The 72,089-nt window shown below is 44.9% G+C and overlaps 1 protein-coding gene across 3 annotated transcripts; it reads right to left on the bottom strand.

The window, feature by feature from the left end:
• Nucleotides 1-14,551: 14,551 nt before the first annotated feature.
• RBM39 (RNA binding motif protein 39) lies at nucleotides 14,552-71,003 on the bottom strand. Of its 3 annotated transcripts, none has more exons than XM_077251895.1 (19): nucleotides 70,743-71,003; nucleotides 70,507-70,589; nucleotides 52,156-52,216; nucleotides 50,445-50,494; nucleotides 45,809-46,006; nucleotides 44,730-44,795; nucleotides 42,153-42,203; nucleotides 40,885-41,002; nucleotides 38,963-39,115; nucleotides 30,878-31,015; nucleotides 30,726-30,791; nucleotides 30,437-30,641; nucleotides 28,940-29,017; nucleotides 28,457-28,513; nucleotides 28,247-28,279; nucleotides 18,006-18,135; nucleotides 17,461-17,566; nucleotides 15,423-15,501; nucleotides 14,552-15,341 (listed from the first exon to the last, which is right to left on the bottom strand). In XM_077251895.1, exons 3-19 carry the CDS (start codon nucleotides 52,204-52,206, stop codon nucleotides 15,241-15,243), a joined length of 1,680 nt encoding a protein of 559 aa, XP_077108010.1. In that variant the 5' UTR covers nucleotides 52,207-52,216; nucleotides 70,507-70,589; nucleotides 70,743-71,003; the 3' UTR covers nucleotides 14,552-15,240. The 3 variants fall into 3 exon arrangements, with proteins under 3 accessions (XP_077108010.1, XP_077108009.1, XP_077108011.1); XM_077251894.1 differs by having other exon boundaries at nucleotides 70,705-70,841; XM_077251896.1 differs by lacking the exons at nucleotides 52,156-52,216; nucleotides 70,507-70,589; nucleotides 70,743-71,003 and adding an exon at nucleotides 50,856-51,254.
• Between the last annotated feature and the right edge of the window lie 1,086 nt (nucleotides 71,004-72,089).

Below are 72,089 nucleotides of genomic sequence, written 5' to 3'. Positions count from 1 at the left end.
CCCACCCCGAAGAGCTGGCATCTGTGGTTATTACCCGGGTAACATCTATTATCCAGGGAACCCCTACTGATAAATTTTGTTTATCTAGCCACCACTTAAGGCATTCTAATGTTATTGACCCCAACGTTAATTTTTCATTTACAGTGCCCCATAAAGCTCTGTCATAGAATAAGACTTCTTTTTGTAGGGTTCTGGTATGAAACTGAGCCCATTTAACTGCTGGAATGCATGATGTGAGTGAGCCTAGTAGGGACATTGCTTGTCGAAGCGTCATGGAGGGTGTATTAATTGCTCTCGACACTTGATTCTGAATCTGTTCCAATTTCTCTATAGGGAGAACACACTGTTGTGTTTTTGAATTTAACAGTAACCCCAGGAATTTTTGAACATTTAGGGGCTGTAATTTAGATTTTTCGAAGTTTATGACCCAACCTAGGTGTTCTAATTTAGTTTTAGTAATTTCCCATTGTGACAGGCAATGATCTACCGAATTTCCCACAATGAGGAAATCATCTAAGTAGGGGATTATAAGGATATTCGATTCTCTTAAATGCGCCATGAGTTCAGCGATTATTTTTGTAAATACCCTAGGGGCAGAAGTTATCCCAAAGGGAAGTGCTCTGAACTGAAAATGTTGAATCGTTCCCCCCATTAACACTGCTACCCTCAGGTATTGCTGGTAATCTGCATGAATAGGTACAGGATAGTAGGCATCTTTTAAATCCACTACTATCATAAAACAGTTGTCAAAAAGCATTTTTACTGCTGAATTAATGGATTCCATTTTAAAAGTATGTTTCACCAAAAATTTATTGAGACCTTTAAGATTTATAATAGTTCTATAAGTCTTATCAGGTTTTTGAATACGGAATAGGGGAGAGTAAAACCCTTTCCCTTCCTGAGAATGCAGAACGTCTACTAGGACGTTTTTAGAGCACAGAGTCATTACTTCCTCTTCTAACGCAGATTGTTCAGTGGGAGATGAGCGCAAGGGGGTTAACTTAAATTTATTTCGTGGAGTATGAATAAACTCGAGTTTAAGTCCTTGAGATATAGTGTTTTTTATCCAAACACGGTTTGTGATTGTCGACCATTCTGCAGAGAAATGTAACAATCTCCCCCCCACGGGAATTGCTAGTTATTGATCCTGTTTTTTTCTTTCTGTCGAAGAACGACGAAACATGAATCCTGTACCTCGTTTTCGTTTATCATCCCATCTGGATCTATCTCTAACTGGTGAGAAGGTACGCTTCCTTCCCCGATTGAACTTCCTTTTGTTGAAGGGACGACGATATGAACCAAATAAGTTTGGAAATTTCTTTGTCATCTCCCGCTTTTTCTAATAGTTCATCCAAGGTGGGTCCGAATAAATATTCACCTTTAGAAGGGATAGCACAGAGCTTTGCTTTCACTTGCATATCCCCAGGCCAACCTTTTTATCCATAGGGCTCTTCTAGCAGCATTAGAGAGTCCTGCTGCTCTGGCTGCCAATTTAACGGAATCAATGGAAGCGTCTGATAAAAAAAGCCGCACCCTCCTGAATTACTGGTAATGCTGCGAGTATAGAGTCTCTAGAGGCTCCCTGTTTTAACTGTTCCTCCAATTGGTCCAACCAGACCATCACTGACCTTGCCGTACAGGTCGACGCCACCGCAGGTCTTAAGGAGCCGGCTGCCATCTCCCAAGTACCTTTTAGGAAGGTGTCCACCTTCCTATCCAGGGGGTCTCTAAGAGTTCCCATATCCTCAAATGGGAGAGAGGATCGCTTCGCCACCTTGGCAATTGCCGCATCCAATTTAGGGGCTTTCTCCCAATTGTTAACTGCTGGGTCATCAAAAGGATATCTACGCTTCTGCGCTGGCGGTAAAGACCCTTTCTTCTCAGGTTTTTTCCACTCTTTGTTAATAAGCCCTTGTATTTTCTCATTCAGAGGGAAAACTGTACGCCTCCTTTGCTCTAGTCCACTGAATATCATTTGTTCTTTGGACAGCTGAGGCTTGGGCTCCGTTATACCCATAGTGCCTCTGACTGCCTTTATTAATTTATCTACCCTCTCTATGGGTAAACAAAAACGAGCAGCGTCTTCTTCCGAAGAGGAGGATGATGCTGCTGAATCGTCTGAGATTCTGCTCTGGTCCTTATCCTCAGATGAATCGGATGTCCACTGAGTTTTTTGCTTAGAGCCTCCTGCTTGTAAAAGGTTCTTAATGGACTGTCTGACCTCCATTCTAACCATTTCCTTCAGACTGGCCGCAATAGAAGAGGATTCTTCCGCTACCTGAGGGGGCAAGTAAGGCAGACTAGTCTATAAGATCTAAATGCCATATCCTCTCCCCCTTTCCAAGACCTCACTGTCTGCTGGATACAGGGATCACAGTTTTTTAGGGTGTGAGTCAGGCAAGGGAGCCCCGCAGATGGCACATTCCCTATGCTTCGCCTTACTGACGTTTTTTCTTCCCTGTGGCAAAAACATATGAGGGGAGACTAGTCACTGAGTGAACTTTCTCGAAGATCACTTACCAGTGGTTGCCCACACCCAGAGAGATACCGAAGTAAGAGGGGGATCTTTCTTGGCTGATACTCCAGACCCCCGTCTGGAGGAGCTTTTGCGGCCAGATCCATCGCTCCTTCTCTTGTGTACCTTCTCCTTAGGCTTCTGGGATGCTTCATCCAGCAGCAAAACCTGCGGATCTTGATCAGACTCCATCTTCAGCAATTTGGAGCCAGAAGCAGGGAACACGCAGCTGGAGCTCTCTTATATAGCCCCGCCTTCCGTCAGCACACCTTGCTCAGCGCCTGTCCGGATTTTCCACCTCCCCCGCAGCTGTAGGGAATCACCCGAGGCCCTGAGGGAGAGCGACGTGCAATCTCCGGTGGGCGCCGCCATCTTGGAGCTCCCGCGCATGCGCAGGAGCCCCGCGACCCGAAAGTTGTCGCCGGCTCCGCCTTCCGACGTCACCACAGTTCACAGCGCTTCCTGCCAGCGCTGCAACCATCGTGGAACGCCGAGGCCAGCTAGCTGCACTCCGGCCGGCGCCACCTAGACGCTGCCGCCCTATCAGAGCCCCACAGCACTCGAGGGAGGGAGGACCCGATATACTTACCGCACGCTGGCTCCGGAGACAGGACACCCCCTGGCGACCGCTCCTTACTGATTAGGCCACATCCGTGCAGCCCTGCCAGGACCACCGTGACCACATCAGGTACCCCGCACCGGCCGAGGTAGGAAACCCCCTCGCTACCTGAATCGGCCGGCTGGCCTGGAATTCCTGTAGAAAATCTTCTGTAGGATCCAGTCCCTTTAGGAACAGGAAACCAACTGATGCATGGGAGAGGTGCCGCCCTTTTGTATCTGTAGGTTTCCTGTTCCTGAAGGGCGGATCCCCTCTCTCGTAGTGCTGTCATGGGAGTCAGAATAAAAAAAAAGTTTCACCACTGTAGAAATTACAATAAATTCATCCACGGCTGCAGTGACTATTTTGTAACATCCACTCTATGCTTTTTTTCTGGAGAATTGCAAATATGCCAGTTTAGTGCCCATACATTGTGCCCAGCTTGTGCTTCTGGGAGTCATGCATCCAGTAAATTGTTAAGTGCTCTCTCCCCACTATAATAATGCCAAACATGTGGCTGTCTACTGTTGTTTAGGCTCAGTTGGGCATTTGCGAGCACAGAATTCACTGGATTTTATTTGAGGGGGAGGGTGCCATGTCGCTTTTCCAGAGTCTTTGTTCTACCAGTAACGTGGGATCCCCCTACAGTTCCCGTGACAGATGACAGACCTGAGTGGGGACTGGTTTTGTGCAGGATAAATTAGGGGTTTTATTGGTAACATTTTGGGGTATAGAATATTTTTCTATCACTTTCAGTATAAGGCTGAGATCACATTCTTGTGTTCTACGATAAGCACTTACGTTGGGGTTTCCGTGTAAAACCCACAAAAGTGAAAGTCAGAAGGAACCACCCACCATAATGAAGCAAATGGAGACACTTTGTACTCAGTGTGTGGCTTCTACTCCGGTTGTATCTATCTTTTTAGGGGTGCACAGATCTGTGGTTGCCCACACTTGTGAACTAAAAATACACCTAAAATGATGGAACACCGAAGGAACACAGACCTGTCCAAAGTGACCCCATCTGCCTCATAAATGAGTGGTTCCGTCCGGGGTTTTTCTGAATCGCCATTTTGATGAAGGTACACTCAAAACCCCAACTTAAGCGCTCAGCGGACAGCGCAGGATAAATGTAAGCCAAGTCTTATTCAGACTTTTGGGAGGTAGAATGAACAGTATAATAGTTATTTTTATTATTGCGCAGTTCACTGTGCGGCATAAGTGATCAGGTAGATTTATTCTTCAGGGAGATTACAACGATACCAGATTTATATTTTTGTGCTTTGCAATTTTTTAGACCAAAAATATTTTACAAAAATAAATTTGTTTATGAATCAACATTGAGAGCTGTAACTTATTTGTTTGCTGAATAAGCCTTATTAGGGCTTGTTTTTTGCGGGATGATTTCGCATTTTTTACTTTTCATTTTTACATGCAACTTTTTGATTGCTTTTTATTCACTTCATGAAAAATACATTTTTGGCGCATTTATTTTTTTACGGCATTCTCCATACTGAATAAAGTGATGGGGCTTTTTTCTAGAGTGGGTTGTGCTGGATGCGGCGATAAGTGTGTACTTTTACTCACCCAGGGGCAGTCCCGGTTCGACGTCTCCCATCTTCATGCGATGAAGTCCTCTTCCTTGCTTCTGTCACGGCTCCTGCTCAGGAGCAATTCTCTGCCCTGTTGAGGGCAAAGTACTGCAGTGCGCAGGCACCGGTAAAGGTCAGAGAGGCCCGGCGCCTGCGCACTGCAGTACTTTACGCTGCCCTCAACAGGGCAGATAAAGTACACCTGCGCAGGAGCCACAACAGGAAGCAAGGAAGAGGAAGTCATCGAATGAAGATGGGAAGCGCCGGACCCGGACCTGCGCCGCCCATCGGACCCAGACCGCACCTTGGCGAGTATAATCTACTTGTTTTTCTTATCTTTCAGGTTACATCGGGGGCTTATCTACAGCATTGCAAAATGCTATAGATAAGCCCCTAATGGCAGTGGCCACATCTTATATGTGAAAAATTAGGTGATAAGATTCCCTTTAACTGGAGCAAATCGGTACTTATGCCTGTTGATCCTCCTCCAGAGGAATACTTATTGGAGCACACACAAATAGAAATAGTAAACTCATATATTTGGGGGCAATAGTCTCTGCTAACCCTCATGACTTTCATTCACATAAATTATAACAGCAGGGGGCTAAATTAAGTCTAAGGTGGATACATGGCGTCGCCTCCCTAGGTCTCCAGCGAAAAGTAGTAATCTTTTGAAAATGATCCTAATGCCACAAATCCTTTATTTTCTTCATAATACTCCGATTTGGATTCCTATCTATATAATTGTCTAAGGGGTACTTACGTCTGTGTCACGGAAATCCCGGGTCACTGATTGGTTAAAAATAATTTAACAAAAAAAAAATTGTGCTATTCTCACCTTCCGCCGATGCGTGCGATGCTGCCGCCAGCTTTCGTTCCCAGTAATGTATTGCAAAATTACCCAGATGACTTAGCGGTCTTGCGAGACCGCTAAGTCATCTGGGTAAATTCGCAATGCATCACTGGGAACGGAAGCTGGCGGCAGCATCGTGCGCATCGGGACAGCTTCGATGGACGCTGGAGGGCGAGTATAACTTTATTTTAATTTTTTTTTAGCAGGGATATGGTGCCCACACTGCTATATACTGCGTGGGCTGTGTTCTATACTGCGTGGGCTGTGCCCTATACTGCGTGGGCTGTGCCCTATACTGCGTGGGCTGTGCCCAATACTGCGTGGGCTGTGCCCAATACTGCGTGGGCTGTGTTATATATTATGTGAGCTATTATATACTACGTGGCTGTCTGTGTTACGTGGGCTGTGCTATATACAATGTGGCTGCTATATTCTACGTGGCTGTGCTATATACTACGTGGCTGTGCTAAGCGCGACATACATACATATTCTAGAATACCCGATGCGTTAGAATCGGGTCACCGTCTACTCTAGTGTCTTTCATAAAATACTGTTTTGGGAACTCATCTGGAAAAAACAGCAACCCAGAATTAAACTTGAAACCCTGCAAAGAGGAGAGGATAATAGGGGCCTCACAGCTACAGCAGTTTCATGGCTGGGGTACAACTGACCACTTACAGTTGTGCTCAAAAGTTTACATACCCTGGCAGAATTTTTGCTTTCTTGGCCTTTTCTTCTGAGAATATGAAAGATAACACCAAAACGGTTTCTTCACATGGTTAGTGGTTGGGTGAAGCCATTTATTGTCAAACTACTTATTAGAATTTAGATTGTGGGCCCCATCGGGGACAGGGATGATAATGTGTGCAAACTGTAAAGCGCTGCGGAATATGTTAGCGCTATATAAAAAAAGATTATTATTATTATTATTATTATTAAACTACTGTGTTTTCTCTTTTTAAATCGTAATGACAACCCAAAACATCCAAATGACCCCAAAAGTTCACATTTGGCCTGATAACGTCTACAGAAGTTGACACAAATGGGTTTAATGGCTACTAAAGGTAACATCCTCACCTGTGACCTGTTTGCTTATAATCAGTGTGTGTGCATAAAAGCTGAGTGAGTTTCTGGGATCTAGCATCTTGCATCCAGCCACTGACGTTTCTGGATTGTGAGTCGTGGGGAAAGCAAAAGAATTGTCAACGGATCTACGGAAAAAGGTAGTTGAACTGTATAAAACAGGAAAGGGATACAAAAAGATATCCAAGGAATTCATAATGCCAGTCAGCAGCGGTCAAACTGGGATTAACAAATGGAAAATCAGGGACTCTAAAAACAAAACCACGGTCCACAAATGCCAGGGAAATTGTTCGGGATGCAAAGAAAAACCCACAAACCACATCAACTGAAACACTGGACTCTTTGAAAGCTAGTGGTGTGCCGTTTCAAGATGCTCAATAAGGAGACACTTGAAGAAAAATGGGCTGCATGGTTGAGTCGCAAGAAAGCCATTACTGCACAAATGCCATAAAGTATCTTGCCTACAATACGCAAAACAGCACAGAGACAAGCCTCAAATGTTCTGGAACAAGGTAATTTGGAGTGATGAGACCAAAATTGAACTTTTTGGCCACAACCATAAATGTTACATTTGGAGAGAGGTCAACCAGGCCTATGATGAATGGAACTCTATTGCTACTGTAAAGCACAGAGGTGGATCGCTGATGTTTCGGGGTTTGTGTGAGCTACAAAAGGCACAGGAAACTTGGTCAAAGTTGAAGGAAAGATGAATGCAGCACATTTTCCGCAAATACTGGAGACAAATTTGCAATCAGCCTGGAAGCTGCACATGGGATATACTTGGACGTTCCAACATGAGAACAATCCAAAATACAAAGCCAAGTCGACCTGTCATTGGCTACAGCAGAACAAAGTGAAGGTTCTGGAGTGGACATCTCAGTCTCCTGACCTCAATATCATTGAGCCACTCTGGGGAGATCTCAAGCATGCAATTCATGCTTGACAGCCCAGGAATTTACAGAAACTGGAGGCTTTTTGCCAAAAGTGGGCAGTTTTACTATCTGAGAAAATTAAGAACCTCATCCACAACTACCACAAAAGACTTCAAGCTGTCATTGATGTTAGAGGGGGCAACACATGGTATTAAGACTTGGGGTAGGTGAACTTTTGATCAAGGTCATTTGGATGTTTTGGGTTGTCATTTTGATTTAAAAATGTTAACCAGTAGGTTGTCAATAAATGGCTTCACTCAACTACTAACCATGAGTGAAGAAAATGTTGGTATTCATATTCTCTGAAAAAAGCGAAGAAAATAAAAATTCTGCCGGGGTATGTAAACTTTTGAGCACAACTGTATATCAAGATAAGCATCCCATGTTGGTCAGAGCAAAGTGGGGAGAGGATCTTGGCCCCATATCTTAAGAACAATTTTATGAAATACTAGAAACAACACCTATACTATCTTTATCCGAGTCTCAAACAATGTCCCAAATTTTCCTTATCCACAGGGTATGTAAGACACCTAATATATTGATTAAAACTGGGGCTTGGACTGAAAACTCTTGTCCGAGATGCGGTGTGAATGCTATGGGAATGTGTTGATATAGGCCACTGCTGGGTGGAGGTGACCTCTCTGATTAAATGAGTATTCAGGATACACATACAACTTGATACTAGGGTGGGCCTTCTGGGGCTGGGAGTAGATTTAAGATCCCATGTGACTACCGCCATTCTGAGAATACGGTTTCTGGCCAGAAAATTGTTAACATTACACTGGTTAGACAATAATCACCCAACATTGGAGGAAATGAAAGCTAAAATTAATTAATTAATAATACCATATGCCCGGAGAGTGGCACTTACATTAAAAGGAACTAAAAAAAAAAAGTTTATAAATATATGGGGAATGGTGGCTGGTCACCCCTGAGGTGGCATCTATGGACCTACTTAGAATAACTGTACTAGACAGGTTGGCTATTTCGGCTTTTTAAATATTGTTTGTTGAGGACATATATCATCAATTATTTTCTGTTTGTGAACATGTTGTTAGTGAGCATACAACCAATACCAGTTTTGGTATTATCGCCTTATTTAATAATGCGTCAGTCTTTGGGAAAATCATTCATTTGGACAAAATTGATAACATTGTTTGGCATGGACTACCCTTGGCAGGTATAGGACTACTTTAACCCCTTCATGACCCAGCCTATTTTGGCCTTAATGACCTTGCCATTTTTTGCAATTCTGACCAGTGTCCCTTTATGAGGTAATAACTCAGGAACGCTTCAACGGATCCTTGCGGTTCTGAGATTGTTTTTTCGTGACATATTGGGCTTCATGTTAGTGGTAAATTTAGGTCGATAATTTCTGAGTTTATTTGTGAAAAAAACGGAAATTTGGCGAAAATTTTGAAAATTTCGCAATTTTCACATTTTGAATTTTTATTCTGTTAAACCAGAGAGTTATGTGACACAAAATAGTTAATAAATAACATTTCCCACATGTCTACTTTACATCAGCACAATTTTGGAAAGAAATTTTTTTTTTGCTAGGAAGTTATAAGGGTTAAAATTTGACCAGTGATTTCTCATTTTTACAACAAAATTTACAAAACCATTTTTTTTAGGGACCACCTCACATTTGAAGTCAGTTTGAGGGTTCGATATGGCTGAAAATACCCAAAAGTGACACCATTCTAAAAACTGCACCCCTCAAGGTGCTCAAAACCACATTCAAGAAGTTTATTAACCCTTCAGGTGTTTCACAACAGCAGAAGCAACATGGAAGGAAAAAGTGAACATTTAACTTTTTAGTCACAAAAATGATCTTTTAGCAACAATTTTTTTTATTTTCCCAAGGGTAAAAGGAGAAACTGGACCACAAAAGTTGTTGTCCAATTTGTCCTGAGTACGTTGATACCTCATATGTGGGGGTAAACCACTGTTTGTGGGCACGGCAGGGCTCGGAAGCGAAGGAGCGCCATTTGACTTTTTCAATGAAAAATTGGCTCCAATCTTTAGCGGACACCATGTCGCGTTTGGAGAGCCCCCGTGTGCCTAAACATTGGAGCTCCCCCACAAGTGACCCCATTTTGGAAACTAGATGCCCCAAGGAACTTATCTAGATGCATAGTGAGCACTTTAATCCCCCAGGTGCTTCACAAATTGATCCGTAAAAATGAAAAAGTACTTTTTTTTCACAAAAAATTTTTTTAGCCTCAATTTTTTCATTTTCACATGGGCAACAGGATAAAATGGATCCTAAAATTTGTTGGGCAATTTCTCCTGAGTACGCCGATACCTCATATGTGGGGGTAAACCACTGTTTGGGTGCACGGCAAGGCTCGGAAGGGAAGGCGCGCCATTTGACTTTTTGAATGAAAAATTATCTCCATCGTTAGCGGACACCATGTCGCGTTTGGAGAGACCCTGTGTGCCTAAACATTGAAGCTCCCCCACATGTGACCCCATTTTGGAAACTAGACCCCCCAAGGAACTTATCTAGATGCATAGTGAGCACTTAAAACCCCCAGGTGCTTCACAGAAGTTTATAACGCAGAGCCATGAAAATAAAAAAATATTTTTCTTTCCTCAAAAATGATTTTTAGCCCGGAGTTTTTTATCTTCCCAAGGATAATAGGAGAAATTGGACCCCAAATGTTGTTGTCCAGTTTGTCCTGAGTACGATGATACCCCATATGTGGGGGTAAACCACTGTTTGGGCGCACGGCAGGGCTCGGAAGGGAAGGCACGCCATTTGGCTTTTTGAATGGAAAATTAGCTCCAATCATTAGCGGACACCATGTCGCGTTTGGAGAGCCCCTGTGTGCCTAAACATTGGAGCTCCCACACAAGTGACCCCATTTTGGAAACTAGACCTCCCAAGGAACTAATCTAGATGTGTGGTGAGCACTTTGAACCCTCAAGTGCTTCACAGAAGTTTATAACGCAGAGCCATGAAAATATAAAATTATTTTTCTTTCCTCAAAAATTATTTTTTAACCCACAATTTTTTATTTTCCCAAGGGTAACAGGAGAAATTGGACCCCAAAAGTCGTTGTGCAGTTTCTCCTGAGTACGCTGATACCCCATATGTGGGGGTAAACCACTGTTTTGGCACACGTCGGGGAGCGGAAGGGAAGTAGTGACGTTTTGAAATGCAGACTTTAATGGAATTCTCTGCGGGCGTCACGTTGCGTTTGCAGAGCCCCTGATGTGCCTAAACAGTAGGAACTCCCCACAATTGACCCCACTTTGGAAACTAGACCCCCAAGGGAACTTATCTAGATGTGTGGTGAGCACTTTGAACCCCCAAGTGCTTCACAGAAGTTTATAACGCAGAGACGTGAAAATAAAAAATGTGTTTTCTTTCCTCAAAAATATTTTTTTAGCCCAGAATTTTTTAATTTTCCCAAGGGTAACAGGAAAAATTTGACCCCAAAAGTTGTTGTCCAGTTTCTCCTGAGTACGCTGATACCCCATATGTGGGGGTAAACCACTGTTTGGGCACATGGCGGGGCTCGGAAGGGAAGTAGTGACGATTTGGAATGCAGACTTTGATGGAATGGTCTGCGGGAATCATGTTATGTTTGCAGAGCCCCTGATGTGCCTAAACAGTAGAAACCCCCCACAAGTGACCCCATTTTGGAAACTAGACCCCCCAAGGAACTTATCTAGATGTGTGGTGAGCACGTTCAACCCCCAAGTGCTTCACAGAAGTTTACAACGCAGAGCCGTGAAAATAAAAAATCATTTTTCTTTCCTCAAAAAAGATGTTTTAGCAAGCAATTGTTTATTTTCACAAGGGTAACAGGAGAAATTGGACCCCAATATTTGTTGCCCAGTTTGTTGTGAGTACGCTGGTACCCCATATGTGGGGGTAAACCACTGTTTGGGCGCACGTCAGGGCTCGGAAGGGAAGTAGTGACATTTGAAATGCAGACTTTGATGGAATGGTCTGCGGGCGTCACGTTGCATTTGCAGAGCCCCTGATGTGCCTAAACAGTAGAAACACCCCACAAGTGACCCCATTTTGGAAACTAGACCCCAAAAGGATCTTATCTAGATGTGTGGTGAGCACTTTCAACCCCCAAGTGTTTCACATAAGTTTATAACGTAGAGCCGTGAAAATAAAAAATAATTGTTCTTTCCTCAAAATTATGTTTTAGCAAGTAATTTTTTATTTTTGCAAGGGTAACAGGAGAAATTGGACCCCAATAGTTGTTGCCCAGTTTGTCCTGAGTACGCTGGTATCCCATATGTGGGGGTAAACCACTGTTTGGGCGCACGTCGGGGCTTGGAAGGGAGGGCGCACCATTTGACTTTTTGAACGCAAGATTGGCTGGAATCATTGGTGGCGCCATGTTGCGTTTGGAGACCCCTGATGTGCCTAAACCGTGGAAACCCCTCAATTCTAACTTCAACACTAACCCCAACACACCCCTAACCCTAATCCCAACTGTAGCCATAACCCTAATCACAACCCTAACCCCAACACACCCCTAACCACAACCCTAACCCCAACACACTCGTAACCCTAAATCCAACCCTAATCCTAACCCTAATCCTAACCCTAATCCTAACCCTATCCTTAACCCTAACCACAAGCCTAATCTTAACCCTATTTCCAACCCTAGCCCTAATTCCAACCCTAAGGGTACCGTCTCACATAACGATTTACCAACGATCACGACCAGCGATACGACCTGGCCGTGATCGTTGGAAAGTCATTGTGTGGTCGCTGGGGAGCTGTCTCACAGACCGCTCTCCAGCGACCAACGATGCCAGGGTCCCGGGTAACCAGGGTAAACATCGGGTTACTAAGCGCAGGGCCGCGCTTAGTAACCCGATGTTTACCGTGGTTACCAGCGTAAAAGTAAAAAAAAAAAAAACGTACATACTCACATTTCGGTGTCCTTCAGGTCCCTTGCCGTCTGCTTCCCGCTCTGACTGAGCGCCGCCGTACAGTGAGAGCACAGCACAGCACAGCGGTGACGTCACCGCTGCGCTCTGCTCTCACTTGCCGGCCGGCAGACAGTCAGAGCGGGAAGCAGACGGCAAGGGACCTGAAGGACACCGAAATGTGAGTATGTACGTTTTTTTTTTTTTTTTTACTTTTACGCTGGTAACCACGGTAAACATCGAGTTACTAAGCGCGGCCCTGCGCTTAGTAACCCGATGTTTACCCTGGTTACAAGTGAACGCATCGCTGGATAGCTGTCACACACAACGATCCAGCGATGACAGCGGGAGATCCAGCGACGAAAGAAAGTTCCAAACGATCTGCTACGACGTACGATTCTCAGCAGGGTCCCTGATCGCTGCTGCGTGTCAGACACAGCGATATCGTATGGATATCCCTGGAACGTCACAGATCGTAACGTCGTAGCGATCAAAGTGCCACTGTGAGACGGTACCCTAACTCTAATTCCAACCCTAACCCTAAGGCTATGTGCCCACTTTGCGGATTCGTGAGATTTTTCCGCACCATTTTTGAAAAATCCGCAGGTAAAAGGCACTGCGTTTTACCTACGGATTTACAGCGGATTTCCAGTGTTTTTTTGTGCGGATTTCACCTGCGGATTCCTATTGAGGAACAGGTGTAAAACGCTGCGGAATCCGCACAAAATTGACATGCTGCGGAAAATACACAGCGTTTCCGCACGGTATTTTCCGCACCATGGGCACAGCAGATTTGGTTTTCCATAGGTGTACATGGTACTGTAAACCTGATGGAAAACTGCTACGAATTCGCAGCGGCCAATCCGCTGCGGATCCGCGGCCAATCCGCTGCGGATCCGCGGCCGATCCGCAGCCAAATCCGCACTGTGTGCACATGCCCTAACCCTACCCCTAACCCTACCCCTAATTCTAACCCTAATTCTAACCCTAATTCTAACCCTAATTCTAACCCTAACCCTAGCAGAAATAAAAAAAAAATATTTTATTTATTTTTATTATTGTCCCTATGGGGGTGATAAAGGGGGGTCATTTACTTTTTTTTTCATTTTGATCACTGCGATAGGCTATATCGCAGTGATCAAAATACTTCTGAAATGAATCTGCCAGCCGGCAGACTCTGCGGGCGCAGTGCGCATGCGCCCGCCATATTGGAAGATGGCGGCGCCCATGGAGAAGCCGGACGGACATCGGGAGGCCCGGTAAGTATGAAGGGGGGGGGGGGGGTGGTGATCGGATCACGGGGGGGGGGACCGGATCACGGGGGGGGGTGACCGGAGCACAGGGGGGGGGACCGGAGCACAGGGGGGGGGACCGGAGCACAGCACGGGGGCAGCGGACAGGAGGACGGAGGAGCGGACAGAACGAATTAGGGGGGCGGACCGCGCACCGGAGCACTGGGGGGGCGATCGGTGGGGTGGGGTGGGGGCAGATTAGGTTTTCCAGCCATGGCCGATGATATTGCAGCATCGGCCATGGCTGGATTGTAATATTTCACCGTTTTTTTGGGTGAAATATTACAAATCGCTCTGATTGGCAGTTTCACTTTCAACAGCCAATCAGAGCGATCGTAGCCACGGGGGGGTGAAGCCACCCCCCCTGGGCTGAAGCACCACTCCCCCTGTTCCTGGAGATCGGGTGAAATTGGAGTTAACCCTTTCACCCGATCTGCAGGAGCGCGATCCCTCCATGACGCATACGCTGCGTCACAGGTCGGGAAGGGGTTAAGGGTTAAATTTGTTTATTGAGTTTATTGTGTTTGTACTATAATGTATGTCATTGTTTATAAAATCAAATAAAAATGATCTGATCGCCGAGGAGTAAGGCCCCTTAATGACAGTCGTTAAGTGTGCAAGTTTCATTAAAACGCTATAGGCGCAAAGGATAGAATTAAAAAGATGTATTTTCGTCTGCAGTCAACCCTGTGAATCCATCTCAGTCGCCCAACTGCTGAAAGCAGCAAAAAGCCTTAATCGTTACAGAACTATTATAAATTAATCAGAACAAAATGACAATTGTTTCAAAGAATTTTATTTGAGAGCTTCTTTACAAAGATACTTGAAATATGAAAGTTGTTGGATAGAAATATTAAGCAGTCTTGTCAAACACACTAAATTAACAAAAAATAAAATTATTTCAGAGCTCACAGAGCTTAAAGAGCAAAAAAGATTATATGCAGCCAAGCAAAATGTCAATGCATTCCTCGACAGGCTTTTAACACAAAACGCTTACATTTCCTGCCTTGGAACATTTCTGAGATTTTGTTTGGTATAGAAGGAATACCAGAACTATGTACAAAATAAATTTCACAGATACATAAAATGTAATCATTTGAGACTTAAACTGCAGTTCTTTACTTTTACTCGTTTACTAACTGAGACACATGTTAAAGCACTTTTTTTTTTTTTAACTTTTGTAACAGGTTTCGTGATTTGTACTTTTATCCTCAACACAATAACAGTTCAGGTATTTATTTCATTGCCCTTTAATTTTAGCTGTCCTATTTCCTTTTGGACAGTAAGGCAGCACAGCAAATTAACAGATTGAATGCAGTTTAGCCAATACACTGCATTAAGGTTTTAGATTTGTACACAAATACAGTACACCCATTCCCTTCCAACTGCATCTAAATAAAAGAATCCCTACAACACACGTTTTGAGAAGTATAGTATATCCTATGTACAAAATAGTCTGGGTCAGAATCATCGACGAACAGGAAACAGAAGCTGAGTAGATGTCATGGAATCCGGGAAGAGGCTGTGATAAGTTGGAAGTGGGACGTATGCAGCAGTAATCATCTTACCTATGGAGAAAAAAAAAATTGATCAGTTTAAGTAACTTACAAGTTTAACTACTTCTAACATTGACGAGTAACTTAACTTACCAGCAAACCACCTTCCATGCAAAGCATTTACTGCTGCAATTGCAGATGCGATGGTTGGACACTTAACATAAACATTACCCTGTAAAGTGAGTGGGAAAGATTAATGAAGAAATTCTTAGACAATGAGAAAATCACTTTACAGGCAAGACAGTGAATTACATCAAGCTATGAATGCACCTTGTGTTGCAAGTTTAAAAAAAATGCGAACAATGCACAATAGCATCAATATGCAAAAAAAAAAACACAACATCCAAAACATTACTCCCATGCGAGTAAAAGGCTGAGGAGATTTTATTTCATTATTTTACATTTATTAATGTCCTTGGTTATTGGGGTTTTTAAGATCGTGCAACAGGTGCTCCTTTTGTGCTCTCGCGCGAACCCCTATAGCCAAGGACTTTTAATAGGTCAGAAAGACCAACGAAAATGAACGCCTAAGAAGAAAGGAAGTCCAGCGCTACCATCAGTCTGTAAAAAATTATTCCATTTTATTAGCAATCCACTAAAACAAGAAAAAAGTGGAAAAAAACAAACAAGCGTTTTAAGCTCAACTGTCCTTAACCCCTTCATGACATGCGCCGTACTAGTACGGCGCATGTCGTGTCTCCCCCTTTGATGTGGGCTCATCAAAGTTGCGACATGTCAGCTGTTTTGTACAGCTGACATGTGCGCGCAATAGCAGCACCCACTATTGCGATCCACCCGCTGCTATTAACTAGTTAAATGCCGTTGTCCTTTAACTACCGCTTCCGGCCATCGGGCTGGAAATGAGCGCATTGCCGACCCCCGCCATGTGATCGGGGGTCAGTGATGCATAGGCATAACAAACAGAGGTCTCCTTGAGACCTCTATGGTTGTTGATGCCGGATTGCTGTGAGAATGAGAACCACGCTGTGGTCGGCGCTCATAGCAATGCAGGGATTCAGCAACACAGGAGCAATCTGAGCATCGCTTCTATGTAGCAGAGCCAATCAGGCTACACCAGCTTCTAGCTGGAGGCTATTGAAGAATGGAAGAATGTCAAAAGTAAAAAAAAAAGTTTTAAAAAATATGAAAAAAATATTTAAAAAAATGTAAGTTTAAACCACACACCCCCCATTCAAAATAAAATTAAAAAGAAAAAAATAAATAAATCTTACACATTTGGTATCGACGCGTTCAGAATCGCCCGATCAATAAAAAAAATAATAAATAAAAGATAATAAAATAAAAACGCCAGAATTACGTTTTTTGGTGGCCGCGACATTGTATTAAAATACAATAATGGGCGATTAAAAGATCATATCTGCACAAAAGTGGTATCATTAAAAACATCAGCTTGGCACGCAAAAAATAAGCCCTCACCAGACCCAGGATCCCGAAAAATGGAAAAACTACAGGTATCAGAATATTGCCCAATTTTTATTTTATTTTTTTCACCACTTGGATAAAAAATAACCTAGACATGTTTGGTGTCTATGAACTCGTAATGACGTGGAGAATCATAATGGCAGGACAGTTTTAGCATTTAGTGAACCTACCAAAAAAGCCAAACAAAAAACAAGTGTGGGATTGCACTTTTTTTTGCAATTTCACCACACTTGGAATTTTGTTCGTTTTCTAGTACAAGACTTGGTAAAACCAATGGTGTCATTCAAAAGTACAACTCTTCCCGCAAAAAATAAACCCTCACATGACCATATTGACGGAAATATAAAAAAGTTATGGCTCTGGAAAGGAGGGGAGCAAAAAACGAAAAGGCAAAAACGAAAAAGGGCTGCGTCTTGAAGGTGTTAAATCATAGCATTCACTAACTTTTATTTGAATTTTAATGGATTACTAATAAAATAGAATAATTTTTTACCGATGGATGCTTGTGCTGGACTTCTTACCCGTTTGTGCTGATTCTGCCAGCTGGACACAGCACTGTCCATTCAATACATACTGCACGGTCAACAAACTATTGGCAGTGCTGGTGTGCCTTTGTCTTTTCCTATTACAAAATGAACACCATTATAAGTGTTCACACACACATTATTTTCTAAAGTCAGGAACTTACTTGTGGTGAACTCTTATCTACATAAATGTGAACAACTCCTCCATGTTTGTTGCATTCTTCAATTACATCATCTTTTATCTCAGTGTCCCAACCAGGCTCATCTTCCCTAAAAAAAAACAAGAACGTGTAGCAAAACGTTTTAGGCTGGGGTAGACTAGTATTGCCATCCGTGTGCTATGTCTGTATGACACTGGTTTTTATACATAAACATTTTAAAATGTACATAATCAAAGAGTTTTACATATTAATGTAAACATATCCATCCGCGACTTTTTTTTTTTTTTTTTGTCTATAGACTTTAAACTTCAATATGAGAGTCTCATCCAGAATGCAGAAGAGAAAATGCAGAGAGATTATATAATATTAATACATATTCATTTTTTCATTCCGTCTGTGAACTATATTTTTCAGATTGTGGTCAAACTCTAGAATCTAACTATTTTCTTAAATAAAGAGTGTGTATTATACAGTATATTAATAAAACTAACATGCAAAACCTCTGCTTCAGTGGACAAACCTGAGTAATATAAAGCAAAGTTACTTACTGTTGTGGGTTAAACATGTTTGAGAGCTGGAAGCATTGTGTGGCAAGTGGCTGAGTAGCCGCAGCAGGGATTGGTAAAGTGGATGACGTCAATGAGATGGCAGCAGCAGAAGCGGCGGCAGCAGCAAGGGCTGTAAAGTACAAAATGTTATGTTTTTACAGAGCACATAAAATTGGAATAAATTAAATTCTTACACGATAAACGGTGTGAACACCCTTTTGATATGCAACATGCTAACAGACTGAGCAAAACAATCTCCAGAAAGTCTCCTTCAATGCAAATACTGACCAGGAAGATGTCTGGCTGCATGGTTTTCTCTATCGCTTCATTGGGGGACACAGGAAACCATGGGTGTATGCTGCTGCCACTATGCACAAAAAAAGTTAGCTCTTCCTCTGCAGTGTACAGCCCACCAACAGGAAGTAGGATATTCAGTTTAGCTTAGTGTCAGTAGGAGGTGGACACAGGTCTTTCACTAGACCCATATTTACCTCTGTGTGCATCGTTCCTTTTCAGGTACCATGGAGGGATAGTGTGAACGGTCACTCCTGTACTCCCACAAAGAGACTGAGTACGGCGTGTACTGCCACCCCGTATCCTCATACGTCTACTCGGCAGGACCCCAGCCACTAACACAGAAGCGTGTTGAGGTGATTTGATAGTCGGTCCTGCCTCAGTCTCCCACCCACTCGCCCACCAGAGCCTGTTTGAGGAGACTCAGATGTCCCACAACGCTGGACTATTGGACGATGGAACTTTCTTGGATGGGGAGGCACTTTCTCTCTCTTCCCCCCCCAGGTGCGGCGAAGAAGGAAAGATAAGATAAAAGAAGAACGAACAATTTTTCCTTTATTTTAATAGTGACCACGCCGCACCCCCCCATGCTCTGGCGTTCATCAGTAGTAATCTAGGTCCCGGCTTTTCCCGGGCCTAGCCGCGGAGTTGGGCATTAGGGACTTTTCCCCCCTTAAATTTTGGGGGTATTGGGGGCTCCAGGCGGTCTTTTGCGGCGTTTTTATATTCTCCGCGCTGCTCCCCCATGCTCCAGCGGTCACCAGCAGTAATCTAGGTCCTGGCTTCACTAGGGCCTAGCTGCAGCGCTGGCTCCGCCCCCTTCTTCCTGCTCTCCAGGCGGGCTTTTTTCCCGCCCGTTGCTCAGTTCCTCCTGGCCTGTGTAGCTTGGCACACCCGACCTGTTATAGCCCCGCCCCCCTCGGCTTCATCTCTCTGCCTCGGAGCCATCTTTAGCCTCCTGAACCCGGCGCTTGGCTCTGCCCCTCTTCCAGGCCTGTCGGCCTCCTTGTACAGAGTGGGGGTTTTCAGGGTATGTCCCAGTAACGCACGCATTTACCCTCCAGAGCCAGGGCATCCTCTCACGGCCGCCATTTTCCACCTCCTGGAACCGAATAGTGCCTTTCCTGTGGGACCTTCCTCTTCCAGCTGTCCTAACAGCCTGGAAGCTGAAAACAGGACAAATACTGTGAGTAGCTGCGCTGCAGAATTACCTCTATCTTCTCTCTAACCTTCTGGCACCTGCTAGTGCACAAGCCAGGCACAGAGAAATAAAGCTCAGGGACAGCACTCTTCAGGCTCAATGGCGAGAGTAGCCATCAACCCAACGGTGCTGGCGTAATATCTGCTCTAGAGAAGTGCAGTAACTGTGGTAATAAAGTCACTGGTGTATTATGTGCGCCTCAGCCGTGCAGTGACTGGTGCATTAAGTGCTCTTCAGCCGTGCAGTCACTGGTGTATTATGTGCTCTTCAACCGTGCAGTGACGGGTGTAATAAATGCTCTAGCGCAGTGCAGTCACTGGTGCATTTAGTGCTCTTGAGCAGTGCAGTCAGGAGCACGGTGTATGGCGGTACACCCCATGCTGCCGTCATCTGTATCACTGCACGCTCTGCGCCCTCCACAGAGAGATGGGCATTATAAATGCTGCAGTACGCTGTTTGCTCTGAAGAATGTTTGACTTGCACGTTTTTCACTACATCACACTTCTGTTGTGTTTTTCCCCTATTAAATTTCTGTGCCTTGGTTTCAGCAAAGCAAGGTTCAGCCATTACTCTAAACACAATGATTCTAGAGCTCTGGCATATAGCAGAGAGGGCAGCTGCTCCTTCCCCTTCACTACTGTAGTGTTGGGACCAACCTCCAGCTGGGCATAGTCTGTATTTTCCAGCAAGGCCTGCTGTGGCTCAGTGGACAAAGAAGCTAAACACAAATCGCAGGCCCAAGGGTCTGAATCCAAGTGCACAACAGAGAGTAGAGTTTAGTCTCCCTCTGATTCCATGCCTACTGTTCTTCCCTCAGGAGAGAAGACAGATTGGGACAGGCTTCGTGGTGCGGCTTACTACACATGAGATTGTTATTCTGCCTAATGCCGTCAGGTACCCAGACCTAGACCGCAAAACAGATTCTGCTCTCTCCGATACCCTTCTCCAGGGTTCTCTCCATGCTGATTAAAGGCAATCTGTCACCCCCAAAATCGAGGGTGAGGTAAGCCCACCGGCATCAGGGGCTTATCTACAGCATTCTGGAATGCTGTAGATAAGCCCCCGATGTATCCTAAAAGATGAGAAAAAGAGGTTAGATTATACTCACCCAGGGGCGTTCCCGCTGCTGGTTCGGCGCCTCCTATCTTCATCAGATGACGTCCTCTTCTTGTCTTTAGGCTACTGCTCCGGTGTACTTTGTCTGCCCTCTTGAGGGCAGAGCAAAGTACTGCACTGTGCAGGCGCCGGACCTCTCTGACCTTTCCCGATGCCTGCGCAATGCAGTACTTTGCTCTGCCCTCAACAGGGCAGACAAAGTACGCCTGCACCGGAGGGTGAAGACCAGAAGAGGACGTCATCGTAAGAAGATGGGAGGCCCCGGACCGCAACGCCCATTGGATCGGACCAGGTGAGTATAATCTAACCTTTTTTTCCTCATCTTTTAGGATACATCGGGGGCTTATCTACAGCATTACAGAATGCTGTAGATAAGCCCCTGATGCCGATGGGCTTAGCTCACTGTTGATTTTGGGGGTGACAGATTCCCTTTTAGTCGCAGGATACTGAGAGCCGATCGTAGCAGCACTATCCGCCATCCAGGTTTCACACGCACCACCTTCCAGGTACAGTAAGGTATTTTGAAACTGTCGTATTTTCACCAAATCAGACGTGTCTTGGATTGACTGCTGCAGTGGTACTGGCGTTCTGTACTGTATTCAGTAAGTCAGACGCACTCTACTTCACGTTCCTCGCGTTCGATTGCAGCAGTACTCTATCCGCTATCCAGGTTTTTGATGCGTCCTCTTCCAGACTCAATTAGTCAATGCCTACCGTCTTTCCAGTGGTTTCGACGTGCCCGAGGTCGATTGCTGCATTGGTCCTGCTCTTCTGCCCCAGAGTCAGGTGAGTCAGAAGCACCCTCTATCACGTACTTCAGGGTCTTTTGCAGCATCTGCCTAGTCTCCCCTCTATGTGGAGAAAACACCGTGTGCACTGCTATAATAGGTGCAGAGACTAGGTACCCAAATCCTTTTATAGATAGAAAGAAGAAGTCTCGCACTCAACTTAAGTATATTTGCAGATTTTATTTGGTGCTGATGTAGCACTGGGGAAACGTTTCAGCCCCAAATGGGCTTTCGTCAGTCACTACAACATTCAAAAAAAAACAACAAAATATAATACAGTGTATAAACAGCCGGGTACATTTAAACAAAACAAGGTATATACAATTTATCCAAGGAGCCATTTTAGAAAAATAATGAAAAAATCTTATATCAGAGCATAACCATATACAATATTCCCGCTCAAAAATAACGATCAACATTGGACGAGACATATTTTGGGAGAAACCCATACCGTATTGTGTCTTTTTTTGCCGTATAGACACCTACAATTGTCTGTATACCGGTCATATGTGGTGCCTAAATAAGCGCAGCAAGAGGAAGCAAAAGAGAGCAATAGTGCATAACTCAGTGGACCGAAGTGGTATGCAGGGTAGTATATTAGGTTGAGCAGTGATACTTACACTAAGTCATTGCCTGGTGAGAGCATATAGAGATAATCGGAAACAGAACTGCTGAAAAGATTATGTAGCTCTAATGGAGAAGAGAGGGAGGAGGGATGTAAATTTATGCCTGTAATTTGATATGGTATATATAATGTAAGCATGATGACCCTTACTGGTATCATACCTCTGATGGGCAGGCCCGAGTAGAGGGAGACATGTGCCGGAGGTGACCGGCTGGAGGATCCGTGGGCTGAGGAAAACACAAGTGGGACTAAGTACATATATGAATACAGGGTGTAGTGTCCCTGGAGCACGTGGTGTTCACATACCTGAGGAGATGCCGTTGTAGAGTGGACCTGATCCTAGCAGTTTGAGAGAAACTCTAGTAAAAGCGGACATTGGTACCAAAATCACCAAGAGACAGAGTTTCTTTGGCACTCCAAGGGAAGGTACCTTCCCGTGTTTAAACTGCGTTCAATGTAACAATGTATTGTAAGGGAATGTAGTCAGACACCCATACTCCGGTAAGGAGTTTAAAATCCGGGGATACTTCACATGCAGCTCAACCTACGTAGTGTATGTGATCAAATGCCCCTGTGGGCTCCTATACGTAGGGGAAACGACGCAACCCATCAGGGATCGCATATCTAAGCACAAATCTACCATACGGTGCAATAATCTCTTATTACCATTACCCCATCACTTTCATACATCAGGACACAATATTTCACAGTTACAGTTTCAGGTTCTTGAACATGTTCCCATACAGCGCAGGGGGGGTAACAGAGTACTTATGCTTAAGAAAACGTGAGGCCTACTGGATTCACTCCTTGGACACATTATCCCCAAAAGGACTCAACAGGGACTATGAGATATCGGCATTCATTTAAAGGGAATCATCCAATAGATCAGGACGATTGCTGTATTGTTTTAATTCTATATGATCTGTCTTGATATATACTGATATATTTTTTTCTCATTTTATAGAATCGACTATATTGATGATGACTGCCACAGCACATGTCTTCACTGGATCGTGCACTATTCACTGTGCCACTTTTCACCAAGGTCCACGTCGAAATCCATCTTATCTATTGACACCCCGGTTTATGTACGTGCCATTTATAGCACCCTGTTGGTTTAACATGTATCACCTATGGTCCATACAAGGCACTGAGCAGGTCACTCACATTTAGGGATTTTTACCCACATATAGTGCATGACCATTTGTATGGTTACTATACCACCTTGTTATACCAGTAGTATCCCACTTTAATAGTTGTAAGAGCTCATAACAGGACATTTCACCACCGTCTCTTCTATTTCCTTCCTTTAAGTTACATTTCTCACCAACTCAGCCGATTGGAAAACACCTACACCTATAGCCTAGGGTTACCCATAGCTCTCCTATGCAGATCCGCCCACCTGGCTACGCTACTACTGAACAGCTTATCTATTATCAATATTATATGTAAATCACCCAAAAAGTAGGCTCTAAGCGATATAACTTATGATACAGACAAACATAAGCGGTTCTTTCATTGTTAACACCGCTAGATATGTTGGTACGCATCTCCACGGCAACCGTGGAACGCATGCACCCATCTGACACACACGGCAATGTATTTCCGGTCCGGCCGCCATCTTACAACGTCACTTCCGGTCAGACGCACACTGGGGATAAAAATAGCGCCGCTTGTAGTATGATCCCCAGACAAGCGGTGGATACCGCGTCTGCTAGGATCAGGTCCACTCTACAAAGGCATCTCCTCAGGTATGTGAACACCACGTGCTCCAGGGACACTACACCCTGTATTCATATATGTACTTAGTCCCACTTGTGTTTTCCTCAGCCCACGGATCCTCCAGCCGGTCACCTCCGGCACATGTCTCCCTCTACTCGGGCCTGCCCATCAGAGGTATGATACCAGTAAGGGTCATCATGCTTACATTATATATACCATATCAAATTACAGGCATAAATTTACATCCCTCCTCCCTCTCTTCTCCATTAGAGCTACATAATCTTTTCAGCAGTTCTGTTTCCGATTATCTCTATATGCTCTCACCAGGCAATGACTTAGTGTAAGTATCACTGCTCAACCTAATATACTACCCTGCATACCACTTCGGTCCACTGAGTTATGCACTATTGCTCTCTTTTGCTTCCTCTTGCTGCGCTTATTTAGGCACCACATATGACCGGTATACAGACAATTGTAGGTGTCTATACGGCAAAAAAAGACAATACGGTATGTGTTTCTCCCAAAATATGTCTCGTCCACCGTTGATCGTTATTTTTGAGCGGGAATATTGTATATGGTTATGCTCTGATAGGCTACGTTCACATTAGCGTTAAGCTAATGTGCGTCGGGTTTGCGTCGGCGACGCAGTGGCGACGCATGCGTCCCTATACTTAACATGGGGGACGCATGCGTTTTTTTTTGTTGCGTTTGTGCAACACATGCGTCTTTTTTGCCGCAAGCGTCGGACCAAGAAAACGCAACAAGTTGCATTTTTCTTGCGTCCGATTTTCGGCAAAAACCGACGCATGCGTCGCAAAACGCAGCGTTTTTGCGTGCGTTTTGACGCGTTTTTGCGTGCGTTGCGTCGCCGACGCAACGGCGCACAACGCTAGTGTGAACGTAGCCATATAAGATTTTTTCATTATTTTTCTAAAATGGCTCCTTGGATAAATTGTATATACCTTGTTTTGTTTAAATGTACCCGGCTGTTTATACACTATTATATTTTGGTTTTTTTTTTTGAATGTTGTAGTGACTGACGAAAGCCCATTTGGGCTGAAACGTTTCCCCAGTGCTACATCAGCACCAAATAAAATCTGCAAATATACTTAAGTTGAGTGCGAGACTTCTTCTTTCTAGTCTCCCCTCTAGTCACCGCTCAGAGAGAGGTGCCCAGTATTCATCACTTTTGCTTTTTTTGCGTTTGCTGACGCAGCGATTACAATCCGCTTTCAGGTGAGTCAGAGGTGCTTCTCCATCTATGGACCCTCCGGTTTACAGATTTTCCACCAATACAGTACTCCTCTCCCAGAGAGAGCAACCCTCAAGGATACCAACGGCAGACTAATAGTCCTTGGCAAGGTCAACCTTGAAGTGTCCACCGTTACATTGTGCTCTGCCTTTGTCTCCACCTGGGCAGCAAAGTTTATAGACGCATGGGCTAAGCGGCTCCATCTGGGCTTCCTTTCTGGACGCCGATCGGAGGAAATGGCTGTCCTCACGGACCAATTTACTCTTGCAGGGAAGTACATGGTATCCGCCTCCCCGCATGCCGCTGCAGGTGCTACTTTGACATCCAGCAATATTGTGGCCATCCGAAGGACCATTTCACTTGAGGCATGGCAGGCGAACTTATCCTCATAGAAGTTCCTCACCAACCTGTCTTTCCAGGGTTCCCGTCGGTTTGGCTCCAAGTTGAACCAAATTATTAAGGAGGTTTCCGGAGGCACAAGCTCTCCTCTTCCTCAGACTAAACCTCGTAGTTCTCCTGGTGTTTTTTCCTCAGCGTGACTCGTCGGGATCTAACGGAGGAGTCCATCCTTGTCTTTCAGGATGAAATCTCTTTGTTCAGTAATTACTTCCTGAGAACCACATGTGTTTTCCTTTGTCCTATGGAAGCCTTTATACAGGTCCTCGTTTCTTCAGGACATCGGAGATTCCTGCTTCTTTGCGAGGGGCGGGTCCATTTTCATTTCATAGCTTTCCCTTCATGCTCTCAACCACTTCCAGAGTCTTGCAGAGTCTGTGGCAGCAGTTTTGCACATTCTGTGGATCACAGGTTCAGTGCTCTTCCCTTACCTTGCCGAGGTTCTCCATGGCTCTGTCCATCATTCTTGATTCCCCTTCCTTTCGTCTGGCTCTGACTCATCCTTCGTAGCGTTCTCTCATCAGGCTACCTGGCCAGGGGGACGTGCGTCTATCCAGCTAAGGTCGCCCCTCCCCCTTTTCAGTATACGGGCTCGGCGTAGAGAGGCCCTCCGTCCCCCAGGTCAACGAATGCTCGCTAAATACAGTCAGCAATTTTAGGTTTACTAGGTCAGAGCAGAGCTCCTTCTTCCGGGTTTAAGGTGCACTCTACCCGGGCAGTGGGCGCCTCCTGGCATTACACATAGGACCTCCACCCTGCACTTCTACAGAGCGATGATCGGTCCTCCACTTGTTCCCCCCCCCCCCCCCCCCCAAAAAAAAAAAAAAAAAAAGAATTTCAGAGTCCATGTCTGGCTTCGGCATATGCCGGCTTAGGTAGAAAGACGGTGGTGATTTCCTCCGATCTGATTGGAGTGACTGCTGTTCCCGCCCCAGGGACTGCTTTGGGATGTCCCAGGGTTTCCTGTGTCCCCCAATGAAGCGATAGAGAAAACAGGATTTGTTGGTTGCTTACCGTAAAATCTGTTTCTCTGAGCCTTCATTGGGGGACACAGCACCCTCCCAAGTAGAACAGCTCTGTTGTGTTATATTGTTAGCTTGAGTTTTCTTTCTCTTTTACATGTTGCTTCTCCTACTGCTTTCTCACAAACTGAATATCCTACTTCCTGTTGGTGGGGTGTACACTGCGGAGGAGGAGCTAACTTTTTTTGCATAGTGTCAGCCTCCTAGTGGCAGCAGCATACACCTATGGTTTCCCGTGTCCCCCCCCCCCCCAATGAAGGCTCAGCGAAACAGATTTTACGGTAAGCAACCAAAAATCCTGTTTTTGCCTATGCATGGTACACAGACATTGTGCATGTAAAACTGCAGTCTACGCTCACATTACCTAGCCATTCATCCATTCTGTGTCACTTACTCATGTGTAAATGATTATATCAGGTTTTTCCCCCAACTCTATGACTACCCAATTCTACTGGTTATTGGTTCTGTTTGAGTTTTCCTCTTTTAATCCCTTCACGACCTTTGATGTACATGTAAAGGTACCGTCACACTCAGCGACGCTGCGGCGATAAAGACAACGAGCCGACCTAAACTAGATCACTGGAGCGTCGCTGTTTAGGTCGCTGTAGAGACGTCAAACACAGCAACTCCAGAACGATGCAGGAGCGATCCAGTGACGTAACGGCGACTCACTTCTCGTTCTCGCTGGTTGTTAGCTCCATGTCAAACAGCCGGAGTGTACCGACTGGCTAGAAGGAGACGCTGCGACGCCCCCTATGCTCGTTGCTGGCGTCGTTGCTTTTGATGTCAAACATGACGATACACGCCGACCTGGCGACGAAATAAAGTTCTGGACTTCTAGCTCCGACCAGCGATGGCACAGCGGGATCCAGATCGCTGCTGCGTGTCAAACACAACAAGATCGCTATCCAGGACGCTGCAACGTCACAGATTGTTCTCTTTGTAAAGTTGCTAAGTGTGACGGTACCTTTAGTCAAAAGTTGTGTGTCTGCCTTTGATTAGAGCCCTCACACAGAGCCCGAATCTTTCCCGACAGATGACGGATTTAATCATATCCACCTCAAAAAGGTTTCAGTAAAAAACGTCAGCTCGGGGAGCAAAAACTAAGCCCTCACATAGCCCCATAGCACGAAAAATTTAATTGTTTTGAGTCTCAGAAAATGGTGACATAAGCAAATTTTTATTCACCACTTTAAAAAAAAAACTATACGGTACGGTTGGTATCTGCGTACTTGTACTGACCTGGAGAATTATATTGCCAGGACAGTTTTTTGTACAGAGAACACTGTAAATAAACCCAAAAACAATTGTGGAACTGCACTTTTTTGCAATTTCACTGTACTTGAGATTTTTTTCCCTGCTTTCCAGTGCATTAAATGATTAACTGAATGAGGCCATTCAAAAGCACAACTCTTCCCGCAAAAAACAAGCCCTCAAAGCTGTGCGGATGGCAAAATAAAAATTATGGCTCTTGGCAAAGTGGGGGGGGGGGGGGGGGTTTGGGGGAATCGCCCAAGGGTCAAATCAAAAGCGCACATGTACAATTCAGCAAGATGTACAAACATCACTGGATGAAGGGTAAAAAAAAAAACAATAGAAGGTACTTCATGCAGATTTCAATCTACATCCATGGCAGAAACGTGTGGCAAGTCCACAACAATATGTCAATGGGGGTGCTGAAAGTCCTATTTTTCAAGCATCTTACAGATCTGACACCTAAAAGTGGCCATATAACGCACACAACAAAACTACAATTGAGCTTGAAGAGTAAAGGGAGGAGGATTAGAGGAAGAGAAAGAGGGGGAAAAGGCTGGAGGATACAAACCTTCACTTTGTTGTGAAATTCTTGACTGAAGATCTGTAAGTTTAAAAAAAACAAACAAACAACCAATTATAAACATAAAAGCTACATCACAATGTAAAATAAGCATCTGAATCCCTTCACCCTTTAACACCATTCCACCCCCCCCCCCCCCCCCCTCCCCAACCACTTCTATGGTTCATGTGGCTTTTTGTTAGATAAGCCAAACTGTACCTTTATTTATAAAATCCACAGCTCCATAATTGAGAAGTTTGGGATCACCAAAATCACCTGGAAAATATTGCAAAGTTATTTATTCCAACAATGAAAACCATAAAAACAAAACCCAAAAAAGCAATGGCAGAATTGTTTTTTTTTCTTTTTTACAACACGGAATTTCTCTCATATTTTTCAGTACATTATATGGTAAAATATCCCCCACAATAAGGTTGTGGGGGTAAAGTAAAACCCCCCAAAATATAATATATATATATATATATATATATATATATATATATTTTTTTTTTTTGCATGTACTGGCAACCATCTCCTGCTGCAGGGTAATAAGTAGCCCACAAGGACCATGGCCAGTCTGTGCTGCAGTTTAGGACCTGATGGGCCAGTATCAAAATAGCACAATTATGCAAATAAATTTTTATTGCGTCTATTCAACTTAAGGTACACTTTAAAAGCTCAATTGATTGTAAGAGATGATACCTGCAACAGCACCAAAAGCCAAAGAACCACTCATCTGCAACGCCTGCTGTGCGGCAGGAGGTATCTGCAATCCAGTGCCTGTCAAAAAGAAAAAAAAAGTTAACAAAAAAAACAAACTACACACTTATGGATATAGTGGAAAGTATCGGTTTCCAAGCTACCCTTACTATAAATTGCATAGCACATTAACTGCAAATGCATAAGCAGCATGATTGACAGCCTTAAATGGACGGTCAGGGGATAATTTGTAAATTGGGGTGTGGGTGATAGAGACAGTGAAATATCCAGAAGTTCTCCTAGCTCTTCAGTGTGACATGTTCAGGTTCACCTAAGCGGCATTATCCTGCCCCCTCACGCGCCCCAGATTTTACAGATGATCAAGTTCTCTTCAAAACTGAGAAGTCCTAACTTTACTATTGCCAAGAGTGTCATGCAGGTTATACCTCGCTGTATGGACAGAACTTGCCCTGCTGTCATTTCCATACTATGTATCCTGCCTATCAGTATCAAACTTCCCATCTTCCACACTTTTTTTTTTACGTCTGAATTGTTAAGATTTGGGGAATGCCATTTTCACTAAATGAATTATTAAAATATAGAAAAGATAAACAATGCCAAGTTATTTGTATTGTTCAATTGAACTTTTTTTTCCTCTAATGGTCTCCACTGACCAATACGTTCTCTCACCCCGTATTTATACTACCAACCATTCTTGTACTGTTTTAGGCTATGTGCACACGTTCAGGATTTCTTGCAGAAATTTCCTGAGCAAAACCGGACATTTTCTGCAAGAAATCCGCATGCGTTTTTGACGCGTATTTTTCCGGAGCTTCCCAATGCATTAAATAGCGGGGAAAACACAAAAAATCCGCAAAATTAATGAACATGCGTTTTTTTCGCGTAAAAACACGCATCATGTGCACAAAAATTGCGGAATGCATTCTAAGGCGATGTTCACACGTTGCGGATTTTGCTGCGGATCTGCAGCTGTTTCCCATGCGTTTACAGTACAAGGTAAACCTATGGGAAAAGCAATCCGCAGTGCACATGCTGCGGAAAAAACTGCGTGGAAACGCAGCGGCTTACATTCCGTAGCATGTCAATTCTTTGTGCGGAATTCGCAGCGGTTTTACACCTGCTCCATAATAGAAAACCGCAGTGGAATACGCACAAAAACCACGGTAAATCCGCAGGTAAAACGCAGTGCCTTTTACCTGCGGTTTTCACAAATCCGCTGCGGATAAATCCGCAGACCTCAAGAATACGTGTGCACATACCCTAAATGATGGGATGTATGCGTTTATGCGTTTTTATAGCAAAAAAAATGCAACGTGTGCACACAGCCTTACTAAGTAAAAAGAAAAACAGTTTGGTGACTTTCTGGCTATACATTAACTTAATATTGAAACATCACAATAAAGTCAAAGTAAAACTACCATGGGTTTTTAATAAAAATGTAAAAATAAGTGAAGACCAATGTGAATTTCTGATTCATACCTTCCGCAAGCCTTGCCATCAGCTGAAGTCTTCCAGTAGTACCAAGGTCTATTCCAGTTCTCTCAAGCTCATCACTATCCAAAAATGAACTAGCATTTGAAGCATCAGTGCGTTCTGTCACGTGTCCAACCTTCATGGGACGCCCAGCCAATTCAAAGCCATTCAGCTGCTCCAGAGCTTTTTTGGCACATTCAGAATCCGAAAACTAAAATTGATAAGGAAAAATGAAATTTTTTTAATCTGAATGCTTCAAGTCGCTGTTCTGAAAACCAGTTAATGTAGTACTTACAGTAATAAATCCATATCCCTTTGAGCGGCCAGTTTCACTATCCATCATAAGCTGAATACTGTCAATCTTTATTAAATAAAAAAATACAATTAGAGAAAACATAGCAATATAGAAAAAGAAACTTGTGGCAATTTTTTTACTTTTACACTCACTCTGCCAAATGGTTCAAATATTCCACGCAGCATGTCTTCTGTTATGTTAAAATGAAGGGATCCAACATATAACCTCATTGGTCCTGCAGTGCCTTTCTGTAAGTTATTGGCCATTGCGGCAGCTCTGTTCTTTTCAGCCTGTAATAAAAAATAAAAATAAAAAAAAAAACACGCAATTAGAAAGAGTCATGTTTCCCCTTAATTGCACTCACTTCTAGCTTTCACTAATTGATGCTTATTAAGAAAGTGTATGGTGTCCTTTCTAAAAAGTGTCTGTATTCTAATGCAGAGAAAAGAAGCAGATCTGAAATTATTTGCAGCAGCTGCTTCACATTTAACAGTTGTATTGCATTTTGGGAGCAGTGAGCACATTTTGAGTAATGCTCATAACACTAGGGTGCAAATCAGAACGTTCATGACCATGAGCCCAGCTGATTTAGTTTCTATGCAGCTGCCTGCCTGACCTATGGCAAAGAACTCACAGTTGGGACTTCTATGATTCCAGGCCTATACCGTGCAGAAAAACAGCTATATAGAACAGTACGGCGGCTGGAATGCTCACCATCACTATGGGGTCTCCTCCATAGTGCAGACAGATCGCCATATAGAGCCGTACGGTGGAATTGCTCAATATGACTATGAGATCTCAGCTCTAGAGCAGACAGATAGCTGTAAAAAAAAGTGTGGTGGGAATACTCACCGTCACTGTGTGGTCTCAGCCACACAGTTACAAGTGATTCTCACATCAAAAAGTTAGTTTATTTCAGTTCTTCAACACAAAAAATGAAACTCATTAGACTCATTACAAACAGTGATCTATTTCAAGTGTTTATTTCTGTTAATGTTGATGATTATATGGCTTACAGCCAATGAAAACCCAAAACTCATTATCTCAATAAATTTAAATAATTAACAAACACCTGAATAGACTTCCTAAGTGTTTAAAAAGTCCCTTAGTCTGTTTCAGTAGGCTCCACAATCATGGGGAAGACTGCTGACTTGACAGATGTCCAGAAGGCAGTCATTGACACACTTCACAAGGAGGGAAAGCCACAAAAGGTCATTGCCAAAGACGCTGGCTGTTCAGAGTGCCGTATCCGAGCATATTAATTGAAAGCTGAGAGGAAGGAAAAAGTGTGGTAGAAAAATGTGCACAAGCAACAGGGATAACCGCAGCCTTGAAAGGATTGTTAAGAAAAGGCCATACAAAAATTTGTGTGTGTGTGTGTGTGTGTGTGTGTGTGTGTGTGTGTGTGTGTGTGTGTGTGTGTGTGTGTGTGTGTGTGGGGGGGGGGGGGGGGGGGGGGAGAGATTTCACAAGGAGTGGACTGCTGCTGGAGTCATTGCTTCAAGAGCCACCACATACAGACGTATCCAGGACATTGGCTACAAGTGTCGCATTCCTTGCGTCAAGCCACTTATGACCAATAGACAACGCCAGAAGCGTCTTACCTGGGCCAGGGAGGAAAAGAACTGGACTGTGGCTCAGTGATCAAAGGTGTTTTCATATGAAAGCAAATTTTGCATTTCATTTGGAAATCAAGGTCCTAGAGTCTGGAGGAAAAGTGGAGAGGCACAAAATCCAAGCTGCTTGAGGTCTAGTGTGAAGTTTCCGCAATCAGTGATGGATTGGGGAACCATGTCATCTGGTGTAGGTCCACTGTGTTTTATCAAGACAAAAGTCGGCGCAGCGCATGCTTCCCTCTGCCAACAAGCTTTATGGAGATGGAAATTTCATTCTCCAGCCGGACTTGACACCTATCCACACTGCAAAAAGTACCAATACCTGCTTTAAAAAACACAGTATCACTGCGCGTGATTGGCCAGCAAACTCATCTGACCTTTTGTTAAGAGGAAGATGAGAGACAACAGACCCAACAATGCAGACACCTCAGCAGTGCCACAGGCGGATCACCTCCATGCCACACCGCAATGATGCAGTAATTGATGCAAAAGGAGCCCCGACCAAGTACGGAGTGCATTTACTGAACATACATTTCAGTAGGCCAACATTTCGGATTTTAAAATCATTTTTCAAGCTGGTGTTATAAAGTATTCTAATTTACTGAGATAATGACTTTTGGGTTTTTCGTTGTCTCGAAGTCATAATCATCAACAGAAATAAACACCTGAAATACATCACTGTTTGCAATGTCTCTATATAATATACGATTTCTTTATCGCTTCATTGGGGGACACAGGTAACCATGGGTGTATGCTGCTGTCGCTAGGAGGCTGACACTATGCAAAAAAAGGAAAATAGCTCCTCCCCTGCAGTATACACCCACCGACAGGCAGGAAGTACCTCAGTTTGTGCTTAGTGTCTGTAGGAGGCGGACCTGGATCTCCCAGATCCGCAGCTAATCATTTTTTGCTCTGCCTTCCCATTATGTTTGTTGTTTTACTAATTATTTATTTTGTTTTTCAGATTCAACTTTTAGGGAATCAGGGTGTTAATTCACTCTGCCTTCCCATTATTAGCGGCTGAGCGAGCAGTGTGGTGTCACCCACATCGCAACACTCAGGCCTGCTGGCAGGACATTTCTCCCCTGCGCCTTCATTGGTGCCTCAGGGTGAGTTAGGTGGCCGGTCCTTGCCGAATTTCCTCCACACCCTTTTCCTCGGAGAGGGCTGAGAGGGAGACGGTAGTCACCAGCGGTGACCCCCCCCTTTTCCCTAAGGGGGTTGATAGCATCTCCTGGAAGAGGGTTCTACTCTCCAGCGTCCCTGCCTTCCCTTGGGCCCCTGGACGACCCCCTCACCATACAGCGCTGAAGATCAAGGTAATGAAGATATACCGGGGGGAAGGGGATTGTGTTTGTAGTACGTCATTTCCACTGGCTCCCTTCCCTGGAGCTGCCCTCTATTCCAGGCGTTGTCCTCGCGCGCATGCTCTAGTGAATCACTATCCACTTGCCATTCAGCGCCACGGCTCCCCTTTTTACTTTCACTTTCCCTCAGTTCGGGACGGTCGACCACGCCTCCTAATCGCCCGCGCTTTCTTGGCGCCCAGCGATATTTTAATACAGCTCACACCCCCCCCCCCTTCCCCACGAGGCCTCCATTCCTCCATCTTGGTCCTCAGCTAGTGCTTAGTTTACACCCTCCGCATTAAGTACGCACATTTCTCTGGGAGGCCCATTCCTGTCCCTATAAAGCATGATGCTTGTGCCATCCGTACAAGAGCAGTGGCATTCAAAGAAACCCTCTAACACCCGGGATGAGAGCACTCCCCTCCTTCCGGAGTGGGCTGTTGCCAGGTCACAGTTTGTCTCAGATCTGACCAAACTCTCACAGTCCCTGGTCCAGGTCCTGCAGCGTCCTTCACATTTGTCTTCGGCCACCAGTGCTCCGAACAACTCTCACGGTGATTCGCACGCACCTGACTGCGACCTTCACAGGGACAGATGGCGTACAAACCAGAAGTTCCGGCTATCCGATCCAAAACCACCGCGGAGGTGGTTTTGGATCAGATATGGATTTCCAGTCTGAGTCTGAGTCCAATACGGACCAGACCTGAAAAGATGCAAGATACGCTCTATAACCTTATCTTGGCAAAATACCAAATTTCTGAACCTACGGGAGGACGAGGCTCCTGCTCACGAGCACTCCGTTACTTTAAAATGGGTAAAAATGTTTTTTCCCGGAATTTTCCCTGATCAGAGGGAACTTGTCATGACTATGTCTAAACACTGGGAACACTCTGAAAAGCGCCTCCCAGGTAGGAGGAAGCTACACATCCTCTACCCCTTAGACCAGGCCTTCTTGATAAATGGACAGAATCCCTAATGTGGATCCGCTGCCTTCACGCCTGTCTTCCTAGTCAGCCTTGTCTCTACTGATCAGAGCATCCCTTAAGAATTCTACAGATAGTCTGATTGAATCCTTTGTTAAGTCAGCCTTGGAGGCGGCTGGCGCCTCTCTCTCTCTGTCCCACATTTGCCTACACCTGGGTGTCAATTTCATGTCTGTCGGGGCAAGAATACTTCGTCAAGGTATTCTAGCGGCCGCTCCTCCGGATGGAGGCCAGATCTGGCTGATCAGATTGCCCATGCCAGCAAGTATCTCGTGTCCAGTCCCCTTTTGATGCGGCTGGTTGTTCCGTCACGGCTACCGGCAGCATCGTTGCCATTCGTCGCATTCTCTGGCCTCACTGGTTTTGCCTCCCAAGCCTCTAGATCTTTTGGATCCAAGCTGGATCAATAGTTTCAGATGCCACTGGCAGGAAAAAACACCTCGCTTTTTCAGTCGAAACCTAATGTCCTTTTAAAAGGAAAAGGTTGCTTCAACCTCGAGAGAGAGAGCGACTTCCGGCTACAATATCGACCGTTCTTCTCCCCAGGAAGAAGTTTCCTTTTGGTTTTTCGCCCGTCAAGACATACGTCACAGGCCCCAGCATTTCTTCAGGCAGCCTTTACCTGCCATTCACATAAGTGATCGTACTGTTCTCGGGGTTCTATTCTATTCTTTTAGTCGCGAGGAAAGGCGGAACGCTCCTCCGTTTTCAGTCCTCGAGCGGTTTACCGGTCACGTTCGGTCCTGTCTTTCCAGGACGATGTAACCAAGTTCGGTAATCACTTTCATGGACTCGGGTGAATTTTCCTCACATTCTTTTTTGTGTTTAGCTTCAGAGGCTCCTATGATGTGCGATCCAGGAGGGTCCTTATCAGTTCACGGTCCTCTCCTTCATCCTAGCCTCTGCTCCCAGACTAATTACATCATGGCAGCGGTCAGGGTCATTCTTCTTTCCAAGGGATTTTTCATATTTCCCTACTTAAACGATCTTCTGATCAATGAGCCGTACCGCTGAGACTGCAACCAGAGTCTTCGGTTTACTCTACATATCCGGGTCCATCCCAGAGTCTTCGGTTTACTCTACATATCCGGGTCCATCTCAGCTACATTATAAACAGAGAAAAGTCCTCCCTCACCTTTGCTCAGTACTTGGTGTTTCTAGGTATGGGTTCGACATGACCCAAGCCCGTCTCTTTCTTTCAAAGGAGAAGTTTGTTCCTCCCTCTGCCAGGGGTTTTCTGTACTCTAAAACGATCAGCTTCTCTTCTCCTATGGTCCTGCATAGGAGTTCTAGGGGAAATGGATTGTCGCTTCGGAAACCGTTCCTTTTGCCCAGTTCCATGCCTGCCCCCCTCAGCGGGCTCCCTGGTCGTCTCCGTGGACAATCCTGTGCTTCTTCCTCTCAGAGAGAGGGAGTCCCTCAACTGGTGACGACGACGGCGGCATCAGTCCTATAAAGGAAGTTTCTCTTTCCTCTCTAGTGGCAGGTTTTCACAAACACGCCAGTTTCATCTTTTGAGGAGCCATTTTTTCTTCGTCACACAGCGCAGGGCCACTGGAACGCTCAAGAGACAATGCCACGGCCAAGGTTTATATAAACCGTTAAGGTGGTACTCACATCAAACAAGTGAAGTCAGAGTTAACAAGGATTCTGCGAGAGGCAGAACATAATTTTTCCACCATATCAGCTGTGCACATTCCGAGGGTAGGAAACCGGGCATTCATTTTTCTGAGCCATCTGGGTCTCGCTTCGGGCAGCTAATGGCTCAGCCCCACTGTCTTCATCCATATACGCTGAAATGGGGCTCTCCGGACGTTGTCCTCGTGGCGTCTTGGATAAACCACAAGGTTCCTTGGTTCGTAGCCAGATCCCGGGACCTGCTAGCCACCTGTTGCGATCCTCCAGTAATACCGTGGTCACAATTCCGTCTGCTCTCTCCTTTCCCGTCTCTCCCCTCGGCCCAAGAGTTGTGAAAAGGATAAAGGAAGAAGGGATCCCTATATTCCTGTTATCTTCGGATTGGCCAAAAAAGGCCCGGTGAATATGTTCATAGACGCCCCTTGGAAGCTTCCAGGCCTTCCAGATTTTCGTTCTCTCAAGGTTCCCTCTTCCACCAGAGCTCATAGTCTGTCTTTAACAGCATGGCCGTTGAGGCCATAGTCCTGGGGGAGGCTGGTTTTTCCCTGTCTGGTCAATCAGACCATGATTGGGACCGGGAAACCAGCATCCTTCCGTATCTACTACAAATACTGAAAGGCCTTCTTTTGGTGGAGTATGGACAAGGGTCTGGTCCCTATGTCCGTTTTCCTTTAATCCTTGGTTTTCTTCAAGGAGTCGCCCACCTGGCTCCTCCTTATTATCCTCCGATAAATCCATGGGATTTTAATCTTGTCTTAGGCGCGCCGCAGCGCACCCCTGTTTTAGCCCATTCAACACATGACATTTCTCTTTGTTCAATTATGTCCATCAGGAGAGTTTCCAAGTCAGCGGCATTGTCCTGTCAGGACAAGGTGGTTCTCGGGCCTGGCCCTTCCTTTCTTCCCGAGGTGGTCTTTTTCATTTCTCATTAATGAAGTCATTGACCTTCCTTCTGTGTCTCTCCAGTCCATCCCCTGGAGGAGTCCCTCTACAGGCTGGATTCCAACACAGCTCTCCGAGTCTACCTTTCAAGGACTGCTCCCTTTCGTCAATCTGATTCCCTGCTCATCATCTCTGAAGGTTGCCTTAATGGGCTCCTAGCTTCTCTATTGCCGTTAGGCATTCCGTGTTCAGGACAAACAGCCTCTTCCGATGGTGCAGGCTCCTCTGGGGGTGAAGGCTCACTCCGCCCTGCGGTGGGGGCCTCCTAGGCTGTTCGTTACCAGGATTTGGCTTTCCAGACTGTAACCTGGTCATCTTTGCCCTCTTTTGTTAGTCCTTACAGGGTTCATACCATGCCTCGTCTGATGTAGGTCTCGGAAGGAAAGTGCTGCAGGTGGCGGTTTTTGCACCGACCTACCTGAGCCCATTTATTCCTTGAATCTTCCTGTTTCCCACCCTAGGGACTGCTTTGGGACGTCCCATGGTTACCTGTGTCCCCCAATGTAGCGATAAAGAAAGAGGGATTTTTGGTACTCACCGTAAAATCTCTTTCTTGGAGCCTTCATTGGGAGACAGCACCCTCCCTAACTGTTTGTACCATTAATGTACCTCCATTGTTGCTTTTGCACATTGTGGTACCATTATTTGATCTGTGTCTTCATGTTGGATTGGTACATATGTTGTGCCATTATTTGGTCTATGTGCCACAGTTGTTGGATTGGTACATATGTTGTACCATTATTTGGTCTATGTGCCTCAGTTGTTGGATTGGTACATATGTTGTACCATTATTTGGTCTATGTGCCTCAGTTGTTGGATTGGTACATATGTTGAGTTTTGGTTGCTTCTCCTACTGCTTTAACACTAACTGAGGTACTTCCTGCCTGTCGGTGGGTGTATACTGCAGGGGAGGAGCTATTTTCCTTTTTTTGCATAGTGTCAGCCTCCTAGCGACAGCAGCATACACCCATGGTTACCTGTGTCCCCCAATGAAGGCTCCAAGAAAGATTTTACGGTGAGTACCAAAAATCCCTCTTTTCACTTTTTGTATTGAAGAACTGAAATTAACTTTTTGATGATATTCTAATTAAGCACTTGTGTATAGAACTGTGCGGTGGGAATGCTCACCGTCATTGTGTGGTCTCAGCCATAGTGCAGGAAGACAGCTATATAAAACTGTGCGGTGAGAATGCTCACTGTCGGGTCTTAGCCATAGTGCAGCCAGATAGCTATATAGAATCGTGTGGTGTGAATGCTCAGTCACTGTGGGATCTGAGGCAGATAGCTGCATAGAACAATACCTGTCTCATATGAGTGTTTTGATTTTCCCCTTTTGGCAGTGTTGGAAGCACTACTTAAAATAAATTATGTTGGCACCCCAGAACTTGCACACAACTCACTCATCTACAGATGCTCAACCAGAAGAGACGCTTGCTGCTGGATGAAATATATATTAATGCAAATAATTTCAGGGATCAGTCTATTTAAGCAATTCTGCAATACAAATTTTTGAAGATTAATTGTATTTGAAAAGTTCATTGTGTAGAAGACTCTTGAAAAACACAGTATTTAACATTTAAAAGCCATTAATGCATTTGTGTCATTCAGTTGTAAGAGAAGTTTGGTCAACTTGTTTGCTTCATTTGTGTGCATATGTAGTCAAATCACAAAAAGAGCAGTCAAATCATACTGCTTGTATATTAACTTACCTGAGAAGCCTGCACTATTATAGGAACGCCCAAGACTCTCTGTCCTGTTAAACCAATTGCCAGAGGTACAGAGCTAACATCAACAAACTCAACATAAGCTATCCCCTTAGAACGCCTGGAATTTCTGTCAGAGATCATCCTTACATCACGGACCTAAGAAACACAAAGACATATAATATTATGGATTTTACAAAATATGACATGGTGAGAAATAATGCTTATTAACCCCTTAAAGACCAAAGGTATTTTTTGTTTTGCATTTTCATTTTTTGCTCCCTTTCTTGCCAGAGCCATAACATTTTTATTTTTTGGTCAAATGGGCCATGAGGGCTTGTTTTTTGAGGGACAAGTTGTACTTTTGAAGGACACCATTGGTTTTAACATTGTGTACTGGAACGGGAAAAAAATCCAAGTGCGGTGAAATTTCAAAAAAAAGTGCAATCCCACAGGTTTTTTTTTTGTTACCATGTTCACTAAATGCTAAAACTGACCTGCCATTATGATTGTCCAGGTCATTACGTGTTCATAAATACCAAATAATATTAGGTTCTTTTTCCTGTTTGTGGCACATTAGTATATGGGAGGGGGAAACTTTTCAAGATGGGTGGTGACCCTGGCGGCCATTTTGAAGTCGGGCATTTTGAATCCAACTTTATTTTTTTTTTAATGGGAAGAGGGTCATGTGACACATCGAAGTTATTGAGAATTTCACAAGAAAAACAATGGTGTGCTTGGTTTTAACACAACTTCATTCTTTCACGAGTTATTTACAAGTTACTCTTTGTTTTTCAGCCATTGACATGTCACAGAGGTTAACATTGAGGAGCAGATAGAAATTGTGTTGATGTCTGGTGAACGCAGTACCCGGGTCATTGCAGCAGATTTCAATGCAAGACACCCTGCACAAGAAAACTGTCACCATTCCCATGTTATTTAGGTGTATCCATATAAATGGCTCACCCAAAAAAGATTGCCTCATCACTGAACATAATGTTCTGTGTAAACTGAGGGTCCTGCTCCAATTTTTGTTTTGCCCATTCTGCAAATTCAGCGCACCGATCTGGGTCACCAACCATTCCCATTTATATTTAGGTGTATCCATATAAATGGGTGAGTGTGTATGTATGTATGTATGTATGTATGTATGTATGTATGTATGTATGTATGTATGTATGTGCGCGCCGGGGGCTTATTTTGTGCATGCCGAGCTGGCGTTTTTAAACGATACCCTTTTGGTGCAGGTACGATCTTTTGTTTGCCCTTTATTACATTTTAATGCAATGTTGCGGTGACCAAAAAAAGTAATTCTGGCATTTTGACTTTTTTCTTGTCACGCCGTTTAGCAATCGGGTTCTTTTTTTATATCGATAGATCGGGTGATTCCAAATTTGTGTTTGTTTGATTTTCTTTTTTTGTTTTATTTTGAATAGGGTGAAAGGGGTGGCGATTTGAACTTTGTTTTTATTTTTCCCCTTTTGGCATGCTTCCATGGGAGACTAGAAGCTGCCACAATCCAATCGGCTCTGCTACATACAGGCGATGATCAGATCGACTGTATGTAGTAGAAATGCTCACCTGCTATGAGCTCATAGCAATCAGACAGTGACAACCATAGAGGTCTGCTGAAGACCTCTGGTTGGCATACCAACCCATCGGTGACCCACGATCACATGACTGGGTCACCGATGGGTGGGAAATCCGATGCGCTTGCTGGAAGCATGAGTTAAATGCCGCTGTCAGATTGACAGCAGCATTTAACTAGCTAACAGCCGCGGGAGGATCGAGATTCTGTTCAAAACAGCTGACATGTGCCAGGAGAAATGTGGGCTCAGCGCCAGAGCCCACATCAAAGGGAGGGAAGTCCGACATCGGCGTACTATCACATCCGATGTCGGAAAGAGGTTAAGGAAGATATTGCTTACCTTGCCAACCGTTGAGAAAAATTCTTCTAAGTCTCTTGGGCGGATCCTTGCTGCCAGTTGCATACAAAACACAGTGCGGGCATCTCTTTCTTCTGGTGACAAATTATCGATTGGACCTCTGAAAAAGAAAGTTGTCGAAAAGGGAGAAAATATTAATCAGTTTGTATGACAGTTTTATTTTACAGTTGTATAGACTAGTATAACACAGGGAGATTCAAAAACAATGGTGCAAATTTTAATTGATCTGAAACAAGGCATCACTAAAACAGTGAAGTCCATATTTGAGAATATGGTGGCACGTGTCTGGACAGCACTGGACTTGCACCTTGACATTAACCATGTCATGGAAATCACTTTGAACATTTGTAGTGTATTGGTAAAACTTGGACAGTGTGTCTTTTCAGGTTAATAAAATTGTGTTAGTTATCTTGGTTATGAAAATGGAGGTTATAATTTTGCACTATCCTTTTTTAACTAGTCTGTACAAAACATAATATTAAGGGCCTTAGGCTGTCCATACTTCTGTATCACGGTTTGTATCGGAAGCCATGGTTTATACCAATTGTGTGCTATGAGTCCTATTTACTTAAAGGGAACCTGTCACCCCCAAAATCGAAGGTGAGCTAAGCCCACCGGCATCAGGGGCTTATCTACAGCATTCTGTAATGCTGTGGATAAGCCCCCGATGTAACCTGAAAGATGAGAAAAAGAGGTTAGAATATACTCACCTAGGCGGGCTTTCCGATCCGATGGGCGTCGCGGTCCGGCGCCTCCCATCTTCATAAGATGATGTCCTCTTCTTGTCTCCACGCTGCGGCTCCGGCGCAGGCGTACTTTGCCCTGTTGAGGGTAGAGCAAAGTACTGCAGTGCGCAGGCGCTGGGCCTCTCTGACCTTTCCCGGCGCCTGCGCACTGCAGTACTTTGCCTCAACAGGGCAAAGTACGCCAGCGCCGGAGCCGAAGCGTGAAGACAAGAGGATGTCATCGTATGAAGAAGGGAGGCCCCGGACTGCACCGCGATGCCCATCGAACCGGACCGCAGCGGGACCGCCCCTGGGTGAGTATAATCTAACCTATTTTTCTCATCTTTCAGGATACATCGGGGGCTTATCTACAGCATTCCAGAATGCTGTAGATAAGCCCCTGATGCCGGTGGGCTTAGCTCACCTTCGATTGTTCCTTTTAATATGTGTCTCACAGGCTTTCTTATGGTTCCTGCGAAACAACACACCAAATCAGAAGGAATTTGAATCACAAAAGTTTCATACCTTACAGGGCTTTTTTCTCTCTTCTGTGGACTTCTGCTCTTTGAACGACGCCTTTAAAAAAAAATAAATAGCATTAACAGCGTACACTTTGTGTCTTATAAAATATACAAATATTACAATATTGACATCCACACTTCATTAAACTCACCACCTTGGCTCCATGCTAATCCTAAGTACAGATGCTGTCTCAACTAAGAACAAAAGTGTTGAAAGCCTATTGTACAACTAAACAACTGTTTGTTTGTTTTTTATACTGCTGCAGTCAAATCAGTGAGCTCAGCGGCTCTTGCCTGAGCTGCTGAGCTCACAGATATTGCAGACCGAGAATGAAACACTGGGAGAATCCATGCTGGACCAGGGAGGGTAGCTAGAGAACAATTTTGTTTTGGTTCTGTTTTTAGAAAACAATCTAGCCAGAGGACAGAAATTCTCAAACCCCAAAACCCCTTAAACACAAAAATCAGAGAGAAACAGCATTAAGAAAATTGTATTAATGGAAACATCACTATGACCAGAAAGGGGTAGATCTCTGGAATCACCAATTATAAGAATAAAGGAGTTGCAACAAAGCATCTTCCTATTTTTTTCCTGCACAGTGGCGCTCCTGATCAACCATGGTACAGTGTACTGAAGCAACTCGCCTACTAGAATATGCAATCAATCACTTTTTACAGTGCAGTCAGCATCTTTTATACTGACGCTATACTTTCAATAGACTTTATAAAAATCAATATTACAAGCAATATCCCAGTACAGGATTAACAGCTACACTGCTCAGTTCTTTAGTATGTCTACCATGCCCAGAGAAACAGCAGCTAGTGACCATCCACCAGGTCAGAGACAAATGCAAAACTGAGCATACAGAGGGGAAAACTAGTGAAAAATGTAGAACAAGTCAAATGAAGGCCATAAACTTATTTCTTATGCACACACACTACAGCTTAGGCTACTTTCACACTAGCGTCGGTACGGGGCCGTCGCCATGCGTCAGCCCGACGCACATTGTGAAATAAATGCACAACGGGAGCAGCGGATGCAGTTTTTCAACGCATCCACTGCCCCATTGTAATGTCCGGGGAGGAGGGGGCGGAGTTTTGGTCGCGCATGCGCGGTCGAAAATGGCGGACGTGACGCACCAAAAAGCGTTACATGGAACGTTTTTTTTGTGCCGACGGTCCGCCAAAACACGACGCATCCGTCACTAATGCAAGTCTATGGAGAAAAAAACGCATCCCGCAGGCAACTTTGCAGGATGCGTTTTTTTCTCCAAAGCGACGCACGTCACACAACGCTAGTGTGAAAGTAGCCTTATTCTGACAATTTTTAATTGGAGTATGGCTACGTGCCCACTTTCCGGAAGTAGCAGCGCTTTGGACGCAGCATTCTACAAACGCAGGTAAATCTGCATGTGTTCACAGTGCTTACCACATTCAATACATTCTATTGATTTAATTTCTGTTGTGGAAACTAGCATCTCCACAAGAGAAATTGACATGCTGCATGTCAGTCGCCACGGGTGATCCACAGGTGCAGATGCACACATAGATGACATGGGATTTATAGAAATCTCATCCACTATGCTGTCATTTCTGGCAGCTGCAGGTTTGGCATTGCATAAATACACAACGTTCAACCCATAGCAATTGCTGATTGCAGGCAAGTACCCCAAGGCCATGTTCACACATAGCGGGTTTTACCGCGGACCCGCAGCGTTTCTGCAGCTGCGGGTCCGCTGCAGTTTCCATTGCGTTTACATTTACATGTAAACCCTATGGAAACCGCAAACCGCTGTGCACATGCTGCGGGAAAAACCGCGCAGAAACGCAGCGGTTTACAACCCGCAGCGGTTTACAACCCGCAGCGGTTTACAACCCGCAGCGGTTTACAACCCGCAGCGGTTTACAACCCGCAGCGGTTTACAACCCGCAGCGGTTTACAACCCGCAGCATGTCACTTCTTTGTGCAGAATCGCAGCGATTCTGCACACATAGGAATGCATTGATCCGCTAACTTCCCGCATGGGGCCGTGCCCACGATGCGGGAAGCGGATAATGTGCAGATGGTACCCGGGGTGCAGGAGAGGAGACTCTCCTCCAGGCCCTGGGAACCATATTTGTGGTAAAAAAAAAAAAAAGAATTAAAATAAAAAATAATGAAATACTCACCTCTCAGCGCTGCACGCGGCCGTCCGGTCTCAGTTGCTGTGCGAGCAGGACCTGCGGTGACGTCGCTGTCACATGACCGTGACATCACGAAGTCCTTCTCACACAGCATCTTTGGAACCGGACCGCCGCGTGCAGCGCCGAGGAGATCGGGACGTCAAAGGGTGAGTATATAGCCATGTTTTATTATTTTTATCATTACTATTGATGCTGCATATGCAGCATCAATAGTATAGGAGTAAACCCGCAGCGGAAACCGCAAGACTAAAAGTGATAAATCTGCAGGGATAACCGCAGCGGTTTTGCCCTGCAGATTTATCAAATCCGCTGCGGGAGAACCCGCAGGGACCCAAACCTACGTGTGCACATGGCCTAAAGGCACTCTTAAGGCCAGACATTAAAACAGTTTGCTTACCTTATCTTCACGTTGTGCTGTACTCCCATTTTCCCACGCATGGAACTACCAAATTTTGGTCCAGAACTATAAACAGATTAAAATCACATTAGTTTCAAAACAAGCAAACAAAAAAAAAAGAATAGTTTTAACATTGAGAAACATCCACTGTGCTAATTAATGCATCAATAAAAGTGGGAAAAAAATGAATGCAAAGTTGCTAAAATTGCCAAAGAATTACGACACTTGTCTGTAATTGCATTTAATTGCCTGATAATTACCAAGCCAATTTGGCTAGTGCTGCAGTCAGAATCTTTAAAATAGTTTGTACAGCTCTATTTTTTTTAACCTAGTGAAAGCAATCACACATAAATGACCTGTCAGAATTTCTTACACTAATGCAGAGTTCACTTTAGTGTAAATCTCAAAGCAAAAAAGGGAAATCTAAAAAAAACTGAAAGATTAAATATCCAATGAGTGAATACTTTAAAGGCATTGTAGTGACTGGCAATTACCTGCAAAACACTACGCATAGACAACAAATATGCAATGCCTCCAACATGTGATGAGTTATTGTATGGTTTCATAAACCAGTGCCTTTGTAAGTAGCACCATTAATTGAGCCTTATTTAGACGTAAGTGTCAAATGCACAACAAATGTCAATGTGACCCCTAAAAACATTAAGTAATTAAATACATTACTACTCACCCATGTTACTATGACACAAATTAATCATCACTGGGTCGGTCAATGTGTTTTAGAAGTAACAATTCAAATGCAGATCACCTGCATTCAAGAAGTTTCAAGTGACTGCAGTACAAGTGCACCTGTATCGGCCTAACTTCTGAAAGGGGACAGGGGGGTTGAAAGGGTTGGTGCTCCATAGTACAGAAACAGAATGCCAAAACCATTTTTAGAGGAGGTGCACTATAAACATGATAACAGACCATATCTGGTACATTAGTCTTACAGCAGCTTCATCCATGGTAATAGCATCCAGCAAGTATCAATCTATGTCAGAAGAGTGATGCAGAGGGCATTAAGGTTAATTTCTCACTTCAATGAGATGATGACATACTACACATGTATATATACGTACTATGGACTTCTATATCTGCCTCTGAACCTCCGATCTCTGCTTCTTGACCGACTACTCCTCCTCCGTTCTTTACTGCGACTACGCTTCTTTTCTCTGCTTTTACTTCTTTTCCTCTCTCGTTCCCTGCTGCGTTTCTTCTCCTTGCTCTTGCTACGCTTCCTTTCACGGCTGCGACTTCTGCTTTTACTTTTCTTTCGCCTTAAATTAGTAAACAAAATTTAAAAGGTGCCGCAATTTCAGACATGTTATTAATATTTTATTTATTTACCATTGCGATAAAAACAAACAAAAAAACTGACAGACATTAGGAGGATGTTCTCAGCCCTCAGGCCAATCAGACATTGGTGACATGTCCTAATGATGTGACAAGATCTATGAGGAGATAACCATCAGTTTTCAGCAAATTTGAGTGATTTTGACAAATCGTATACATTTAACATAGTCCAATTTTTGTACAGCGTGGTATACAGGAGCTAGCAGAATGATTAAAGCTTTTCCTACAAAACTTGCAATTTTGCAAAACAATTCCTTATCCTGTACTTAGGAATCTAGTGGGCAGTCCAACTTTTTGATTGGTCAAAACATAGTAGGTCCCACCTTACGGGTAACGGATTAGCTGATACGGTCACAGGATTTGAAGAATACCCATCAACACAAACATAAGGAAAGAATTTTTTTTTATATATTTTTGTGTTTATTTAGATCAGTGTCATGTTCTTGAGGATTTCCTTAGTATTGCACAGGTGATAATTTCATCACCTGCTCAAGCATTAATTCCATCGCCTATGCAATACTAAGGAAATCCTGAAAACATGACCTGTTGTGGGGTCTTGAGGAGTGGAGTTGAGAAACACTGACTAGATGCTGAGCTTTGCATAAACAAGGGCTTTTAGATACTGGTTTAACTTTTTTAAAGAAAGTATGCTGCCATCTACCGCACCTTTCTAAAGCACATGCGGAGGCTGGAGAAAAAAAGAAACGCACTGCTTGTTGGGGATAACGGGGGCAATTCATTAATACTGGGGTAGTACACAAAGTATCGATGAAGCACTTGCTGGAGCACACTGAATTAAATGGCATGCACTGCTTAAAGGGAACCTGTCACCCCCAAAATCGACAATGAGCTAAGCCCACCAGCATCAGGGGCTTATCTACAGCATTCTGGAATACTGTAGATAAGCCCCCGATGTATCCCGAAAGATGAGAAAAAGGTTAGATTATACTCACCCATAGGGCAGTCCCGCTGCGGTTGGCGTCGCGGTCCGGGGCCTCCCATCTTCTTACGATGATGTTCTCTTCTTGTCTTCACGCTGCGGCTCCAGCGCAGGTGTACTTTTGTCTGTCCTGTTGAGGGCAGAGCAAAGTACTGCAGTACGCAGGCTCCGGGAAAGGTCAGAGAGACCCAGCGCCTGCGCACTGCAGTACTTTGCTCTGCCCTCAATAGGGCAGACAAAGTACACCTGCACCGGAGCGTGAAGACAACAAAAGGACGTCATCGCAAGAAGATGGGAGGCCCCGGACCGGACCGCGACGCCCACCGCAGCGGGACCGCCCCTGGGCGAGTATAATCTAACCTCTTTTTCTTATCTTTCAGGATACATCGGGGGCTTATCTACAGCATTACAGAATGCTGTAGATAAGCTCCTGATGCTGGTGGGTTTAGCTCATCGTCGATTTTGGGGGTGACAGGTTCCCTTTAAAGGGGTTGTGCCACCATAAAGAATACATTTAACTAAACAGAAAACTTGTAAATAAATGGTTTTGTAATTTACAGTTATAAAATATAGTCCATTTAAAAAAATAAAGAATATCACTGACATGCTTTCGTGTTATTACAGCAATATGAGAGCATACTGGGGGTGGGAACTCCTGACGACAAGAACTTCCAATGCTCAGCCACTGGGAGGACGGAATGGAATAACGCCAGGGAGCATACTTCAGTAGATGAAAGCTTTTTTTTTTTTTTTGAATGGAGCATCATTTTTAATAACAATTACAAAACCATTTATTGCCACCTTTAATGTATTCTTTATGGTGGCACAACCCCTTTAATGGATCAGGAGCGTTTGATACTCAGTATGCACCACTGCCATGGGCTGACATGCAAGGCTGAAGTTGATGATATTTTAGCAGTGTAACTTATGATTTGTTTGATGAGCGGGTGTATTCACAAACCCTCCTGCCTGTTCTGGCACAACTGGTGAATAAATGCCAAAAGTCACAATATATTTGCACAAATGTTGTCACACAGCCATTATCTGCAGAGTATGGTGCAAGCTCACCCTGCGAGCCCACTCCGTATACCTGTTATTGATTTGTGTTGTACATATGCAGCGGATGTCGGTAAGGAGTCAATAAGCTTGTTCTCAAATCAGTGACATGCATGAACAGAAATGCTGTGGAGCAGCAGTGAGAACGCTTGTAATGAAATAACTGTCCCAAAACCAGCATGTTCAACATCGCCACATTCTCTCCTCACTAAACAGCAAGTTTGAGGGATCATCACCACTTGGTGCCAAGAGAATAGTTCAGTGATATCAAGTGAATGATAAATGTGCGTGCTGCTGTCGGGCCATCCATCACAATCATACTGCTTATCGATGTGAAAACACTGATTAGAACAGAAAGCAGCAAGACCGCCATGAACAGTGAAGAGTTGCTGAGCGGCAGTGAAAACTAAAAAGTAAAACTATGGTCCCGACAGCAGGGCACACATGATGCTACAGAACTGAAAATGATCTCTACGATGAGGGCAGACAGCTCTGCAGCACAGAAGTGATCTATATAGGCCGGCTTTGCATGCTGGAAACTTTTATTCCAGCTGACTGATGGCAGCTTTCAGCAGAAAGTAAGCAAATTGCATACCATTTGCATGCCCTTCCCATGGTATGCAAATACCTTTAACAAAAGAAATAATGAATATTTTGGGAAAAAAAAGGTGATTTTTTGATGGGTAATTTGCAAGATGTTAAATAATAAGCAATTTTAATTTTTTTCATAAAACACTAGTACACAAGAAAATAAGCAACTTTGTAATATATCAGGGAATTACTTTCTCCACCAAGACTGAGCATTGTTAAAATTCTGAATTCAAGACTTTCTCATTACTGAAATGGAGATGGCAGCTGCTACTGTTGAGATTCCATGCAGATGATAGGGAGGAGCTTTGCCTTTTATTTCCTCCTTCCACTGCCGTCTAGCTAGAATCTTATCAGTAGCACCTGTCATCCATCTCCATAATGGGAAAGTAGCTCTTCACTTAACCCTAATGTTCTGTTCGGGTCATAGTGACCCAAACAGACTTTTTGCGGCCCTGTAGATTTTTTTCTGTAAGTCTATAAAACTTGAGACTCCTTGACTTTTCCTCATTTGGGGGGACCTACCTATGAGTATTTTTTTTTTTTTTTTTTCCGTTTACTTTTTCCTACACGCAAAAAGTTACACTTGTTGTGTTCGGGTCATAGTGACCCGACATCGTTTTTTACAGCTGTGAGGACATATTTTCAGTGAAATAAAGGAGTTATAACCTCAGTTGGGTCTATTTATTGCATCTACTATTGTATATCAATTGATTTATTTCCTAAATTATTTCAATGGGGTCGTACACGTGCTCTACCGGGGGTATGAATTGAGATCTGCGCACCATAAAAATGGCTTTATATTGATTATTTTTGGTGCGCAGTCTATTCTAAAATGTAGAGTGCATCCGGAGAGATCACTAGGTGTGCACTACATGTGTATATTATGCGCAGAACGGACTGCTCAGAACGCGCTGTCTAAGACGTTTTTTTTTTGTAAAGCTGAGCTGTAAAGTCTTGCAAATAATTTTTTTTTGCTAAGTAAGTCTGTCTTCCAAGCTTATCTGCTTGTTTTCATTGATTTGATTGTTTTGTTTTTTTACAAAATATGTGTAGTTTTCTATTTTCGTTTTGCTCATTGATCTGTTTTTTCAGAATAAAAAAAAAAAAAAGATTTCTAGTTCATTTTTCTTTTTTTTTACTACCAAACATGTTCACAAACAGTCTAGTAAGCAAAAAGTATAAAAAAAATGGAGTTAGAGTGTCTAAAATCAAGGTTTAATAAGCCGGGTCATAGTGACCCGGAACACTACAAGTGTATAGTAAATGCGAACAAAACAGCAGGGTTAATAGATTTTAGGTATGTACTGAGAATTTTGAAAATGAAAGATCAGTCCTGACTGAGAAAGCAGATTTCTCCAATAAATTGTATTACAAAGTTGCTTATTTTCATATGTACTATTGATTTAACTAATAAAAATGATGGCTACTCTTTAAATATTGTGATCACAGAAGCTGTAGGTTAATATCAGCCTACACCCACCACGTATGGAGCTCGCTGAGCAGCAGTGCCTACCACATAAATTGCCTATACATGTACATGCTGGTACTTTTTTCTTATGGTTCACAGTGGTTAACTAGGAATTATTTTTCATCACAAGATTTTAGAGCAGATAATGGAAGTCTGGTCAGTCACACACTTTTATATAATAATTTGCAATTTCCAACAAGAAGTTGTGTACTATATATACTGTCAATAAGAGGCAAGCAAGTTATTGGAAACACATGAGCAATAATAGCACGATACAGAGTATATTAGAAAATACTGTGACACCTACTTCTTGCTACGCTCTTCATGTCCATTTGCACTGTTCAGTTTGTTCTCGTCCTAAGCAGGGTTGATAGAAGAACATCATGAGGGCGAAGAGGAAATAATTCAAGTGGGCAAAGGGTAAAGGGGATTGGAATGAGAGAATAAACAAAAATTTAATGACTAAATCACTAAAATATGTGTGTAAGGCTAAAAAAAAATATATATATACATGGGAACTTGTTAAAGAGTTCCACTACAATGTCATTAAGTCTATAAACGCTAAAATGAACTAGTGCAATTTGGTTTATTTGTCTGTACTTAAACAGTTCATGTCGTAGAGCATCCTGTGACTGTAAAATGCTGTAGTTTTGCCTACATGTGGAAAATTGTATTGATTTAAACATTGGTTAGGTGCTGTGGTCCTTCTGGTCAGTACCAAGGCTATCGTTTGCCTAAGCCCAAAGTGGCCACGCTAGCAGCAACCACTATCCAATTCCTGTGATCGATGCCATTCCTGTGATCTTCGCCCATTTTCGTTCGTGGGTTGGGACTGTAAGAGCTTGATGCCACCTCTGTCACACATTTCGCCCTGAAGCAAACAGGGATTCACACTGCTTTAGTAACGTCGACTCCCAAGAAAAAAAATCATCAAATATGTACCTGTCAAACCTAAACATTTTCCTACTTCCATTCCTAGTAACATGGAAATATCCAGTTTAATTAAGGCTCAGGAAGCCTTTACACTATGACCAGTATCTTTATTATGAGGGGATAACTGTCAACACATAAACAAGCGTAGAGAAATTATGTGGTAAATGAACCACAATCCAAGTTCAAACTTGGATATTTCAAATGCCTACGAGGTCTCAGTCATACTCAGCTTTTCTATGCTTTTGCATGCAAATTACTGGTTAATTCCCTAGACATTGTGAGGATAGGGAGATTTTACATTTCCAAAATGGAAATTTGCATTAAGGCAACACAGAAACAAAATACACAATACGCGAAATCTGTGTTACAATACTACAAAACTTTGCTGAACCTCAAGTACAGATCAGCATAATAGCCAAGAAATTTCACAAAAAAGGGATAAAAGAGGAAAAGAAAAAAAAAATGCTTTAGTGGGAAATTCAAGAATCTGGTCAGGTTTATTTACTGTAAGGCTGGAAACTTCCCACCAGTTATTTCCCCACTTTTAACAAAAAATAAATAAATAAATAAAAAAATATATATATATATTTACAAAATATAGTAAAACGTGCAGAGTAAAATCTGCTTGAACTGTCCTGATCTTGGCTGGTGAAAGAGGATATTCTTGGAACCCCACTTCTTTCCCCAAACCACTCTATTCACCTTGTTGCTAAGCCAAACCGAAGCTCGGCAGTTCATAGGCAAGTCTTTTTACCTAGGGGACCACGGTACAGCGATACGTCACTCAATTACTACCTTATGATTGACAGTTCACACTGGAATCAAAGGTGAATTCATGGGAGTAGAGGTGATATATCGTTAGGCAAGTCTACAAAAAGAGATAGATGGGCATTTATTTATCACGCTGAAGTCAAACTACTGCACAAAATCATCACATCAACAGTAAATATTTACTTTTCAAGTTATGTAACATCTCCAAGGGATAAGTCACGAGAGCTCCAGGGGTGTTAGTTTAACATTTTTTGCAGCAGTTTCAAAAATTAACTAAGCTTGAAAAATAAAAACATGTGACAGATCTTTCTCACCTTCCGGTAGGGTGCTTCAAGCATAGCTTCTATATCAAAGTCATCAGCCATTTTGGTCACTCTGAAAAGAAAAGTCGAAAGTCTTTGTAATTTCTGCTTCTGAGCAATTTCAAAAATTATGGAAAGTCATTTCAGTTAGCCATTCAAAGTTATCAACCACTGAGGACGCTCACTTCTATATACCGTATTTTTCGCTTTGTAAGACGCTCCGGATTATAAGACGCACCCCAAATTTTGAGGAGAAAAATAGGAAAAAACTTTTTTTTAATAAATTGGGGGGGCTTCTTATAATCCATGCGTCTTATTGCTTACCAGGGGTTGTGGCTGCGGTGGATCAGGGTCCCAGGGTCGTTGCTGGAGGCAGGAGTGGAGCATTGCTGCAGGCTGGGATGATGGGGTCTGCAGGGGGGCTTCGGTGCTGCATGGGGGCTGCTGTGCTGCAGGCTGGGATGAGGGGTGCTGCAGGGGGCTCTGGTGCAGCAGGAGCTCTGGTGCTGCAGGGGGCTCTGGTGCTGCAGGGCTGTCTCCGGTGCTGCGGGGGGCTCTGGCAACATTTTGTGAAAGACCAGAGCCCCCAGCAGTTCGTCCATACGTTCCTGTATAGATAAACTTGGCACACACGTGGTCAGATGCAAGTGAATTTAATATAAAGAGAGTACATACAGTATGACGTTTCGGTCATAGATTAGACCTTCATCAATGTACCTCCAGGGTCAGTTCAAGGGATATATCTTGAGTGCAGCGATTGTGGGACGCGGTATTCACCGCTCGTCCTGTGTGTATGACACACAGGACGAGCGGTGGATACCGCGTCCCACAATCGCTGCACTCAAGATATATCCCTTGAACTGACCCTGGCTTATAGTGGGATTATTCCCCTGTTGACCCAATTAAACCATGAAATACTCTATGAGAGGTACATTGATGAAGGTCTAATCTATGACCGAAACGTCATACTGTATGTACTCTCTTTGTATTAAATTCACTTGCATCTGACAACGTGTGTGCCAAGTTTATCTATAACTCTGTACGGTTTGGGCACCTACTTGAGCACCACAAACGTATAGTAGTGCCTACGGTTACTTTCACATACGTTCCTGTATGATTAACTCCGGGAAAATGGCCGCCGGAATCTCGAGAGATGAGATCTCAGCGCTGAAATCTCATCTCCCGAGATTCCGGCGGCCATTTTCCCAGAGTTAGTCATACTGGAACGCATGGACGAACTGCCGGGGGGCTCTGGTCTTTCACAAAATGTCGCCAGAGCCCCCCGCAGCACCAGAGCCTCCAGCATCACCCGGGGCAGCAGCGGACAACCCCGGCGGCGGGCGACAGCGGACACCCCCTCATCCCAGCCTGTAATGGTAAGCGGTATATCCGCTTTGTTAGACGCACCCACATTTTCCCCCCAAATTTGGGGGAAATAAAGTGTGTCTTACAAAGCGTAAAATACGGTATTTTTCTATCTACTGGCTAACACGGTACAAAGATGTACTTTCCTGTATGGAAAGTCAAGCGTTTTAGAATTGATAACTATAGATGTTTTAAACTCAGGAAGATTGAATGCGGATTGCTGGCATTTGTAGAAGTCTTAGCTGGAAGCAATTATATCTGACTAGATGGTAGCCCGATTCTAACGCATCGGGTATTCTAGAATATGTATGTAGTTTATTTATGAAGATTTTAGAATAATACACTGAATACACAGGATTCGGCCAGCCACGACCAATTAGCGAAGCGTGGTTCAAATCCCGCGCCAATTCGCAGCCAAACTGCGCCTGTCGCTGATTGTTCGCGGCCGGCCATGTAGTATATAACAGCCCACGTAGTATATAGCGCGGCCGGCCATGTAGTATATAACAGCCAGCCCACGCAGTACATTGCACAGCCCACGCAGTACATTGCACAGCCCACGCAGTACATTGCACAGCCCACGCAGTACATTGCACAGCCCACGCAGTACATTGCACAGCCCACGCAGTACATTGCACAGCCCACGCAGTACATTGCACAGCCCACGCAGTACATTGCACAGCCCACGCAGTACATTGCACAGCCCACGCAGTACATTGCACAGCCCACGCAGTACATTGCACAGCCCACGCAGTACATTGCACAGCCCACGCAGTACATTGCACAGCCCACGCAGTACATTGCACAGCCCACGCAGTACATTGCACAGCCCACGCAGTACATTGCACAGCCCACGCAGTACATTGCACAGCCCACGCAGTACATTGCACAGCCCACGCAGTACATTGCACAGCCCACATAGTATATTGCAATGTGGGCATCATATCCGTGTTAAAAAAAAAAGAATTAAAATAAAAGTTACTCACCTTCCGTTGGCCCCCGGATGCAGGTGAAGCGGTTACAGACACTCCTCGCGTGCTCCGGTCCCAAGAGTGCATTGCGGTCTCGCGAGATGATGACGTAGCGGTCTCGCAAGACCGCTACATCATCATCTCACGAGACCGCAATGCATGGAGCGGTCACCGGAGCGTCGCGAGGAGCGGGAAAGGCCTGTTCCTGATCCGGGGGCCGACGGACGGTGAGTATAACACGATTTTTTTTAACATTAGATCTTTTTACTATTGATGCCGCATAGGCAGCATCAATAGTAAAAACGTTGGTCACACAGGGTTAATAGCAGCGGTAACGGAGTGCGTTACACCGCGGTCCGTTACCGCTGCCATTAATTCTGTGTGAGCGCTGAGTGGAGGGGAGTATGGAGTGGGCACTGACTGCGGGGAGTAAGGAGTGGCCATTTTGCAGCCGGACTGTGCCCGTTGCTGATTGGTCATGGCCATTTTGCCGCGACCTATCAGCGACTTGGATTTCCATGACAGACAGAGGCCGCGACCAATGAATATCCGTGACTGACAGACAGACAGACGGAAGTGACCCTTAGACAATTATATAGTAGATAAATTTTAACATTTTAGAAGGGGAGTCATTCAAGGGTATGTGTCAGGATTAACCCTTTTTAGCAGTCCACGTGGGCAAGCAGATCTTAAGAGATCAATAGAATTATATCTTGAAATCTGCACTCTAATATTTTAATCGAGAGAAATACACATTTTTTTAATATGTAAATGAGTTTTTAAGGTCTATGGGCTGAACCCAAAGCTCCTTGAGAATCTGCCCAAAGAACTACTTTTCCTATGAAAGGGGGCGTTATCAGTGTGAGACATGTAGATCAGAAGAGCAGACTGTCTATTACATGTCTCACACTGGTAAAAAGTAGAGATGATCGAAAATCGTCGGCTCCCTCCTTATTTGGCACGCTATAGCGCTTACCGAAAAAGCTGCAGTGGGAACCCGGACACCTGCAGCTTCTTCGGTAAGCGCTATAGCTTGCCGAATAAGGAGGGAGCCGACGATGTTCGATTATCTCTACTTTTTACCAGTGTGAGACATGTAATAGACAGTCTGCTCTTCTGATCTACATGTCTCACACTGATAACGCCCCCTTTCATAGGAAAAGTAGTTCTTGGGGTAGATTCTCGAGGAGCTTTGTGTTCATAGCTTGCCGAGTAAGGAGGAAGCCGATGTTCCCTCACCTCTAGAAAAAAGCTCTCTAGGCAGATTCTCAGTGAGATCTGTCTGGCCTATTAGTTCTTAAAAGCTCATTTACATGGCTTAAGAAGGATGGATCCAACTGACAGATTCCCTTTAAGACAACATACATGCCCATTTACTCCACAGGTGAATACTAAGTTTATCTTACAAAAGCTCTGCAATTCAATCATGATACTTCCGCTGACAAGTGTTGAATGTTAAGATTTTTCTTCAAGATATTTCAAATAAACAATTTTAATGATCACTTTTGTGTAACACCAGCACAGTGCAAGGGTATTGTATAGTACCAGGAGATATGCAAGTTTACATATACATCAGAGACTGCAGAATGTGTGGTAACACTATGCTTTCAAACTATTTCCTGTTGTGTCATGGTTACGTGCTTAGCAACTTAAAGAGAATTGTCAACAGGATTTCATCCACCTTCCCCCAAAACTATTTATATGCGCATGTAGTTTTTTCAAAAACAAGACCAGCAATACCTTTAGATGGCCAGTCTGTTTCTCCATTGAGGATAAAGAGCTTGGTAAATCTGAAGGCTCTGTAACTATAGTTTTTTTTCTTACCCAGCATCTCCGCTTCCTCTTTGACCGACGTCATCTATGGTGTGTGACGTCAAGCAAAAAAGCCACCAGTCATACTGGGGGAATTAGCGTTGGCAGGGGAATAGCGCTGGAGTGAAAGAATCTTTACGTCTACAGCCTCACTTGAATATCAATTCATTGATTTTTCAGTAAAGCAGGAACGGACAGGCCATGTAAAGATATCGCGGAACTTGTCTTTGAAAAAGTAACATGCACATATAATTTGGTGGGTGTAATGCTGCTGACAGATTTCCTTTAAAAGGGGTATTCTCAAGTTCCCTCTTGAGAGGCTAAGGGGTATACAGTCTCCTTACTTCCTGGTAAGGTAGGAACTTCTCCTTCAGTGAAAGTTCTTTAGAATAGTAGACCTGTACCATTAACAGTACTATAATGCTCAGCACAAGTTCTGCTGTAACATTCAGCTCATAGAGATTTGGTCTGAACTGTACACTACTATCACTGTATTTACATATATAGATAACCAAGCATAGCCAGAGCCATGATTAGGAGACCTGCCCCAGAGAAGCCCATGCTGCAGATCAGTGATTTTGCTAGATTTATAACAGCAGCTTATCTGGAGCTGAGCAGTAGTGATGAGCGAGCACGCCTGTGTCCTAATAAAGTATTTTCGGCATGCTCGGAAAAAAAAAAAAAAGATGCTCGACAACCACAAGACAAGCAGCTACGGTAACTAGAGTATTTTTTCCGTGCATGACAAAGATACTCGATTAGGACTCGCACATGCTCAGATAACACCTTATACGAGCATGTTCGCTCATCACTAGTGAGCAGCTAATGGCTGTATTAAAATCAATTGGCTGGAGAGACTGGGATGTTAGGAGTTAACCCATCTCCTTGAATGTATCTAATGCCCACTATTAGCCAAGCTCTGGGCAGGTGATAATAGCTAAGATATCAACTTCACACCATGAAAGAAAAGCTCTTAATACAGGAAAATAACAGCAGATAAAGGCAAGTCAGTCGCAAACTTATTTCCATGCTGCCTAATTAAAGCGGTTGTACAGATTTATCATGAAAGTCTGCAGTCACTCGCAGTTACTGGAGACTTGAGAATGCACACATCGCTCGCAGCAAGGATTCTCCAGTATTGGCGTGAGAGAGTGGTCACGTGGTTACAAACCAAAAGTTTGAACACACCTTCTCATTTAGGGTATGTGCACACGTCCGGATTTCTTGCAGAAATTTCCTGAAGAAAACCGGAAATTTTCTGCAAGAAATCCGCATATTTTTTATTGCGTTTTTTTTTCCGTTTTTTTTCGCGGTTTTTTTTAGCATTCTGCAAGCGTAATTAGCTTGCAGAATGCTAAAGTTTTCCAAGCGATCTGTAGCATCGCTTGGAAAACTGACTGACAGGTTGGTCACACTTGTCAAACATAGTGTTTGACAAGTGTGACCAACTTTTTACTATAGATGCAGCCTATGCAGCATCAATAGTAAAAGATAGAATGTTTAAAAATAATTTAAAAAAATACTCACCCAGACGATCTCAGCGGCGTCCGTTCCTCTTCCTATAGCTGGTGTGTGCGCGCAGGACCTTCCATGACGTCGCGGTCATGTGAGCGGTCACATGACCGCTCACGACCAATCACAAGACAGTGACGTCATCACAGGTCCTTCACCGCACACCAGCTATGAGAACCGAAGCGGCAGCATGCAGCGGTGAGGCGGGAACACTGCGGGGGACATCGAAGGTGAGTATAGGACTATTTTTTATTTTAATTCTTTTATTTTTGGCCAATTATATGGTGCCCAGTGCGTGGAGGAGAGTCTCCTCTCCTCCACCCTGGGTACCAACCGCACATAATCTGCTTACTTCCCGCATGGTGTGCACAGCCCCGTGCGGGAAGTAAGCAGATCAATGGACTCCTAGGTGTGCGGAATCCCCGCAATTTCGCATTTTTAATGAATATGCTGCTTTTTTTTCCGCGGAAAAAAATCGCAACATTTGCACAAAAAATGCGGAATACACGGTAAATAATAGGAGGCATATGTTAGCGGGTTTTTTCGCGTTTTTATCACGTTTTTATAGCGAAAAAACGCGAAAAAAACGCTAAAAATCCTGAACGTGTGCACATGGCCTTAAAGATTTTTCTGTATTTTCATGACTATGAAAATTGTAAATTCACACTGAAGGCATCAAAACTATGAATTAACACATGTCGAATTATATACTTAACAAAAAAGTGTGAAACAACTGAAAAATAGAATTAGTTCTTACCGGTAATTCGGTTTCTAGGAACCTTCCACGACAGCAGTATCGGAGGATGTCTCCCCGCCCTAATAGGGGACAGGAAACAAAGAGGTTAAATACCCCTCCCCTTCCTGCAACCACCAGTGTTTTTTCTGGACACAGTAGCATGTATAGTTACCATTTAAGTGCAGGAATCATAAATTTATAAAACAGATAGGGAGGGAAATTAGTGCTGTCGTGGAAGGTTCCTAGAAACCGAATTACCGGTAAGAACTAATTCTATTTTCTCCAGTCACCTTCCACGACAGCAGTATCGGAGTGATACCAACCGCTAATTTCTTTAGGGAGGGACAACCGCCTGCAGAACACGTGTGCCGAACGTTAGATCCCTGTTGAAGTTGAGCCTGTAGTGCCTGGTGAACGTGTGTATTGACGACCAGGTGGCGGCTCTGCAAATCTGCTCTGCTGATGCGCTTCCCCTTTCTGCCCAGGAGGTTGAGACTGAGCGGGTAGAGTGGGCCTTCAGAGAAGCTGGGGGTGATAGCTTTTGAGAAGAGTATGCTAGGCTAATGGCCTGCTTTATCCAATTAGCGATTGTGCTTTTGGCTGCCTTCTTGCCCTTATTACGCCCTGACCACTGGATGAACAGGTTTTGATCCAACCTCCAATCCTCCGTTTGCTGGAGGTAGAACAGGACCACCCTGCGGACGTCCAGGGTGTGAAAGACCTCCTCTTTAGGATTAGAGGGATTGGGACAGAAAGAAGGTAATATGATGTCCTGATTTCTGTGAAAGCTTGAAGCTACCTTAGGTGTAAAGGACGGGTCTAATTTGAGGATTATACTATCCGTAGTTTTAAGGCCCCGTCTCACATAGCGAGATCGCTGCTGAGTCACAAGTTTTGTGACGCAACAGCGACCTCAGTAGCGATCTCGCTATGTGTGACACGTACCAGCGATCAGGCCCCTGCTGCGAGATCGCTGGTCGTGTCAGAATGGCCTGGACCTTTTTTTGGTCGTTGAGGTCCCGCTGACATCGCTGAATCGGTGTTTGTGACACCGATCCAGCGATGTCTTCACTGGTAACCAGGGTAAACATCGCGTTACTAAGCGCAGGGCCGCGCTTAGTAACCCGATGTTTACCCTGGTTACCAGCGTAAATGTAAAAAAAAACAAACAGTACATACTCACCATCTGTTGCCCGTCAGGTCCCTTGGCGTCTGCTTCCTGCTCTGACTGCCGCCGTAAAGTGAGAGCACAGCAGTGACGTCACCGCTGCGCTCTGCTCTCACTGTACGGCGGCTCAGTCAGAGCAGGAAGCAGACGCCAAGGGACCTGACGGGCAACAGATGGTGAGTATGTACTGTTTGTGTTTTTTTACATTTACGCTGGTAACCAGGGTAAACATCGGGTTACTAAGCGCGGCTCTGCGCTTAGTAACCCGATGTTTACCCTGGTTACCCGGGTGCTGCAGGGGGACTTCGGCATCGTTGAAGACAGTTTCAACGATGCCGAAGTCGTTCCCCTGATCGTTGGTCGCTGGAGAGAGCTGTCTGTGTGACAGCTCCCCAGCGACCACACAGCGACGCTGCAGCGATCAGCATCGTTGTCTGTATCGCTGCAGCGTCGCTGTGTGAGACGGGGCCTATAGTCAGGAATGGTTCCTGAATAGATAAGGCTTGTAACTCCCCTATACGCCTGGCAGTAGTGATAGCTACTAAAAAGACCGTTTTGAGGGTTAAGATCTTTAAGCTAGATGCTGAAAGGGGTTCAAAGGGGTCCCCGGTCAGACCTTTTAGCACCAGGTTTAAGTCCCAAGGTGGGGTATGGATCTGGAGTCTCGGACGAATTCTGGTTGCCGATGATATGAATCGTTTCACCCATCGATGACTTGCTAGATCCCGGTCAAAGAAAGCACCAAGAGCTGACATCTGAACTTTTAGGGTACTTGGTGAAAGACCCAGCTCTAAGCCCTTCTGTAGGAATTGAAGAATCTGCGCAATATTTGGGTTGAAAGGATCCGGTCTGTTCGGGGCACACCATGATGAAAATTTCTTCCATATCTTGCCATAAATGGCGTTCGTTATTAGCTTCCTACTTTTCTGTAGGGTTTCGATTACTTCCTGCGAGAGTCCTCTGGCTCTCAGGATCTCGGCTTCAGTAACCAGGCTGTCAACTTTAGTTTGTGTAGGTCTGGATGGGTCAGGGGACCCTGTTGAAGAAGGTCGTGTCTCTGTGGTAGCAGAATCGGGCCTTCTAGACACATGCCAGTTAGTGCGCTGAACCAGCTCCTTCCTGGCCATAATGGGGCCACCAAAATCGTTGTGACCTGATCCGTCCGGATCTTCTGCAACGTCCTGGGTAGCAATGGTATTGGTGGAAAAGCATATGCCAGGGTAAACTCCCAGGGGTGGGAGAACGCGTCCAGTCCTAGTGTCCCGTTTGAGGGGGTCAGGGAGAAGAAGGTGTTTGATTTTGTGTTCTGAATGCTGGCAAATAGGTCCACATCGGGAGTTCCCCACCTTTGGACCAGGGTTAGGAATACCTCCTGGTTTAGAGACCATTCCCCTGGATGGAAGTCTCTCCGGCTGAGATAATCCGCCTGGGAATTGTCCAATCCCCTTATATGATCTGCCGAGATTGACATCAGGTGGTTTTCTGCCCAGGAAAAAATCCTTCCAGCAGTCAGCTTCAGGTTCGAGTGTCCTGTGCCCCCTTGGTGTCGGAGATATGCCACGGTGGTCATATTGTCGGGCATCACCCGGACATGGTAGCCCTGGATGATGACAGATGCGGCTTTTAGCGCCTCTTCCACCGCTTTCAATTCCCTCAGATTTGAGGAACTGCGTCTCACATCTGGGGCCCACAACCCCTGGAAGTGGAAGCCTTCTATCAAGGCGCCCCAACCTCTCTGACTTGCGTCTGTTGTGAGAACTCTGAGGGGAAGCTGATACCAGCTGACTCCTCGGTGTAGATTCTGGGGGTTCAGCCACCATAACAGAGAGGATCTCACATGCGAGGGAAGGGGAATCTTCCTGGTTAAGGCCATCTGATGTCCTCTTGAGTATGCCAGGATGTGTGATTGAAGTATTCTCGTATGGGCTTGTGCCCAGGAGACTGCTTGAATGCAGGATGTCAATGAAACCAGGACTGACATAGAGTCTCTTAGAGTCGGGGCTCTTTGATCTCTGAACCTGGAGATCCTGCGGACAAGATCGGTCTGACGGTCCTCGGGTAGAAAGGACATTCTCTTCTCCGAATCCAGAAGGATTCCTAGGAATTTCTTCTGTGGTGAAGGCTGGAGGTCTGATTTCTCCAGGTTCGGGATCCACCCGAGAGATTCTAGAATGTCGAGGACTCTTGTCACATCCTGATTGAGACGTGAAGCGGATGGAGCGATAAGAAAATCGTCCAGGTATGGTATGACACAGATCCCCTGTTGACGAATAAAGATTACCGCTTCTGTCATGATCTTGGAGAAGACTCGTGGAGCCGACGAGACTCCGAACGGGAGGACGTTGAATTGGTAATGGCTGACCCATTTGTTTTGGGAGATCGCGAATCTGAGGAATCTTCTGTGGTCTGGGTGTATTGGCACATGATAGTATGCGTCCCTCAGGTCCAGCGTCGCCATCACCCAGTCCTGACCGATCAGCGGGATTGGTGATCTGATCGATTCCATTTTGAATCTCCGGTATTTTATTACCTGATTTAGAGGTTTCAGGTTGATAATGATGCGATGTTTCCCTGAGGGTTTTTTCACCACGAAGAGGTGGGAATAGTGACCTTCTCCTATTTCCCGATGTGGTACCTGGGAGATCACCTTCGCTCGAAGCAGGTCTAGGATATCCGGCATCAAAACTTCCCGAAGTCCTGGGGATTGTAGGGAAGTGATAGACAGACGATGGGGAGGAGGACTCTCGAACTCCAACCTTAGTCCCTCCCGTATGGTACGTATGACCCACTGGTTTGTGGTAATCACCTGCCACTGGGAGAGGAATCCCGAGAGTCGACCCCCGACCGGAGGGCAGTCATTGTTTTTCAGAGGCCTGAGTCGGTTGGGGGACCAGGATGTTTCTGGCTTTTCCTCCCTTGGGGTAACTCCATCGTCCTGATTTGCCCTTACCCCTGTAATTCTGCTGGGGGGTTTGGTCACGGGGGGGACGAAAAAAACGCTTCTTAGGGTTCTTTTGTTCCGGGAGGACCTTCTTCTTATCCGAAGCTTTGTCCAAGATTTCGTCCAGGACTGGCCCAAATACATAATGACCCTGGAAAGGTATACCGCAAAGCTTAGACTTTGAGGTAATATCACCTCCCCAGGATTTAAGCCACAAAGCTCTTCTAGCGGAATTAGTGAGAACCGCTGATTTAGCGGCAACCCGTACTGATTCTGCGGAGGCGTCCGCGAGGAATCCGGTTGCCCTTTGGAGCAGAGGAAGAGAATTAAGAATCTCTTCTCTGGGTGTACCCTGCACCAGGTGATTTTCCAATGTACGCAGCCAGAGGAATAGGGATCTGGCTACACATGTTGATGCCACGTTGGACCTCAGTAGGTTAGTTGAAGTCTCCCAGGATTTTCTTAATAAACTCTCAGTTTTGCGATCCATGGGATCTTTTAGCTGGGAGGAATCTTCAAAAGGCAGGGCCGTTTTTTTGGTTACCCTTGAAACCTGGACATCAACCTTGGGCATTTCGAAAAGAGAACAGTCTCCCTCCAAGGGAAAACGGTTCTTGAGTTCTGATGGCACATTTAACCCTTTCTCTGGAAGGCCCCACTCATGGAGGATGAGGCTTTCTATATTTTCGTGTATGGGGAATCCCTTTACCGATTTGGGCTTTAACCCCCCGAACATGTCATCCTGTACAGAATGGCCCTCCACCTCCTCCTCCACCCCCATGGTGCCCCTCACCATAGACACTAATTCCTCCAAATCCTCGGAGGAAAAGAGATACTTTTTGTTGTCTGATTTGGGAGCAGAGGTAGAGGCAGAACTCTCATTCTCCCAACGGTCCCCTGAGTCAGAAGTATGCACTTCTCCTGAGTCAGAGACTACAGGGGCTATTTTCCTTTTTTTAGCAGGAGGCTGTGGTGTCGGGGGCTGGGAGAAGGTCGCCATGGAAGATTGAACTTCCTGCCTGATGAGAGTCCTGATGCTGTCCATAAGAGAGGGCTGTTCAGCACACAGAACCTCGTCTGTGCATGGCTGGCAGAGCTTCTTTCTATATGTGGAGGGAAGCTTGGACGCACATGCAGCACACTTGCGACTGGGCACCTTCTTAGGGGCAGAAGTCTTGTCTCCCTAAAGGAGAGAGAGAGAAGACGGACTAAGTCGCTTGTTTTTTAAAAAAAATGGACAGTAAGGGACATCATCCCACTACTTACGGCAGGGGGGTGAGCGCTAGGCTCTGCAGAAGCAGAGTGAAGGGATTTGTCGCCATCCATATCAGAGATCTGACTATAGAGGGTATAGACAGGAGATCTTACCTGGAGGCTTCCTTAGCCAGGAATAAATAGGTTACCGAGGCTCCCAGCGAGATTGGTGGTGCTTCTCCCCCTCGTGGTGTCCGTTTGATGTGGGGGGGGGGTCAGGGACGCCCCGTCCATGCCGCCACTGCATGTCCCGGCTCAGGATGCTGAACGGCGCGCGCGGGAGCTGCGGCGCAAGGAGCCGGCGAAAAAAAAACGGAAGTTCGGCTGAACGTCACTTCTGGTGCGCGCGCGCCAGCTCCAGCAGCAGCGTGGAGGGAGGAGGAAGCCGGGGAGCTTGAGAAGGACCCCGGAGCACCGCACCGCCCTGCTTTGCTTTGCCTCCCGAAAGAGGCGCGGGTAGGGCGGGCAGGGGTCCCAAGTCGTGTGGAAGGTCACAGAGATGGGAGCAGTCTGGATGGAGGAGGAGAGCGGAGCCCCCGACCTCGACTGCCCGGCTAGAAAGGTAACAGTGCTCCCGATCGCCGGCCACGGCAGCACTATCAGAGAACCTCTTCATGCCCCATAGGGGACAGGAAAAACACTGGTGGTTGCAGGAAGGGGAGGGGTATTTAACCTCTTTGTTTCCTGTCCCCTATTAGGGCGGGGAGACATCCTCCGATACTGCTGTCGTGGAAGGTGACTGAAGAAATAGGTCTTATATTCTAGGTTCTTCAAAGTAGCCACCTTTTGCTTTGATGACTGCTTTGCACACTCTTGGCATTCTCTTGATGAGCTTCAAGAGGTAGTCACTGGGAATGGTTTTCCAACAATCTTGAAGGAGTTCCCAGAGATGCTTAGCACTTGTTGGCCCTTTTACCTTCACGCTGCGGTCCAGCTCACCCCAAACCATCTCGATTGGATTCAGGTCTGGTGACTGGAGGCCAGGTCATCTGGCGTAGCACCCCATGACTCTCCTTCTTGGTAAAATAGCCCTTACACAGCCTGGAGGTGTGTTTGGGGTCATTGTCCTGTTGAAAAATAAATGATGGTCCAACTAAACGCAAACCGGATGGAATAGCACGCCGCTGCAAGATGCTGTGGTAGCCATGCTGGTTCAGTATGCCTTTAATTTTGAATAAATCCCCAACAGTGTCACCAGCAACACACCCCTACACCATCACACCTCCTCCTCCTCCATGTTTCACGGTGGGAACCAGGCATGTACAGTCCATCCGTTCACCTTTTCTGCATCGCACAAAGACACGGTGGTTGGAACCAAAGATCTCAAATTTGGATTCATCAGACCAAAGCACAGATTTCCACTGGTCTAATGTCCATTCCTTGTGTTCTTTAGCCCAAACAAGTCTCTTCTGCTTGTTGCCTGTCCTTAGCAGTGGTTTCCTAGCAACTATTTTACTATAAAGGCCTGCTGCACAAAGTCTCCTCGTAACAGTTGTTGTAGAGATGTGTCTGCTGCTAGAACTCTGTGTGGCATTGACCTGGTCTCTAATCTGAGCTGCTGTTAACCTGCGATTTCTGAGGCTGGTGACTCGGCTAAACTTATCCTCAGAAGCAGAGGTGACTCTTGGTCTTCCTTTCCTGGGGCGGTCCTCATGTGAGCCAGTTTCTTTGTATCGTTGATGGTTTTTGCAACTGCACTTGAGGACACTTTCAAAGATCTCCCAATTTTTCAGACTGACTGACCTTTATTTGATGGCCACTTGTTTTTCTTTACTTAGCTGCTTTTTTCTTGCCATAATACAAATTCTTACAGTCTATTCAGTAGGACTATCAGCTGTGTATCCTCCAGACTTCTGCACAACACAACTGATGGTCCCAACCCCATTTATAAAGCAAGAAATCCCACTTATTAAACCTGACAGGGCACACCTGTGAAAACCATTTCCGGTGACTACCTCTTGAAGCTCATCAAGAGAATGCCAAGAGTGTGCAAAGCAGTCATCAAAGCAAAAGGTGACTACTTTGAAGAACCTAGAATATAAGGCATAATTTCAATTGTTTCACACTTTTTTGTTAAGTATATAATTCCACATGTGTCAATTCAGATTTTTGATGCCTTCAGTGTGAATTTACAATTTTCATAGTCATGAAAACACAGAAAAATCTTTAAATGAGGTGTGTCCAAACTTTTGGTCTATACTGTACTTCCACCCACATTCCGACTAGATACGAGCAAGCCCTGCTCAAAATAGTGACTGCAGACTTTCGTGATAACCTATACAATCTATTTTAAGAATTCAGTCTCAAACCTGGACAAACCCTTAAAATGCTTAAGTAATTGGCAAAACAGATTTGAATTGCAAGTTTAGCTTGCTTTAATAAAACTTACTTTGTGTAGACTTAGAGTACGCAAAATCTTCTATGCATGTCCTTTATTTAATAACATAGCAGCCAACCACCAATATGTTATATTTGGGCAGCACGGTGGCGCAGTGGTTAGCACAGCAGCCTTGCAGCGCTGGAGTCCTGGGTTCTAATCCCACCTTGGACAACATCTGCAAAGAGTTTGTATGTTCTCTCCGTGTTTGCGTGGGTTTCCTCCGGGCACTCCGGTTTCCTCCCACATTTCAAAGACATACTGATAGGTAATTTAGATTGTGAGCCCCATCGGGGACAGCGATGACAATGTGTGCAAACTGTAAAGCGCTGCGTAATATGTTAGCGCTATATAAAAATAAAGATTATTATTATTATTATTATTATTATATTTGGTAAAATCCATACAAACATGCCCATAACTGTCTCTATGTAATGAACCTACCTGAGCACCACATATTGAACGCTGTGCACACGTTTTTCTACTAAGTCATAACTGTCTCTAGGCTTGAGGACCAGACTTTCTATAATAAAAATCTTTGAGATCCAGCCATGCAGAGCAGGATCCAACACTCCTACAGTTCCCCTCATTGCGAAAGTGCAAGACATTGTGTATTATAATATCTCACGCTCAACTAAACCAGCACTGTCTTCTCTTTCACTAAGGCCTCTTTCACACTTCCGTCTTATTTTCCGTCATAATGCATCATTTTGTGAAAAAAAAATTTACCCACAGGATGTGGTTTTTTTCTCATAGACTTGTAATAGCGACAGATCGCGACGTACAGCCAAACGTTTCATCCGTCGTGCACTGGATCCATCAGAATTTGTTAACACGTCGTCTGGAAAAACGTTCAATGAAACTTTTTTTTTTGTCTGCGTTGGAAAAACGTGCCACAGCGGATCAGGTCCCCCATGCCCCCAGAAACACCAGCAGTTGTGTCTACCTATCTAAATCCCTTGTGTAAGTGATAACAGGCGGCGTCATAGTCAGCGCTATACAAATCTCGCACTTTCACGTAGCTTAGTTCCAGCACATCATTGAGCCTCTGAAGCCAGGTGTATGCGTTCCGACTTCGGAGAGGTAAACTGCGCAATTCAGGCCTGTGGAGTCAGAGTCAATTTGGTGGAGTCTGTTCAATATGGACAGACTGTGAAAATATGTAATAAATTGGGTGCAGTAGTTCAGTGCATGTGTTGTAAATTTTTTCACAAGAATTTGGGAAAGTTATGAAATGTCCTATAAATGTCTGTTCTGTTCCTGATTTAAGGACCTAAGCTTTTAGTCGAGATGAATCTGTGCTGCACTTTATGTACATGCTCAGTAGTGTACGCAGTGCTGTGGAGTCAAGAGTAGAGATTAGCAAATAAATTCTTACCGAATAAGCGGCATTGGGAATCTGGCTAACCGGAGCGCTCCCGATAATCAGTTGTCTGGCGCTTCAGCTGCATGTGTCACGGCTGAGTGACAGGCACAACACATGCATGGGCAGCCCAATAAACAGGCTCTCCATGCATGTGTTGTGACTGTCACACAGCCGCAACACATGTAGCTGCAGCTCGGAACAGCTGATTATCGGGAGCGCTCCAGTTAGCCAGGTTCCCGATGCAGCATATTCGGTAATCAATATAGCTTGCCAAATAAGGAGGGAGCCTCTCTGAAGCTGACCGTGTACATTTGGCTTCACAGGCTCAGTGAGGGAACAAAGCCGCACGCATGCGCAAGATTTGTATAGCGCTGGCTCTTGTAAGTCATGTTATCAAGCCCACATATTCAAAACTGCAGTCAGGTAGTTTATTAACCATTCAGGTGATTTTCAGAAATTAAGACAAAGTGGCATGCCAAAAGAAAAATGTTATTTTTACCACCTAAATGTTGCTATCTTCTGAACAGGCTTCTATAGCTGACAGACTAAGGCTGCTAATTGGCCTTGAGCTGCCATGGCAAACATCAAGACCACACAATCATCGATCTCTGGTTGTGATGTAATTAAGGAAGGAGGCCCATCCCACCCTCTTAACCATTAAGATGCCGTAGTCACTATTGACAGCAGCGTCTAAGGGGTTAAAAAGCCATGGTTGGTGCCAAAACCAATCAATACTGATATAGCAATGTGTCAGCCATAGTGTACAGTCAATAGCTGCTGCATTTTCACTTGTCGGGATGCGATTGTCCAATATGTGAGGTTAGTAAAGACATATTGGTGGTTACTAAGGGTTAAAAAAAAGTTTGAAGTTTACATTTATTTATTTTTTTTTAAATATAGGAGGATGTTGCATCATCCAGAGGGAGAAGAGTGAGGAAGTGACTTTAGAGTGCCTAAAAAAAAACAAAAAACAAAACACGTGTAATGTATGCAGCATTTTTCCTGCCAATACGCTGCTTATTTTATGGGGGAAAAAAACAAAAACTCTACAAAGAAGCTACAGGTGAACATACCCTCACAGACACTTACAAATTGCATAATAGTCAACAGCAACTTAACCAGTTTTGCTGATAATTACTAGAAAAAACAGACAGTACACAGATAACCCTACAGATTGGCAGAGCTCCTGAAGTAAAGTGCTCACAGCTGCACTGCCTTCTGACAGAAGGTATTATTTACACGTAAACCTGCTCCTTCCAGCAATGGCACTTAAAAACATGTTATAAGTCCATCCACAGAACCCTCTTCAAGTCTTCTGACTTCAGCAATATTTTCCAAGCGAGCACACGCTATGCCGTACTTTGACCTTGCAATAGCTTTTAGCATACAAGTTTAAAAATGACTCTTGCACTGAAGGTTCTTTGCATAATACACAATGTCCTGTCACACTGCGCTGAGAGAAGTTTTAGTTTAGTAACAGATGGAAACCAGGAAGAGCCAGTCTTATGTCTGTGCCACAGTAAAACTGGCCATAAACATATTTCTTTCCACACTGCCCCATATTACATGCACGCTTGGAAGACAGCATGTTCTGAAAGGGGAGAAGGCAGTTAGTCCACTTTCTGTCTGATCCAGACAGGGCATATATGTGAACATGACCTGAATAAGCCCTAAGCCAATGTCAGACTCCTCAGGGTGCTCATCTCCAGTTCTGAAGTCACCATGCCAGATACTGCGAGACCCTTACATGAGCAACAGATAACCCCAACAGCTGTCTGACAAATTTAATGCCAACTCCAAGTCCAGCGTTCACCTGATGGCCACCTGGCGCCCAGCCTCACCACAGAGGCCGGCAACCGCCACCTAGCGCACAGCCTCACCACAGAGGCCGTCGACCGCCACCTAGCGCACAGCCTCACCACAGAGGCCGGCGACCGCCACCTAGCGCACAGCCTCACCACAGAGGCCGGCGACCGCCACCTAGCGCACAGCCTCACCACAGAGGCCGGCGACCGCCACCTAGCGCACAGCCTCACCACAGAGGCCAGCGACCGCCACCTAGCGCACAGCCTCACCACAGAGGCCAGCGACCGCCACCTAGCGCACAGCCTCACCACAGAGGCCGGCGACCGCCACCTAGCGCGCAGCCTCACCACAGAGGCCGTCGACCGCCACCTAGCGCGCAGCCTCACCACAGAGGCCGTCGACCGCCACCTAGCGCGCAGCCTCACCACAGAGGCCGTCGACCGCCACCTAGCGCGCAGCCTCACCACAGAGGCCGTCGACCGCCACCTAGCGCGCAGCCTCACCACAGAGGCCGTCGACCGCCACCTAGCGCGCAGCCTCACCACAGAGGCCGGCTACCGCCACCTAGCGTGCAGCCTCACCACAGAGGCCGGCGACCGCCACCTAGCGCGCAGCCTCACCAGAGAGGCCGGCGACCGCCACCTAGCGCGCAGCCTCACCACAGAGGCCGGCGACCGCCACCTAGCGCGCAGCCTCACCAGAGAGGCCGGCAACCGCCACCTAGCGCGCAGCCTCACCAGAGAGGCCGGCAACCGCCACCTAGCGCGCAGCCTCACCAGAGAGGCCGGCGACCGCCACCTAGCACGCAGCCTCACCAGAGGCCGACGACCTCCATTGAACGTTACAGGAGTTGGCGACCTCCATAACACGTTACAGGAGTTGGCGACCTCCATAGCACGCTACAGGAGTTGGCGACCCCCTCAGCACGCTATCACCGGAGGCCGCGGCCGTTCTCTTCATATAACGTACGGGCGACCCAGAAGACGCCTCACATAGACGGTACACGACAAGTCTGAGGTACCTGGGGCCGGGTGAGGACAGGAGTGCGGACTTACCTGAGGAGAGCCCCGGATGCTCTTAGGGCTGATCGATACTAGGCCTCGGCCTTGTTTGTGCCGAGAAAGAAATGGCGTTGAATCTACAAGAGAACAGGGCGTCGTTACTGGCGAACAACGCGTGTACACAGGATGGAGAGGAGAAACAGGAGGACAAAGAAGGAGATCGCAGCCGGGACCGCAAAGCTATAACGGGACCTGCGGGGCGGGAAGATCACGGCCGTGTAATGGCAAACCTGCGACTCCCCGAAATGGCGGCCGCCAGCAGTCTCCTTACACAGCACGGGGTTTCCAACACATCGAAGCAGGGGCAGCGTGACGATAACTGAGAGGCGTGGCTACCAGCTCTCCTGCTCGTCACCAGTTGTCTGAAAGACTGCGCCCGCCTCTGTCTGAGGTAACCGGCAGCTCGACAAGTCCAGTTGGGGAAACGTTCGCTGTGTATGACACAGCTGCACTCGTATATACAGGGCTGCCACTAGAAATTTCGGGGCCCCATACTGGCAAATTTCCGGGGCCCCCTTGAGACTCCGCCCAGGCTCCACCCCAGCCCCGCCTCCACGCTCCACCCCTCAAACCGTCCACTCCACAGTCCCACCGCTCTCTCTTGGAAAATCTCCACTTCTCACCTATCACACATTGACAGTTCCCATCACCAGATCACACATATAGCCGGCAGCTTTTGTTTTGGCCAAAAGATTTTTTAAGCCACCAAAATGACAAGGTAGACACTTTTGGCCAGGCCCTTCTCTATTGTAACCTATTAAATAATTGTTAAAATATGCAATACACTTTAGGTATATTTTTATTTATTTTTCAATTTTTAAAATGACCTATAATGCCACATACAAGGAGCAAATACCACAGCACCATGACCAGACACCATATTATCACCACAGTGACCTATAATACTATCTACAAGGCACAAATACCGCCACACCATGACCAGATGACATATTACCACCACAGTGATTGAATAATATCAAATACAAGGAACAAATACCACAACATCATGACCAGACCACATATTACCACCACATAGTGACTGAATACTACAATACTGATCAATAATACAAAAAAAAATCCACAATACTATCACCATAAGTGCCATTATACACAGGAGATCTGTACTTAGTATGCAGTGTCTGTGTAGAGGTTATACAGTGATCACTGGTGACATTGTACACAGGAGCTCTGTATATAATGTATAGGTAATCCAGTGATCACCGGTGACATTTTACACAGGACCTCTGTATATAGTATACAGTGTATAGTGTCAGTGTATAGGTAACACTGACTCACCCGTGACATCTCTAGGTGAAGTCCTTCATCTTTCATCCCACACAGACCGCCATCACTTCATCCAGCCAGGACTCGTCTCTGCAGGAAATAACACAGTTATCTCGAGTTCCACTTGCAGAACACATTACTTAATTTTCCCAACTTCTACATTACACCACATGAAGAAGGCGACATAGTGTCACTGTACACAGTAATAGGACCGCCCCTCCATTTAAAACAGTGTACTCAAAAAATAAAATAAATACATCACTGCAGTAATAATATCCCTTAATTAGCCCCTA

The sequence above is a fragment of the Ranitomeya variabilis genome, chromosome 4 (genome assembly GCF_051348905.1).
Source record: "Ranitomeya variabilis isolate aRanVar5 chromosome 4, aRanVar5.hap1, whole genome shotgun sequence".
Lineage (NCBI taxonomy): Eukaryota > Metazoa > Chordata > Amphibia > Anura > Dendrobatidae > Ranitomeya > Ranitomeya variabilis.
This window is presented reverse-complemented; position numbering and strand designations above follow the sequence as displayed.

Bases quoted from the DNA above. Each gene is read 5' to 3' on its own strand.
- RBM39 (XM_077251895.1), bottom strand. From the start codon at position 52,206: ATGGCTGATGACTTTGATATAGAAGCTATGCTTGAAGCACCCTACCGG. The intron at 29,018-30,436 runs GTATGAATCAGA...TCTTTTTGACAG, and splicing joins GATGGCAAGGCTTGCGGAAG to GCACTGGATTGCAGATACCT. The intron at 28,514-28,939 runs GTATCATCTCTT...AATATTTTCCAG, and splicing joins GGCTTTTGGTGCTGTTGCAG to GTGATTTTGGTGATCCCAAA.